Below are 72,089 nucleotides of genomic sequence, written 5' to 3'. Positions count from 1 at the left end.
GAATGTATGTGTAGATATATGAATAGCTACAATTTATTTTGATTAAAATCACACAAAGGCTGATAAATACAGCTATGCTATATTCTTATTGTAAAGGAATAAGCTGATAATCAATTAATTAATATGAATGAAACTGTGGCCAAATAGTACAAATCACGGTGACAATGTTCTCCCAAAGTAGTAACTTTATAACAGTGATATAACTGCCTGTAACCATGGGGATTCCGGGTACGAATACATGCCCCCAGCGACCTATGCTTGTGGTAAGATGCGACTACATAGAACGGGTGGTTAGGCTCAGTGACCTGGATGACTGCATGTCTTTGTTCAAGATGTCGATCACCGGAGTGCCTGGTCCAGACACAAGTATTTACAGAGGGACGCTAAATAGCAGGAATCTTGCTGAGTGCGGCGTTGAAAACCAAAAAAAACACAAAAAAACCAACACAAAAACATACAGCATAGATACATGGATATTCAATGTATTCTGTACTCGGCGTATAATGAATGGGGTATTACAAATGAAGTCGTTATGTGAGAAATTCGATACTCCCAAAGTGTCCTCCAGTTGGAACTTTGAACCTATAGTCTCGTTTTCTTAAACCCTTCTGTCGTTATCAGCATGTCTTGGTGGCGTTCGCGTTTAATTTGTGAGATACTCACAGCGAACAATTGTGTAGCAGTACGAAGGGGAGCTGTCTGATTGTTCACTTCCCACTTGTACAGTTAGGTTCCTTACACTAGGCCGGGGCTAACAGAACAACCAACTGTTGTGGCAAGGTTTGTCCACATTGCTTATTGATGATGATATTGATGACGAGATCTAGACCTCCATGTGGATTGCGGGTGAGAACTGGTTATCAGAAACCTATAAGTGCTTGTCCTGTGAGACAGTGGCTCGGGGATGCCTCAGACGACTGGACCACCCGTGATCCCTCTTGTCAGTTTGAGGACACGGGCATAACTCATTGGCCTAAGGCGATATTCATAAAGTAACATATATTATATTGTATAATTAATTAATCTAACAATTAATTGCATCCCTCAAGCTGACATGCCGTGATATTACTTGAGTACTGTTAAAAGCGGTGTTAAACCCAACTCACTCACTCACTCACTCACTCGATTGGCCTTTCCACACAATGACGGTCCTCGGGTTTCATCAGGTTGAAAAACGTTTGTATATAGCCTGTGTGATTTCTCTCACAGCTTAGTGTAACTGCGGGGGTTCTTGACCCAACTCACTCACTCATTATATCCGATTGTGGTTGTGAGGTGGTGTGGGGTTTTGACTCCAGATTATTTCACTTGTATTACTGGCAGGTGTGGAAGTGTCTGTGTCTGCTTGTACTAGTCCGGACTGATGCAAATGTTATGGTGCTAGCTCACTGAGATACCATGCCGAAGTTGTAACATGAATACCTCACTCAGGCACAGTATAGTGACTCTGAACGGACCAGTCCTTGTTTTAGCCTCTTAATGCCGAGCACCAGGCAGGAAAACAACAAGTACCATAGGTTAATGATGTTGATTTGACGCGACTCGGGATTGAACCACCAACCTTCTGTTCTCGGGGCAGACGTTCTATCCAGTGCACCATTGAGACGGTCAATGTTACCAGCACTGCTCATGTTTTCTGACGAATCTTCGCTAAAATAAAGAAAACAAAGCAATGATGTAAGTCATGTGTTCATTTCAACACCCCCTCTCCCTCCTATAGTTTAAGAGCCTTACCCTTTACTTTCAGATCCTCTTTGAGGAATATAAGACGGTAACTCTAATATTAAATGTTCACAGTATGCAAAGGCATCCCCGTGACATGGTAACAAACAGGATTAGGCATCCTGTTAATAATGACAACACTTAAAATTTGAAAAAGACAGGGTCTCTTTTAATTTACTGAATAGATAGATGTACATTCGAAAACATCAACAAATCTCACAAACGATCATCCAATCGCAGGTCTCTCAATCTACAAACAATCTTTCTCTGCCAAAGCTGCTGGTCGAACGACTGTTTGTTTGTTGTTTAACCCGACACTCAGCAATATTCGAGCTATGTGACGGTGGTGGCCAAACGACTGGTTCTCATTTGGTGTAGTATACGAAATCCTGTAGTCCGGCGCTAGCACTCTCACAGTTGCAGAGAAGCCCTTTCTTTAGACTTCAGAAAATAAACTTTTCACTTACTTTAATGGAAGTAACATGTGAATACGAGTGAAAGTGAACATATTGTCAACAACAGATATACAAACTTTACCCATCCTCGTCATTTAGTTCAAGGAGAATTTTGAGTATGCCCTTTTGTACAATTTGGGGATAACTTTGCCCTTGCTGTACATTACCTGGTTGGGATGTTGAAATCTCCCGATGGCGACGATTGTGCAGTCACAATGTGGTTATCACGTGGACAGACTTATTATAAGCAAGCTACCAATGAGCTTAAGAGACAGTTTCCTCGAACGCTGTACCAAAAAATGTGATGGAAGGACACTCAATTCAAACCAACACTATGCAAGATTACATATAAAATAGCGATCCCAATAGGGAACTGCTACCCGAGGATAACAATTTTTTAAACATTTTGACATAGCAGTTGAGGGAAGGTTGCTTTCAACAAAGGCCGATATAGATGTAGGCCATACTGGGCTCATCTAACTACGTCAGAGACTAAAGTCATCCGCGGTTATTTAGAGCACAGCACCTGCAGGAATGTACCAGACTACGTCATGTCTTGCACCAAAGCATTAGATATATGCTCAACTCTTTGCTTCCAAATGTGCTGATATTCACGGACAGTGATTTCCATTACGCTATGGAAGCACTGTGGACTGATCCACTCTATGAAGGTTCATATTCCAATGAACTCACACAAAATGAAAGTCAATTCTTATAATTTTTTTATCACAATTTCTTACCTCAAAGGATGTAGGCCAAGATCTAAACACAATTTTATTTAGTACGTGTGACTTCATGTTTACACTGACAGCCATACAACAACCACCTATATCGCGGAGTAAAATAGTTCCTCAAAGAGAGAGGTGAGATGGGCTTATGGATGCACAACTTGCTCTTCAGTAACATCTTAAGCAGCACGTGTGTTCAAATCATATCCTCATTAGATGAGAAAGGTCTGTAAAAAACTACCTCAGTAAGTCAGTCACAATGACAGCGCGTCGTAATACATTTACATCAAGTACAAGACGTCAAAATGGCCGACACGATAAACGTGACGGGAGAGATTTTCGAAGTTGTTAATGAACGCGTGTCGGTTACATGTGTTAGTCTTCATTGATCAACTGGTCGATCATTGAAAGGTGAATAAAGATGCGTCAAACAGACACTAAGGTAAATTCATAGATTGCTGGAGACGGTCAATGTCAGCATAGGCACGGATCGAGTCGACACTACGATAGTTTAGATGTGCATTTCATCGTTTGTTCATTAGGATAGGCCGCAGCGAGGATATTCGTGAACAATCATGCAGTCACGCTCTCTGACATTTCTCAATGTATACTGAAACGCTGAGACCAAGAATAAAGATTCTAAATGATCAGAAAGAACGCTTATGTGTGTTTTCGTGCTAGGGAATTCCCAGGGGTTTCCCCAGGAATGTGGAAGTAGTCCGTCAGTGTTTACGTCATTTCAAGAACACGGTCTCGTGAAAAACGTATGAACGTCAAATTGTGTCGTTCATACACTTATGAACGTCAATTTTGCGGTCATGTGATCAATCTCAAACTAAAAAAATTATATAAATTTATCCGGTCCCCTCACTTCCTTACAAATTATCATTACTGTAATTTACCCACAATTCTCTTATTCGGACTGTTTACACTCTTGACTAAAGTTACGGTTCCAACAACTAATTTACTATTGAAAAGAAGCTGTTTAAATCGGCCTGGACCAGACGGGACTGAATTTCATTATCTATGAAATAAACAACGAGTGGGAGTTGTTTATTGTACAATACAACACTGCAGGGAAAAGTTTTAGGTCGCAAGACAGATGTGTTGTCAGTTTGGCCGCATGGCCCTGTAACGTGTGACTGCAGGAGTTGTCTCCCTTGTACAGTGCTTGTCTTGATAGCGAGCCCACTCGGTCTCATTCCTGCGATGATGTTGACTGACTTACTGTGTGACTGTGCAGCTCGCACGCGGCGATGCGATGCTTGCCGTGCGTGCCTGGAACTAACAGAGTAGTCTCCCTTCTGCCGTTCACCATTTAGACACTTTGTCGATGTGTTTGACAATCACTGTTGTACCAAGTGGGACGCAAAAACAACTGACACTGCAGAACAGAGAGGTCAAGCGTGAATACCGTTTACATGACAATGTGTGACCTGTGTAATATCATCACTCTGTACAAACACATACTTTTGATAAAGCGGACTGAGATAGCATGATAACTGATGTATACCGTTTACATGACAGCGTGTGAACTGTGTAATATCATCACTCTGTACAAACACAGACTTTTGATAAAGCGGACTAAGATAGCATGTTACTGATGTAGACTGTATACATGACAGTGTGTGACCTGTGTTATATCATCACACAGTACAAACACATACATTTGATAAAGCGGACAAAGATAGCATTACAACTGATGTATACCGTATACATGACAGTCTGTGACCCGTGTAATATCATCACTCTGTACAAACATATACTTTTGATAAAGTCGACTAAGATACCACAATAACTAATAGATACTGTATACATGACAGTGTGTGACCTGTGTAATATTATCACAGTACCAACACATACTTTTGATAAAGCAGACTAAGATAGAATAATAACTGATGTATACCGTATACATGACAGTGTGTGACTTGTGTAATATCATCACACTGTACAAACACCACATACTTTTGATAAGCGGGCTAAGATACCATGTAGATGATGTGTACCGTATACATGACAGTATGTGACCTGTGAAATATCATCACACTGTACAAACACATACTTTTGATAAAGCGGACTAAGATAGCATAACAACTGATGTATACCGTATACATGACAGTGTGTGACCCGTGGAATATCATCACTCTGTAGAAACACATACTTTTGATAAAGTCGACTAAGATACCATAATAAATGATGTATACCGTCTACATGACAGTGTGTGACCTGTGTAATATCATCACTCTGTACAAACACATACTTTTGATAAAGCAGACTAAGATAGCATATAACTGATCTATACCGTATGCATGACAGTGTGTGACCTGTGTAATATCATCACTCTGTACAGCCACATACTTTTGATAACGCGGACTAAGATACCATATAACTGGTACATACCGGAAATATGACAGTATTCGACCTGCGTAATATCATCACTCTGTACAAACACAAACTTTTGATAAAGCGGACTAAGATAGCATAATAACTGATGTATACCATATGCATGACAGTGTGTGAACTGTGTAATATCGTCACACTGTAAAAACACATACTTTTGATAAAGTGGACCAAGATAGCATAATCACTCGTGTATACCGTCTACATGACAGTGTTTGACCTGTGTTATATCATCACACAGTACAAACACAAACTTTAAATGAAGCGGACTAAGATAGCATAATAACTGATGTATACCGTATACAGGACAATGTGTGACCTGTGTAATATCATCACACTACAAACACATACTTTTGATAACGCGGACTAAGATACCATATAACTGGTACATACCGGAAATATGACAGTATTCGACCTGCGTAATATCATCACTCTGTACAAACACATACTTTGATAAAGCGGACTAAGATACCGTATAACTGATGTATACCGTATCTATAACAGTTTGTGAACTGTGTAATATCATCACTCTGTACAAACACATACTTTTGATAAAGCAGACTAAGATACCATATAACTGATGTATTTTGTATACATGACAGTGTTTGACCTGTGTAATATCATCACTCTGTACAAACACATACTTTTGATAAAGCGGACTAAGATAGCATAATAACTGATGTATACCATATGCATGACAGTGTGTGAACTGTGTAATATCGTCACACTGTAAAAACACATACTTTTGATAAAGTGGACCAAGATAGCATAATCACTCATGTATACCGCATACATGACAGTGTGTGACCTGTGTTATATCACCACTCTCTACAAACACATACTTTTGATAAAGCGGACTTAGATAGCATAACAACTGATGTATACTGTATACATGACAGTGTCTGACCTGTGTAAAATCATTACTCTGTACAAACACCACATACTTTTGATAAGCTGGCTAAGATACCATGCAGGTGATGTGTACCGTATACATGACAGTATGTGACCTGTGAAATATCATCACACTGTACAAACACATACTTTTGATAAAGCGGACTAAGATAGCATATAACTGATGTATACCGTATACATGACAGTGTGTGACCCGTGGAATATCATCACTCTGTAGAAACACATACTTTTGATAAAGTCGACTAAGATACCATAATAAATGATGTATACCGTCTACATGACAGTGTGTGACCTGTGTAATATCATCACTCTGTACAAACACATACTTTTGATAAAGCAGACTAAGATAGCATATAACTGATCTATACCGTATGCATGACAGTGTGTGACCTGTGTAATATCATCACTCTGTACAGCCACATACTTTTGATAACGCGGACTAAGATACCATATAACTGGTACATACCGGAAATATGACAGTATTCGACCTGCGTAATATCATCACTCTGTACAAACACAAACTTTTGATAAAGCGGACTAAGATAGCATAATAACTGATGTATACCATATGCATGACAGTGTGTGAACTGTGTAATATCGTCACACTGTAAAAACACATACTTTTGATAAAGCGGTCTAAGATAGCATAATAACTGATGTATACCGCATACATGACAGTGTTTGACCTGTGTTATATCATCACACAGTACAAACACAAACTTTAAATGAAGCGGACTAAGATAGCATAATAACTGATGTATACCGTATACAGGACAATGTGTGACCTGTGTAATATCATCACACTACAAACACATACTTTTGATAAAGCGGTCTAAGATAGCATAATAACTAATGTGTACAGTATACATGACAGTGTGTGACCTGTGAAATATCAGCACATTGTTCAAACACATACTTTTGATAACGCGTACTAAGATACCATGCAACTGATGTATACCGTATACATGACAGTGTGTGACCTATGTAATATCATCACACTGTACAAACACATACTTTCTTTCAGATGTATGTCCAATTTGCAGAGAAAACAAGACTGCAAATTGGCACATAGGGTTAGTTAACAAAAACACTCCACACAATAGTGTCCAGTATTGACTTTAATATCATTTGTGTTTATAGGTATAAACCAGTACAAAGTATGTCACGTTTTCTGAAGACTGTCACAATAAAGTGTCACACCTGTGCAGATCTGTTTTATATTATGGATTTATACAAATTGTGCACACCAGTGTTACTGGAAGATCACAGTGTGTTCTCGTGGGTTTTACATAGCGGATTTTCACGAAGCACCTCCATCGGCTTACGTTTGCACCTAAATCATACTTGCAAAACATTTAAATAGACCGCAAAAGACGTGGCCTATTTTCTCTTTTGGTTAGGCCAGTTTCACACAGTGACGATTATGGCTCCCGTTTGAGATCAGACAGCGCTACGACACGAAAAGTGAAAAAGTCAGATTACTGCCCTCAGTGATCTAAAAGGTCCTATCATTGTCTGAACGCAGTCGTATACGTTCGTTACAGAGTCCTACGGATCGGTAAAGGTCCAGAGAGATTGGCCAAGCACTCCCGACAGTATGGTGCGTCCCGTAACATTCGGGAAACTCAGACGATTTTGTCCAGTCGGATTACAATCGTGACTATGTCGTGACAGATTCTGCTATGTCGGATCAAAATCGTAACAATGTTCTGTGTTGTGTGGCGGTGTCCTGTGCATCGGGACGCTGTCGTGAAGAACGGGCATGAATTGCTTATTGCCGTTTCTTGTCGACTGAGTCCAGATTGCATCTAGATCTTGCCGAATGCGAACCGTCTTTGTATGTTCACTGTCCGGTCACTGTCTGATCTCTGTCGGATCGCATTCGGGAGAATCGGGACTCTGTCGGGACAGATTCGGTCGTTTTTCACCATGCGGAATATACAAATCGGATCAGATTCGGATGGAGAATCGAGACGAATTCGGCTGAATCGGGACGTTTCCTTAACAATATCTGATTGTTTGTGAATTTCCCGCCACGAATCACAGGATCTTGATCGGACCGTTTGACACAGTTTCATCGGGAATGGTCTCATCATGGACGGCAGTAAACAACCTGAATGTGAGCCCTTGACGGGAGCATGGGCATGCACCAAAGATGATTGGTTAGCCAGTCAAAAGCGAAGAAATCACTTGCAATTTATGTATTTCCCAATAACTACGAATGCTGCAACAACAACTACGCCAAATATGGGGGCCAATATCCACACATAACTTATTCTACTTCATAGGTGGTTTCCAATTTCAACTGAAGTTCATCTATTCATGGAAGTTTACACAAGGTAAATGGTTAGCCAGTGAGTGTGGCTTCAACAGTATTTAAGTTATATCACTGCTGATAGATTGGTTTGTAAGTAAGCCCAAAGTGATGCAACTATTAAACATTTATCGCTTTCATGAAACCCACGTGCATTGGTCTATGATCATAGTATTGTGGCACGACTATGGGACGCTACTCTGTACAGCGAATTCCGGCACCACAGACGAAAATAGTTTGCTCAAGCAGTTCGCTCACACTGATACTTCACACGAACTTATGACAGACACTGTAAGCATGTAGCACAGCAACTTGGTAAGCTGACATGAAGTTGACACCCCTAGAGAAAACTTAGCAAACATTGCAAGGTTTCTCTCTTTGTACACCACAAGTCACTATTATGTGACGCAAACTGTGACGCAACAATATGACGTCAGTGTCGGATGTTTTACGTCAAGTCGTACATAGAAGAGCGCCAAATTTCAAGCATCTGTTGCCACCAAAACCTGAAATACAATCTCTTTGTAGATTTGAATCGCAGTTGCTGTACACAATGTCGGTCACGCATCTTGTGAATAGTGTAATAGCCGCAACTTTGCCTTTTGTAATGTATAATTGCACATATAATTTTAAAAATATGTTAATCGATAATGACAGGCCGCCAAAAGGCCTGTTTCTTACAGAGGGACTTATTGTGATTTGATAACCTCTTATGGATCAATCAAACTTGGGTAATCTCCAAATTCATGATAGAATATCACATCAAGTGAGAACCTGTGACCTATTTTAATGCTACATGACCATATATAGAGTCAGGGTATAGGTCAGGAAGATACAATTATTCAGACTCTCACTGTAGACAATTGTCCCCGGCAGTTTCTCACAAGCTACAAGGGTCATTTACAAGTTGAACATTTTCCGGCTCACAAATTCTATTCTGACGGATGTTCCCCACCCACGGTCTCGTGGTTCTAGCTGTCATACATGGGCCATGTATGCACTGAGTTCTAAATACAGAGAAGAGTGAAATTCAATAGTTGGCAATAGTTGACCATTTCAAAGCTTAAACAACGACCATAAGAACTTTATTGTGATTTGCACAGTATTTGTTATGGTTGAATAGTACAGCTATTGGTGAAAATATCATCCCTGAAAGCCTAACATGACCCAAAAATGATTGATGTACACAAACAGTTAAATGTACATATGAGGGAAATTCATTTCTCTTAATTTTGTACTTGACCACTGAATAATTGATAAATTCATATCAGCAACGAATGAATTTACCAATGTTGAACGCAGAGGGTAATGTGTTTTTATTGGGTATTCCAATGGGACTATGATCAACATACAAGACCATTGTCCCTCGACAAATCATCAGTGGCTTGTAACGCAAACAATAACTTAGTCTTCACCTGTATGTACCTTGTTTGTGAGTGTGATTGAAATGTGTTGTGGGTGGTTCACCACTTAAAGTGAGATCAAGGCGATGTTAATAACGTATGCTATCCCATGTTCTACGTTTTAAATATGAACAAAAATAACAGAGATTATCCGTGCTATTGAGACCCGTGAAGATCTGGGGTAGAATAGGTTTTCAACAACCTATGCGTGCCGTAAAAGGCGACTTTGCTTGTCATAAGACGCGACTAACGGGATCGGGCGGTGAGGCTCCCTGACTTGACTGATGCATATGTCACCGTATCCCAATTGTGTGGATTGATGCTCATAACTGGATTGTCTGGTCCAGACTCGGTTATCCACCGACCGTCGTCATATAGCTGGAATTTGATAAGTGCGGCTTTAAACAACAAACCAACCAACCAACCAATCGTGCTATTGAGATAGTAATGTTTAAATGATAATTCATATTAGTAGCAAACTGCTGTGAATCCTTTATCTATAGCCTTTGTATTTAAGCGACGGCAAATGCATGCACATATAAATGTAAGAAGTGTCGTTATTTTAGAAAAGTGGAAATGGATATGAAACTCGCATACATGGCAAAGTAATAAATTACACAAACGTGAGGAATCTGGTCGTGGTCAGGAAATGCACGTATACTCGGATGTGTGAGGAATGTGTGAGGAATGACCAGTATGCTGCAACCTGGGCTTGCACAATTGCTAGGTTTTCCTTTGAAAGTAAATCTCATCCCTCCTGGCATGGGTCAGGCATCTCGCGTCTGTTCTGTTATAGTCCACATTTGTAATACATGGAGGAACTGAGTAGTCTGACATATCGATGGCAAGCACGAATCAAAATTCCAAATTCTGCATTGAAACGATGTCACTTAAAATCGCAAGACATACACATTTACATGTTGTGTGAAGGTTTGATTGTACAGGATATTTTGTTGAAGAAAGCCATTAACATGAGAACCACCGCCTGACATTTACTCAGGACAGGATATGATACCACACGAACGAGGAACTGTGATCAACATGTATCATTAAGACATAAGCCTCTCTTGTACAGATGATTATAAAGGTATGCTGTAGACTACTATTGTGACTTACTCACTGTGATTGCTTCATGTCATTAATGCTGAAGGACATTGACTATTCTTTACACTCGACAACCACCCCCGCCATCAACATACTGACTGAAGCGAGTTATCAGAGCCCGAAGCAGCATACTAGATACTCTATCCACCAAACCGGAGACAATCTCGGGGGAAAGAGGAAAGAGAAAGTGAATATTGAATTAGCACAAATAATAACTTGTGAATAATATTAAGTTATAGTCAACGTCATATAACTATTTCAACAGAAGTGTGTAACTATGTACTTCCTTCTAATGTCGTGAAGAATGCATAACTGAATTACATATTTATGTCCAAAATGAGGTGAAATGACTTATTGAAAACATCAGAATGCTTCAGTTTGGCCTTGGAGATAAACCACGGTTTAGGTTATTGTGACCAACTCGTTACTGTGGGGGTACAGCCTCCTTAACCAGATTAAGATGAGGAGGATACCTACAAATACCTGCTGTGATTTGCGTTCTTACCAAACACAAGGGCACACGTTCGTCCTTGTATGTAAGTCACAACACACACACACCCCACCCCCACCCCACCCCCCACCCCCACCACCACCCCCCACACCACCCCAGCCCACCCCACCCCCCCCCCCCACACACACTCTCTCTCTCGGGCACCCATCGAAGTACCATGAACTTTACTTGTTGTGTGTCAATCTGAATATTATAAACATCACAGTTTCGGTACCCATTTAAATATTACCAACCACATCTGTCGTGTTACCCACCTAAGCACTATCACCCTTACCTGTCTGTTTCCTATCTAAATACTACCAACCACATATGTCGTGTTACCCACCTAAGTACTATCACCCTGACCTGTCTGGTTGCCAGTGAAGTACAAGGAACTTTACTTGTCGAGCACGTTTCCTTTTCAGTGTCACTTTAATTACTATCAACCTTACCTGTCGGGTACACATCTAAATAGTATCAACCTTCCTTGTGAAGATCCCATCACAGTGCTATCAACCTAATCTTTCTCGCAGACTGACAAGATCCATATATATTAGAGTGTGTGGCAAATTCTGATGTCCAGATATATCCAGTAAACAGCTGGTCATGTTCTCTAAAGGTTGTTGTAGTTGGCAACAGTGAAATGTCAGAACAGTATGTGTGGCAACATGTCCAAGTCTAGGCATGTCACCAGTTGTATATGCATCACGGCAGTCTGAACCCCAGCACTCGCTTGACAAAGTCGACAACACTCTGTCGATGACAACGTTTTTTTATATATACTGAACAACAAAAGCTCCTGTGACATTGAATAAGATTTAATGCAAAGTTATGTTTTTCACCAAATCTGAAACAAATTCGGTTTGCAACAGATAGAAGACTCATGTAAGTGTTCAAATGGTGTAATTTGATATACTGACTTCAGAAAATGCATGATTTCATAAAACATGAACATGCCAAAATGTCAATTTACAAATCAATAGCAAGCAACACATCTTCGTCTCATGGAATTGACCAGGTATCGCACAAAGTCCTGTTGGATATCTGTCCATATCTGCTGGAGCATGTTTCGAAGTTCCTGGAGTGTCTGTGGAACAAGTGGTTGACGTCTAAGGGGCCGATCCATCTCATCCCACTTGTTCTCGATTGGTGAGAGATCAGGGTAGCGAGCCGGCCAGGGGATGACATTCACGTTGTTTTGTAGAGATTTCTGAACAAGTCGGGCAATATGAGGCCGGGCGTTGTCATGTTGAAAGGTAATGCCTGGGCCATGAAGACGCAAAAACGGTAGAACGACAGGGCCGATGATCTCGTCTCGATTTCCATCTACCACTATCAAACGGGTCTTCTGTCTTGCTGTAATCCCACCCCATACCATAACGCTGCCGCCCCCGAACCGATCTTCTTCCATGACACAATGATTGACGTAACGTTCACCTCGACGTCAGTACACTCGAATCCGTCCATCGCTGTGGCTGAGGTGAAAACGAGACTTGCCAGTGAATAGAACTTGTCCCCACTGCATGGCCGTCCAGCTTAGCTGTCAAAATGGGACGTCTGGCGGGTCTTCTGGCGACAATCCCTGCACATCTGAGGCGACGACGTACGGTTTATGAAGATAATCGTCGAATACCACGGATGCTTCTTGCAGTCACTGTTGCTGGGCTGGAATTGATTTTGTATGTGTGTTGTTCGAATTCGAATCCAGTTGTCTTGTCGATTATTAATTACGTGTGACCTAACACACCGAAGATGGTCTCTGACTGCATTCGTCTGTTGCTAATGTTGCTATAAACACCAAATGGTGTTTCTGTGGTCGTTAAGTTGTCGTGCAACATCGCGTTGACTCGATCCTGCTTCAAGAATTCTAATGGCTCGCAGATGCTCATTTTCGGACAGGCATGTCATTTCGCAATTTTGAATATTTGCGTAAATATGTTGTTTTTCTGAGTGGTTTTTGCCAGCATGATGGAACACAATGCATATTACAAACACAAGATATTTTACGTTTCACATTAAACAGTGAGTGAGTGAGTGAGCATGGTTTTACGCCGCTTTTAGCAATATTCCAGCAATATCACGGCGGAGGACACCAGAAATTGGTTTCACACATTGTACCCATGTCGGGAATCGAACCCGGGTCTTCTGCGTGATGGGCGAACGCTTTAACCACTAGGCTACCTGACCGCCCAAAATTAAACAGAGAGTGGTATGGAGATTAAGGAGATTTCGTCATTATTAGCATTATTCTTAATTCTTGAGGATATTATGTTTTGTTTGTTTGTTGTTTAAATGCCGCACTCGGTAACTTATGGATATTACAACATCCACACATATTAGTTCAGTCTGTATTATTAAATTTGTTTTGTTTTGCAATTGATACAGAGACTTGACAAAGTGATAATGATGAAAGATGTCACGAATGAGTAGCCTTGCTGTGGCTAAACGATTTGTAACAATTTCGTAAACTTTGATATGGTAACAGCAAATATAATTCAGTTGTATGTCATCTTAAGATGTTAGTGAAATCCTGCTTATCTTGTGGATACCATAAAAATAAATCAATGTTTATTTTGAGCTAGCATGAATATCATAAAATACTTAGTAAGTCTATCCTCATAATTTCTTCTGTTCCACCATGTGTCTGGTCCCACACAATATGTTCTTCATGAATACTGTAAATCGTGAAATTAATGCAATAATGAGTAACCACATTAATGCGGGTGTTGACCCCTGGCCTAAAATACGTGGGGAACTTAATTTAGAGTAGCCGTGTACATAGCACCCAGACTGTAGACTCAGAATTCCATAAAGATCTGTCTGACGTTCGACCGAATAATATAATTTGCTATCTTCACAAACTTATCTTCCATTAGTGTATGTGTAAAGTTCATATGTTCATAGGCTTCTTCAGTGAGTGTACACTGTAGTGGACGACTTCAGTTAAGGATTAGTATTATATCTTGAAATAATTAGGACATTATTGTCATTGTTATTCCTTCAGAGTATTACAAACAAACGTTATTTTTGTGTTTCAAATGAAACAGAGAGAGGTTAGGAGATTGAGGAGATTTGAGCATTATCAACATTATTCTTTATTCTTGAGGATATTATGTTTCGTGTGTTTGTTGTTTAATGCCGCACTCGGTAACTTGGGGATATTACAACATCCACACATGTAAGTTCAGTCTGTATTATTAAATTTGTATTGTTTTGCAATTGTTACAGAGACTTGACAAAGTGATAATGATTGTAAAGTCCCTATTCTTAAAAGGAATCATATAATAGATGTATCTACCAGAAATAGTGCAAAATAAATGATAATCATATGTCACGACTCTTTTGTACGTCGAAGTCCACGATATGTTTGTATGTTATTGCTACACGATTGGTTGGACACGGACTGGTCATGATACGGTAATGAGATATTGACAAATATAATTCAGTTTTATGTCATCTTAAGACCGATATGTGAGTATGTTATAATTACAAGATTGGTTGGACATGGGCTGGTCATGAGCAATTGACATATATTTGATGTTACATGACTAGACACTGATATTATCTCTCAAGTTTATCAGTTAGCAAAAGCGACAAGAGCCCAGCCAAATGTCGACTGCACGATTCCTACCACATCAGGAGCGTGTGTCATGATTCACTATCAAACAATGATGATACTGGGTGTTCACCTCCTTGGGACCGCAACAATCGCATGCAAAGGCAATTGTTCACCCGAAAAGGCACGGGAACACACGGTACAAATCAAAATAGGGAATTGTATCGCACATCATTTTGGTCACTGATACGTCAAATCTGGAAATGCCATCTACACGGCCAACACAAAATCTTTCAAAAGCCCCATGCACCCAGGCTCTCAATCCCTTAAACCCGACCAAACAACCCCCAAGCACGACGCTTGCCGAAATCCAAACTTATGATAATTACACACTTTCCCCCAACCCAAAGTAATCTATTCTAGTTCTGGAGTAGATCGTATTTGCCCGTATTAATCGTGGTATGACATTTATCGCCAGTTACAGGAGCCCGCGATAAACTGAACATGATAAGACACGCACCAAACCTATACTCTTGATGTACATGTTGCTCTTATTTGTTAAACTGTTGAGTTAACAAGATACGCGTATTATGCTATGCATTCTTTCCTGCTGTGCTAGCATTCTAATTTGAAACAATGACATAGATTGTTACCGCTCATCTTCCTATATAATTTAAACAAGGTTGGGTTCATGGCAAACGTATTTAAATATTATACAACAGCTATACTTACTTATCCTTAATTTGATACCTTATTATGTAAAGAAAATATCGCTGAAGATCCGGGTTGGAATACATTCCAAGCAACCCATGCTTTTCGTAATCGGCGACTAACGGGATTAGGTGGTCAGACTCACTGACTTGGTTGGTGCATATCCCAATCGATACTCATGATGTCAATCACTGCATTGTCTGTTCCAGAGATTTTAGAGTGCCAGTCGACTGAGATACCATGCCACATCATGAATACCCCACTCAAAAACAGTGTACTCCGAGCGGACCAGCCTTATTTTAGCCCCTTAATGCCCAGCGCAAGGCAGGGTAACAAGTGCCACCTTTAAACGTATTTTGGTACGACGCGGCCGGGGATCCAACCACTGACCTTCCTCTCTCCGGGCGGACATTCTACCACTACACCACGGTGGCTGTCCATGACGACAGAGAATACAATAACTCATAATTGTTCAATCGAAGGTTTCAAATGACAATAACATATATCTTGATTCTTGTGAGGTGGTAATGCTTTAATCTCCACATTTTAATCTTGTCCGTGTGCTCTTGTTCTATTCAGCAAGCAGTCCAACATATCTGATAACACTGACCAAGCCTGGCTCTAACGGGATATCTCCTAGACTAAAACTTAATCGATGAATACATTTCTTTAAAATATGTTTGCGTTCCTCTTCTGTTGTTTTCATATGTGGAATCAAGGAAACTAATCTTGGTTTAGTTTGATAAAGACTTGCCTTGGCTTTTATAGTCTGTCACAGCAGCTGGCTGTTGGTTATCACATCTAACATGGCCAACTAAGTTCTCAAGAAAACAAGAACCTAATCAGTGAAGGGTTCTTTATTGAAGTAGTCAGTGCAAACATTAGGGAGAAATTGCTGCAGTGTATCGGATGAATCATATCGAAGTTCTGGATCGACATGAGACGGTAGATTACATATTATGTGAGACCTTTTATTATCAAATTATTAATTGATATTTATTTTAGAAATGTGTTCTCAAAGTCAGGTTCAGCAGCTTTTTGTCACTCGGGCTTCGAAGAACTTTCACCAATTTACTGTTTCAGCTAATGTTGCTGATGCAGTCAGGTACAGTCAGTTTACTTTCACAGCAGTCTAATTTGGATATAAACATACTGTGCCTTCATGTATATTACCTGTAGATTTGCCAGTAGTAAATTGCACTTGGAACAAAGGATGCAAGGTGAGGTTTAAATGTTAAATGTACTACTGTCAGTCAGCAGGCAGCACAGAGCGTCTTTGAAAATACAATATTTTGATTTCCTGATTTTACCATCACATAATTACTCACTTATCTGTTGGAAAATAATTCTAAATACGTCGGCTCACTCTGATGTGTTGAGTGGGTTGGTAAATTAACCGAACGTTAACTGACATTGCTTTGTAAAGTTATAAGATTATGACAGGCCGTAAACATGGGTCATGGGCCGAGACATCGAATATCTGTACCGCAATACGGAAAAAAATCGCCCAATACTTCAATAATTCGATGTCAAGATGCCGGGATATCGTACATACAACAAGACTAAACTTCTACAGTACGGACACAGTGCACTGCAGTCTGAATGCAGGCATGCATGAATGTACATGAATATGTTGTCTGTGTACTGGATTGCCGACGTGAGATGATTCCTAAGGTCAACCTTGAACACGGACCCTGGCATCGTTGTTGACGTATCTGTATTTCATGGGAGGAGCTGTGCAGGGTCCGTTTAACTACATGTGCAGGCTTCACATCCGTCGCGGACTCTGTCGTACCAACTCGTAGATGTCAGCATATCGTTTCTGGGCCAAGTAGCGGATATAGCGGTCTCGAGTGTTGGTGTGGACAACACTCTACTCACGGCATAATTGGCTGCGTGCTCGATGAACTAACAGTTCGTCCATGAAAACATTTCTGTAATATGACTTACTTTTTTCAGAAGAACTTTTCCATCTCTGATATTTCGGTCGTACATGTATCTACGGGTTGTGAGTTTCAGTTGTGGGATTCAGTTGTGGGATTCAGTCGGCGGTTGAGGCTGTGGGTTGTGGGATGAAGCTGTGGGTTTCAGTTGTGGGTTGAAGCTGTGGGTTTCAGTTGTGGGTTAAAGATGTGGATTTCAGTTGTGGGTTAAAGCTGTTGGTTTCAGTTGTGGGTTGCAGTTGTGCGTTGAAGGTCTCAGTTGTAGGATGCAGCATGAATCTGTGGGTTGCAGGTTTAAGTTGTTGGGTGTGGGTTTCAGTTGTAGGTTGCAATTTGAAGCTGTGGGTTGCAGTTGTGGGTAGCAGTTCTGCAGCACCTGTTTCAGTTGTCGGTTGTGGATTTCAGTCGTGGTTTGAAGGTGTGGGTTGTGGGTTGAAGCTGTATTGCATTTGAGGGTTGTGGGTTGAAGGTGTTGGTTGTGGATTGAAGCTGTTGGTTGTAGTTGTGGGTTGAAGCTATGGGTTGTGGTTTTCAGTTGTAGGTTGAAGCTGTACGTTTTGGGTTTCAGTTGTGGGTTTAAGCTGTTGGTTGCAGTTGTGGATTGTGGGTTTCAGTTGTGGGTTAAAGATGTGGATTTCAGTTGTGGGTTAAAGCTGTTGGTTTCAGTTGTGGGTTGCAGTTGTGCGTTGAAGGTCTCAGTTGTAGGATGCAGCATGAATCTGTGGGTTGCAGGTTTAAGTTGTTGGGTGTGGGTTTCAGTTGTAGGTTGCAATTTGAAGCTGTGGGTTGCAGTTGTGGGTAGCAGTTCTGCAGCACCTGTTTCAGTTGTCGGTTGTGGATTTCAGTCGTGGTTTGAAGGTGTGGGTTGTGGGTTGAAGCTGTATTGCATTTGAGGGTTGTGGGTTGAAGGTGTGGGTTGTGGATTGAAGCAGTTGGTTGTAGTTGTGGGTTGAAGCTATGGGTTGTGGTTTTCAGTTGTAGGTTGAAGCTGTACGTTTTGGGTTTCAGTTGTGGGTTTAAGCTGTTGGTTGCAGTTGTGGATTGTGGGTTTCAGTTGTGGTTTGAAGGTGTGGGTTGTGGATTTCACTTGTTGGTTGTGGGTTGAATCTGTTGCTTTAAGCTGTCGGTTTCAGTTGTGGTTTTAAGCCGTGGATTGAAGCTGTGGGTTTCTGTTGTGAGTTGAAGCTGTGGGTTTCAGTTGCCGGTTGAAGCTGTGGGTTTCAGTTATGGGTTGAAGCTGTGGGTTTTCGTTGTGGGTTGAAGCTGTGGGTTTCAATTATAGGTTGAAGCTGTAAGTTTTAGCTATGGGTTAAGGTTGTGGGGGGAAACGTTTGGGTTCAGTTGTGGGTTGCAGCTGTGGGTTGAATCTGTGGGTTAAACCTGTAGGTTGCAGTTGTGGATTGTGGGTTTCAGTTGTGGGTTGCAGCTGTGGGTGTACTTTGGTTAAAAGCTGTGCGTTTTTTCTATGGGTTGAAGCTGTTGGTTGTGGGTTTCACTTGTGGGTTGACGCTGTGCGTTTCAGTTGTGGATTGAAGCTGTGGGTTTCAAGTTGTGGGTTGAAGCTGTGGGTTGAAGCTGTGGGTTTCAGTTAGGGTTAGACGCTATGGGATTCGGTTGTGGGTTTCATTTGTGGGTTTCAGTTATGGATTGTGGGTTTCAGTTGTGGGTTGAAGTTTTGGGTTAAACCTGTAGGTTGCAGTTGTGGATTGTGGGTTTCAGTTGTGGATTGCAGCTGTGGGTGTACTTTGGTTAAAAGCTGTGCGTTTTTTCTATAGGTTGAAGCTGTTGGTTGTGGGTTTCACTTGTGGGTTGACGCTGTGCGTTTCAGTTGTGGATTGAAGCTGTGGGTTTCAAGTTGTGGGTTGAAACTTTGGGCTTCAGGTGTGGGTTGAAGCTTTGGGTTTCAATTGTGGGTTGAAGTTGTGGGTTTAAGCATTGGGTTTCAGTTGTGGGTCGATGCTGTGGGTTTTGGTTGTGGGTTTCATTTGTGGGGTTTTAGTTATGGATTGTGGGTTTCATATGTGGATTGAAGCTGTGGGTTTCAAGTTGTGAGTTGAAACTTTGGGCTTCAGTTGTGTGTTGAAACTTTGGGTTTCAATTGTGGGTTGAAGCTTTGGGTTGAAGCTGTTTGTTTCATTAGTGGGTTGACGCTGTGGGATTCGGTTGTGGGTTTCATTTGTAGGTTTCAGTTATGGATTGTGGGTTTAGTTGTGGGTTGAAGCTGTGGGTTTCAGTTGTTGGTTTTATGTGTGGGTTGAAGCTGTGGGTTGTGGGTTTCAATTCTGGGTTTCAGTTATGGATTGTGGGCTTCAGTTGTGGGTTGTAGGTGTGGGTTGTGGGTTTCATTTGTGGGTTTAAGTTTTGGATTGTGGGTTTCATTTGTGGGTTGTAGATGTGGATTGTGGGTTTCAATTGTGGGTTTCAAGTGTGGATTAAAGCTAAAGTTTGTGGGTTTCAGTTGTTGGTTGAAGCTGTGGATTGTGGGTTTCATTTTTTGGTTGAAGCTTTGGTTAAAAACTGGGCGTTTCATCTGTGGGTTGAAGCTGTTGGTTGTGGGTTTCGGTTGTGGGTTTTGGGTTTCACGTGTGGGTTGACGCTGTGCGTTGCGGTTGTGGGTTGAAGCTGTGGGTTTCAAATTGTGGGTTGAAACTTCGGGTTTCAGTTGTGGGTTGAAGCTTTGGGTTTCAATTGTGGGTTGAAGCTGTGGGTTTAAGTATTGGGTTTCAGTTGTGGGTCGATGCTGTGGGTTTCGGTTGTGGGTTTCATTTGTGGGGTTTTAGTTATGGATTGTGGGTTTCAGTTGTACATTGAAACTTTGGGCTTCAGTTGTGGGTTGAAACTTTGGGTTTCAGTTGTGGATTGAAGCTTTGGGTTTCAATTGTGGGTTGAAGCTGTGGGATTCGGTTGTGGGTTTCATTTGTGGGTTTTAGTTATGGATTGTTGGTTTCACTTGTTGGTTTCAGTTGTGGGTTGTAGGTGTGGGTTGTGGGTTTCAAGTGTGGATTAAAGACAAAGTTTGTGGGTTTCAGTTGTTGGTTGAAGCTGTGGTTAAAAGCTGGGCGTTTCATCTGTGGGTTGAAGCTGTTGGTTGTGGGTTTCGGTTGTGGGTTGTGGGTTTCACTTGAGGGTTGACGCTGTGCGTTGCAGTTGTGGGTTGAAGCTGTGGGTTTCAAATTGTGGGTTGAAACTTCGGGCTTCAGTTGTGGGTTGAAGCTTTGGGTTTAAGCATTGGGTTTCAGTTGTGGGTCGATGCTGTGGGTTTCGGTTGTGGGTTTCATTTGTGGGGTTTTAGTTATGGATTGTGGGTTTCAGTTGTGAATTGAAACTTTGGGTTTTAAGTTGTGTGTTGAAACTTTGGGCTTCAGTTGTGTGTTGAAACTTTGGGCTTCAGTTGTGGATTGAAGCTTTGGGTTTCACAAAGGCTACACACATATATCTCACAAAGGTGGGAATAGTGTCCCGCACACATACATGCTACAAACATATATCGCACAAAGGCTGGAACAGTGTCCCGCACACATACATGCTACACACATATATCTCACAAGGGTGGGAACAGTTTCCCGCATACATACAGGCTACACACATATATCTAACAAAGGTGGTAACAGTACTAGTGTCCCGCATACATTCAGGCTGCACACATATATCTCACAAAGGTGAAAACACTGCCCAGCACACTAAAAAAGGCTACAAACATATATCTAACAAAGGCTACACACATGTATCTCACAATGTTGGGAATAGTGTCCCGCATACTTACAGGCTGCAAAACATACAATTTGGCAACAGTGTCCTGCACACATACAGGCTACACACATCTATATCACAAAGGTTGAAACAGTGTCCAGCACACATACATGCTACACACATATATATCACAAAGGTGGGACCACTGTCCCGCTTTCATAGGGGCTACACACATATATATCTTACAAAGGTTGGAACAGTGTCCCGCATACAGACAGGGTACACACATATATCTCACAAAGGTGAGAACAGTGTCCCGCACACATACAGGCTACACATATATATTTCACAAAGGCTACACACATATATCTCACAAAGGTGGGAACACTGTCCAGCACACATACAGGCTACACACATATATCTCACAGAGGTGGGAACATTGCCAGGCACAGATACAGGATTAACACATATATCTAAAAAAATTGGCAACAGTGTTCCGCACATATACAGGCTACACACATATATCTCACAAAGATGGGAACAGTGTTCCGCACACATACAGGCCACACACATATATATTACAAAGGTGGGAACAGTGTCCCGCACACACACAGGCTAGACACATACATCTTACAAAGGTTGAAACAGTGTCCCGCACACATACAGGCTACATACATATTTCTCACAAAGGCTCCACACACATGTCTCACAAAGGTGGGAACAGTGTCCTGCATACATACAGGCTACACACATATATCTCACAAAGGTGGGAATAGTGTCCCGCATACATACATGTTGCAAAACATACATTTCACGATGTTGGGAACAGTGTCCCGCACAGACACAGGCTACACACATATATCTAACAAAGGCTACACACATATATCTCGCAAAGGTGGGAACACTGTCCCGCACACTTACAGGCTACACACATATATCTCACAAAGTTGGGAACAGTGCCCTGCAAACATACAGGCTGCACACATATATCTCACAAAGTAAGAAACACTGTCCCGCACACTTACAGGCTACTCACATATATCTCACAAAGGTGGGAACAGTGCCCTGCTAACATTCAGGCTACACAGATCTATCTCACAAAGGTGGGAACACTGTCCCGCACACTTAAATGCTACACACATATATCTCACAGAGGTGGGAACAGTGTCCCGCATACATACAGGCTACACACATATATCTCACAAAGCTTGGAACATTGTCCCGCACAGATACAGGATTAACACATATATCTCACTAATTTGGAAACAGTGTCCCGCACATATAAAGGGCTACACACATATATCTCACAAAGGTTGGAACAGTTTTCCGCACACATACAGGCTACACACATATATCTCACAAAGGTGGGAACACTGTCCAGCACGCATACATGCTACACACATATATCTCACAAAGCTTGGAACATTGTCCCGCACACATACAGGATTAACACATATATCTAACAAAGATGGGAACAGTGTTCCGCATACATACAGGTTGCAAAACATATATCTCACAAAGGTTGGAACACTGTCCCGCACACATTCATGTTACACACATGTATATCTCACAAAGGTGGGAACTTTGTCCCACAGACATACAGGCTTTAGATATATATATATATATATATATATATATATATAAATAAAAATATAGCAAAGGTTGGAACAGTGTCCCGCACATATACAGGCTACACACAAATATCTCACAAAGGCTACACACATATATCTCACAAAGGTTGAAACAGTTTTCCGCATACATACAGGCTACACATATATAACTCACAAAGGTGGGAACACTGTCCAGCACACATTCATGCTACACACATATATATCACAAAGGTGGGAACACTGTCCATCACGCATACAGGCTACACAGATATATCTCACATAGGTGGGAACAGTGGCCCCGCACACATACAGGCTACACACAAATATCTCACAAAGGTGGGACCACTGTCCCGCTTTCATAGGGGCTACACACATATATATCTTACAAAGGCTGGAACAGTGTCCTGCATACAGACAGGCTACACACATATATCTCACAAAGCTTGGAACATTGTCCCGCACAGATACAGGATTAACACATATATCTCACAAATTTGGGAACAGTGTTCCGCACATATAAAGGGCTACACACATATATCTCACACAGGTGGGAACATTGTCAAGCACACATACAGGCCCCAAACATATATCTCACAAAGATGGGAACAGTGTCCCGCACATATACAGGCTACACATAAATATCTTACAAAGGCTACACACATATATCTCACAAAGGTTGGAACAGTTTTCCGTACACATACAGGCTACACACATATATCTCACAAATGTGGGAACACTGTCCAGCACACATACATGCTACACACATATATATCACAAAGGTGGGAACACTGTCCATCACGCATACAGGCTACACAGATATATCTCACAAAGGTGGGACCACTGTCCCGCTTTCATAGGGGCTACACACATATATATCTTACAAAGGCTGGAACAGTGTCCTGCATACATACAGGCTACACACATATATCTCACAAAGCTTGGAACATTGTCCCGCACAGATACAGGATTAACACATATATCTAAAAAATTTGGCAAAGTGTCCCGCACATATACAGGCTACACACATATATCTCACAAAGATGGGAACAGTGTTCCGCACACATACAGGCTACACACATATTTTTCACAAAGGCTACACACATATATCTCACAAAGATGGGAACAGTGTTCCGCACACATACAGGCTACACACATACATCTTACAAAGGTTGAAACAGTGTCCAGCACATATACAGACTACACACATATATCTCACACAGGTGGGAACATTGTCCAGCACACATACAGGCTCCAAATATATATCTCACAAAGATTGGAACAGTGTTCCGCACATATACAGGCTACACACATATATCTCACAAAGCTTGGAACATTGTCCCGCACACATATAGGATTAACACATATATCTAACAAAGATGGGAACAGTGTTCCGCATACATACAGGTCGCAAAACATATATCTCACAAAGGTTGGAACACTGTCCCGCACACATTCATGCTACACACATGTATATCTCACAAAGGTGGGAACTTTGTCCCACAGACATACAGGCTTTAGATATATATATATATATATATATATATATATATATATATATATATATATATATCGCAAAGGTTGGAACAGTGTCCCGCACATATACAGGCTACACACAAAAATCTCACAAAGGCTACACACATATATCTCACAAAGGTTGGAACACCGTCCAGCACACATACATGCTACACACATATATATCAAAAAGGTGGGAACACTGTCCAGCACGCATACATGCTACACACATATATCTCACAAAGGTTGGAACAGTGTCCCGCATTCATAGAGGCTACATACATATATTTCACAAAGGTGGGAACACTGTCCAGCACACATACATGCTACACACATATATATCACAAAGGTGGGAGCACTGTCCAGCACGCATACATGCTACACACATATATCTCACAAAGGTGGGAACACTGTCCAGCACGCATACATGCTACACACATATATCTCACAAAGGTTGGAACAGTGTCCCGCATTCATAGAGGCTACATACATATATCTCACAAAGGTTGGAACGTTGTCCTATGGCATACATACTGAGTACAAAGATATATATCATCAAGGTTGGAACGGTGTTCTCCGGCATACATACTGGGTACAAACATATATATCATCATGGTGGGAACAGTGTCGTACGGCATACATACTGAGTACAAACATATATATCATCAAGGTGGGAACGGTGTTCTCCGGCATACATACTGAGTAGAAACATATATATCATCAAAGTGGGAACGGTGTTCTCCGGCATACATACTGAGTACAAACATATATATCATCAAGGTGGGAACGGTGTTCTCCGGCATACATACTGAGTACAAACATATATGTCATGAAGGTGGGAACGGTGTTCTCCGGTATACATACTGGGTACAAACATATATATCATCAAGGTGGGAACGGTTTTCTCTGGCATACATACTGGGTACAAACATATATATCATCAAGGTGGGAACGGTGTTCTCCGGCATACATACTGGGTACAAACATATATATCATCAAGGTGGGAACCTTGTTCTCAGGCATACATACTGGGTACAAACATATATATCATCAAGGTGGGAACGGTGTTCTCCGGCATACATACTGGGTACAAACAGTGAGAAATGTTGCTCTTAATGTTACCACAGGCTGGGACATTCTTTTTGTGATATTAATACTTAGAGAATTCTATCATAGTAAAATGTCAAACTTGAGGAAGTAAGTTATTTTTCTTAGCTCTTGGAAGCAACATTCCACATTCAAACTGCCTGACTTAGGAAAATAATAGATTGGCGTAGAGGCACAAAACACTTTTAAAAATTGAGGAAACTGGGTACAAACATATATATCATCAAGGTGGGAACGTTGTTCTCCGGCATACATACTGGGTACAAACATATATATCATCAAGGTGGGAACGGTGTTCTCCGGCATACATACTGGGTACAAACATATATATCATCAAGGTGGGAACAGTGTCCTACGGCATACATACTGAGTACAAACATATCTATCATCAAGGTGGGAACGTGTTTCTCCGGTATACATACTGGGTACAAACATATATATCATCAAGGTGGGAACGGTGTTCTCGGGCATACATACTGGGTACAAACATATATATCATCAAGGTGGGAACCTTGTTCTCGGGCATACATACTGGGTACAAACATATATATCATCAAGGTGGGAACAGTGTTCTCCGGCATCGTACTGGGTACAAACATATATATCATCAAGGTGGGAACCTTGTTCTCAGGCATACATACTAAGTACAAACATATATTTCATCTAGGTGGGAACGTTGTTCTCCGGCATACATACTGGGTACAAACATATATATCATCAAGGTGGGAACGTTGTTCTCCGGCATACATACTGGGTACAAACATATATATCATCAAGGTGGGAACAGTGTTCTCAGGCATCGTACTGGGTACAAACATATATATCATCAAGGTGGGAACCTTGTTCTCAGGCATACATACTGAGTACAAACATATATATCATCAAGGTGGGAACGTTGTTCTCCGGCATACATACTGAGTACAAACATATATATCATCAAGGTGGGAACCTTGTTCTCAGGCATACATACTGAGTACAAACATATATATCATCAAGGTGGGAACGTTGTTCTCCGGCATACATACTGGGTACAAACATATATATCATCAAGGTGGGAACGGTGTTCTCCGGCATACATACTGAGTACAAACATATATATCATCAAGGTGGGAACGGTGTTCTCAGGCATACATACTGGGTACAAACATATATATCATCAAGGTGGGAACAGTGTTCTCCGGCATACATACTGGGTACAAACATATATGTCATCAAGGTGGGAACGGTGTTCTCCGGCATACATACTGGGTACAAACATATATATCATCAAGGTGGGAACGGTGTTCTCCGGCATACATACTGAGTACAAACATATATATCATCAAGGTGGGAATGGTGTTCTCAGGCATACATACTGGGTACAAACATATATATCATCAAGGTGGGAACGGTGTTCTCCGGCATACATACTGAGTACAAACATATATATCATCAAGGTGGGAACGGTGTTCTCCGGCATACATACTGGGTACAAACATATATATCATCAAGGTGGGAACGGTGTTCTCCGGCATACATACTGGGTACAAACATATATATCATCAAGGTGGGAACGGTGTTCTCCGGCATACATACTGAGTACAAACATATATGTCATCAAGGTGGGAACGGTGTTCTCCGGCATACATACTGAGTACAAACATATATATCATCAAGTTGGGAACGGTGTTCTCCGGCATACATACTGAGTACAAAAATATATCATCAAGGTGGGAACGGTGTTCTCCGGCAACATACTGAGTACAAACATATATATCATCAAGGTGGGAACCTTGTTCTCGGGCATACATACTGGGTACAAACATATATATCATCAAGGTGGGAACGTTGTTCTCCGGCATACATACTGGGTACAAACATATATATTATCAAGGTGGGAACAGTGTTCTCCGGCATACATACTGAGTACAAACATATATATCATCAAGGTGGGAACAGTGTCCTACGGCATACATACTGGGTACAAACATATATATCATCTAGGTGGGAACGGTGTTCTCCGGCATACATACTGAGTACAAACATATATATCATCAAGGTGGGAACAGTGTCCTACGGCATACATACTGGGTACAAACATATATATCATCAAGGTGGGAACGGTGTTCTCCAGCATACATACTGAGTACAAACATATATGTCATCAAGTTGGGAACGGTGTTCTCCCACATACATACTGGGTACAAACAGTGAGAAATATTGCTGTTAATATTACCACAGGTTGGGACATTCTTTGTGTAATATAAATACTTAGAGAATTCTATAACGGTAAAATGTCAAACTTGAGGAAGTAATTTATTTTTCTTAGCTGTTGGAAGCAACACTCCACATTAAAACTGCCTGACTTATGAAAATAATAGATTGGTGTAGAGGCACAAAACACTTTGACAAATTGAGGAAACATGGGTTTTTATAATCCTGGAACATGAATGCCACAAAGCCCTTTCCATATTGATAAGAAATCTCTGCCAAAACCAGAGTCGATTGTACGATTCAGACTATATCATGAGCATGTGTTTATGAATCACTATCAAATAGTGATGATATCAGGTGTTCGCAAAACTATGTGCACATCCGGCCCCACCGGTTTAACCCATCACAAACGCATGCAAAGGCATGTCAATTATTCACCTGAAAAAGAATCATGTTCACAGGAGAAAGCTCATTCCAACTTTTCGGAGCAGATGGAACAATTTTTGTTAGTGGAGATGAGATTTTATTTACAAACACATAGAGGTCGAGTTTTTTATTTACATAAAATTATGACCTGTGTTATTTTTTTCTAACAGATCCTGTCCCGAGTTTCGAGATCCACAGCTCCCTTTCTGGACTGTGGTTCTCATGTAAGGTCACACTGACATCGGCTAGGCTTGCCATGAACTCAACTTGCCTAAACCGACTTTCTGCAATCACTGATGCTCTGATATTTCCACTAACAATTCATGTAAACAGAACTAAATCATAATCCTTGCAAAGTCAAACGGTTCACGCTGACGCGTGAATTTCTTATATAGGATGGTTTAGTAAGTCGGCTTGTTTGTTGGATCCACCATAAAGTATTGTGAGAGAATGTAAATATGTACTGTCTATTAAAGTACACGATATTGTTTGAGTGTGTTTCGCGCACCCTGTTTACAATAGAAATTCGCAGACGTCCGAAGTATTCCGTGTATCAAACACAATACTCTCATGAAGTTGTTAGTCATGTTTGCTGTAATGATGCCTCATGTACAGACAAGTACTTATAGAGCGTCTGTTTCCCTGAGCTGGCTTTCGGCCAAACACTTGAGTCGGACCATGGTATATATATATCCCGCATCAGTGCAGCCGTATACAGTAAACTGCGCCATGGAGACGGTATCAACAGTAATAGTCATCGGTCTTGTGTCGTTGTTGGTGTCAGTGACGTACACGCTGACACCAGTTTGACAGCTTTCACTGGCCAACCGAAGCTACTAGAGGGAGAGATCAACGCTTGGGAACAAACAGCTGTTGATCTTGAGACTAAAATGAATAATACATTTAGCACGTTGGGGTCATTACTGAAAGAGAACTTGACTAACACGTTCATTCCTGCCTTGATGAAGGGTCTAGTGAATCAAGCGATTACTGGCATTCTGAAAGAAGGTTACATTGAGGATATTATTAGGGAACGTGTCCAGGATGAAGTCAACAGCCTGAAAGCCAATGTACACAACTTGAAGACACAACTTCAGGCAGTAACACAACAGTTCAGACATGTTGAACGAGAAAGAGACACTTTCAAAGATAGTCTTGCAAAACAACGTGGTGGGCTGAACAAAGACACCCATAGTTTACAGCTGCAGCTGAATGAGACGGTAGCTGGTCTTCGTGATGCAAAGATAGTGAACACTGTTCTCAGACAGGATCTGATGACACCGAATACAAGCTGTGTGAAGATGAACCAAGTGACTAAACGACTCACCAATGAAAAACAATCATGCAGGGAGGGCTTGCGGGGAATGCAGCAAACGTTCAGTACTGACATTCAGAGTTTAAACAATCAAGTTAATCAGACCATTGACGATCTGCATGATTCAGAGCAAAGAATCACTGGTCTTACAGAGGACATGATGGCACTGAATACAAGCTGTGTGATGAGAGAAGGGATTAAAGAGAATGATGTTAATGAAACGTTGCTGTCTACATCGTCGACGCAAGTGCCATTCACCGCATCGTCCCCTTGTACCTATGTTTCCTCTGCTGTAGGAGGTGAGACTTTTAGCAGAGATTTTTATGATTATGGAAACGGTTTTGTGGCTGAATTTACAACCGTCTCTTTTAACATGCCATGCGATAGATGTATGTATGACATATATTATTTCCTTTGAAAAAAGGATAAATGTATGTCTTGAATGTCAAACAATCAATCGAATGCATGCAAAGGATATGCCTTCTTCTGCCTTTAAAAATGTGTCTACACTTTCTGTGTTTAAATGTGGAGACCATAGATTAAGCTCATTTCAAACATTGTATGTAGCATTTAAAATGACAACAGACTTACAGAGCATTTTGACATAGGGTTTCCTGGGCATGTCGACATAGGGTTAACAGTGTATGTTAACATATGACATACAGATCATATCGACATAGGGTTTACAGGGCATGTCAACATAAGGTTTATAGGGCATGGCAACAATGGGTCTTACAGAGCATGGCAACACAGGGCTTATAGGGCATGTCAACATGGAGTTTACTTGGCATGTCGACAGAGGGTGTGCATGGCATTTTGACATAGGGTCTGCTTGGCATGTCAACATGTGGCTTACAGAACATGTTTTCATGGGGCTTAGGGGGCATGTCAACCAAGGTCTTACAGAGCATGTCGAGATCGGGTTTACAGGGCATGTCAGCTTCTGGCATACAGAGCATGTCGAGATAGGGTTGTTACGAGTGGAAGTGGAATGAAGGGATACACTCCAAATCGATTCGCACAATTAAAGGATTTCACAACAATTAAGACAGATATTTATTAACAATGCATGTTAGATTACCAATACAGCTAAGTTTACTATGGGATAATTAGGCTTGGGCTACCATGTACAATAATATCACCATAAAAGGGCTACAGCATATTGTATACTTATATAGTCACCCTAATTTCCATGTTTGATTGTTCACTCCACTCTTTGTTCCACGAAAACACATATATCCATAGTTCCACATAAGCTCGCAATGCAAGTTTTCCAAGGCACACATTACCAGATATCAGCATGATTTCTAGTTCAGTTTCAAAAGCCCCGACATGGGATACAATCTCTCACACAGTGTTCTGAACTTTAACAATAAAAATGAGGAGGTTCAAATACAGGAAGCAGAAAAACTAACTATTTTTGAATCACCACAACCTTATACTATAATCCTGATTAGCTACAAGCTTCACTTGTGACATAATTACTTAACCCACTCAGGCGGCCAGCTCCCCAGGTGTACTATTCAAGCAAAATTACGCAACCGAAGCCTTCTTGTTTCAATTCAAGTCTAAATGCATCTGATATACTAACAAACATATAAAAGCATATACCCATACACATAACAGGGTTGACAGGACATGTCAACATAGGCCTTACTGAGCATGTCGGCAAAGAGTTAACTGGGCATGTAAACATAAGGTTTACCGGTCATGTCATGATGGTGTGTATAGGGCACGTCAACGTGTGGTTTACAGATATACATGTATCGCTTGAAATAATTTTGTACCTTGGACATGCACCCTAAAACAGTAATAATTGGGTTCACGATTTTATGTATGGTGGAATATAAAACATGTTGGGAGCTACATGTATATATTAGTGTTGAGATGAAATATCTCGTCATCCCCTAATCAGTCCGAAAAGATGCCAACCCTAACTGAAGATATGCCAACCCTAAATGAAGCTTTTGAATATTCAGTAATTTAGTAACGGGTAATTTCATATGACAAAGGGTAATGTTAGTAGAAATGTTGGGTTCCTACAATCTATTGAGGACTTTGAAAATTATGCAGAATTAGTTATATTAGTGAAGATGGTTTGTTTTCATCTGTTATAATAATCTGGCAATCCATTAGTCATACACACTTCATATCCGGTCAAAATGAATGAAGAAATGTTATTTAGATATATAAATAACACATCTCATGTCCACGGTAATTATATAGTAAGCGTGCCGGGACCAAAGGAAGATCTTTACGTCAGTGTCTCTTTCTACTTAACGAGAATTCATTGTATGTTTATTGTATGTTTATTTCATCTGATATGTTTACGCAAATAACTGACTCCAAAAATTCAGAAAATTCAGACGGGACACTCAATAGCCAGGTACATAGGGTAACGTCGGGATGAATACTCCAACCAATATTCACCACAATATATAAAGGAGCGCGTGACTCAGATAAGAACAAGAAAAGTTGCGCGTCTCTTTAAATTTTTTTAGTTATACATAATTTATACAGGGTGAAAATATACAGGCGCGTTCTACCTCTGCTTCTTTTACGTGCATTCTCTATACTACAAACGCATTGTTGTGCAAGTAGAATAAATATTTAATAATCAATGACATATCAATTACATATATTTTAATTTACATTCATTTGAAATGTTCTGGTGGAGACAGGAAACATCATTAACACTTCTAACACTGAAAGTAGACATGATACACCAACCCTGTGCTTCAATATCATCTCATGGTTGAAGCCATGTATGAACAGCTTTTAACTAGACAACTTCTCTATCAGTCCCTTGTCATAGGCTTGGGGATAAACCGGCTCCACGACAAGTACCCTACAAAGAAATATCAGAGATTAAGTTGAACACATACCGGCACATATTATTAGCGAAAGGAAATAAGTCTCTCCGTCTTTTGTCTAGTTCTAAAAGCGATGTTAAGTTACTTAAATAATTCAAATCTCCTTACTGAATCTTATCACTGGCAACTAGACATACATTTGGTATCAATCATCTCGAGCATCTCGCTCTTTTTAACTCGAGTTGCGGGCGCATCATGTCATGACACGTTCAACGCACAGTGATGGAGCAAAAAGGAATATTGCGGGTTACCTAATAATTTACAGGAATGTGATTGACTTCGTGCATGTGAGGTGGAAACACTGGCAGTATAGGCTAGGGGCAAGATAAATGGATCGTATTAACACAGGGCATATAGTTTCATTTCATCTGTATATATACTCAACAACAAAAGTTTCTGTGAGACCAATATATAAGTGTATTTTTTGAAACAAGTAAAATCAATATTGTAGTACATGTATGGAATCAAGTCACAAAAACGCAGCTGCACTCATCAATATTCCAGCTAAATGACAGCTATCTGTAAATAATCGATTCTGGACCAGACAATCCATTGATTAATAGCATGAACATCGATCCACGCAATTGGGATCAATGACATGAATCAACCAAGTAAATGAGCCTGACCACCCGATCCCGTTGGTCGTATCTTACGACAAACATAGTTACCTTTTACGCCAAGCATGGGTTGCTCAAGACCTTATTCTACTCCGGATCTTCACGCGGAAACAATGCTTTATCGCAGGATAAAGTATAGTCGGTGCCTTTGATATTTTAACGAAGCATCTTAGAATAAAAATAAAGACATATTTTACGCACGATGATGAGGTAGATTTCTTTAACCAATGAAGTTTTTACCTAAACATGCAATCTGAATCGAAATAAGTTGCGACTGTAATCAGACTTCTAAGTAAGACGGTAGTAAGACTTGTAGATCTAGTATATTATGATCGGCACAAGCAGCCGAGCGCCAAACTATGTCATGCTCCTTACCAGACACGTCACAGTGACGTCATAGTCGTGACATCATGTCACTCGTGTTAGGACGTAAACGATTGGTAAGTTTTCAGTTTGTGCTTCAGAATTTTGTTGGGAAATTAAATGAAACTAACATTGTAAATATAGTAAGATTGATGTACAACAGAATACATTTGAAGGAAGCAGGTGCTCGCTTCACACAATGTTTACACCCAAAACGTTTGTCTGACCTGTCACCAGGGATAACAAACGTCTGGATGTAAACATTCAACACCTCGTTTCAACTACCTTTAGAATACAGTACCACAAACTTTTCAATCACGTGACAATTAAGAATTGACCTTCACTTTGTGTGAGTTCATTGGAGTATGAATCTTCATAGAGTGAGGGCCAAACTGTATGAACGTCGGAGGTATTACCTTATGACGTAATTGTAGTATTTTGTTGCCACTCACACCGGCAAAACAATGCCCTGTGACGTCAGGGGTCATCGAGAGTGCATAAGCTCCTCCCAGTGATTTATCATCTCTACATGAAATGACATTGAATACGCAAAGCGGTGGTGAGAGTTTTGAATATTTCTTTACTAAATATAGCCTGCGGCGGCGCATTTTATAGCAAGCGCTAGTTTACGAAAAGCACTTTTTTTAAATGATTTTTTATTTCGTTTTTCTCGTAATTCAATTGGCTTAAATGGTTATAAATGGGAACTAATATACATATATTATTTTTTCGGTTCATTAATTTTCATTATAATGCACAAGAATGCATTTTATTAGGGATATTACATTGGCGCTGAACACATCCAAATATAGCTAGTGTTAGGGTAGGTCACCTCGAACTCTATCCTTAGTCTTTCGATCCCCTTTCGATCATTAGGGTAAGGTACCCATTTGGTGGTGTTGTAACTGCTTTCGGGCGTCCAGTGAGACCCCACTACAGTTACTAAATGTATTGCCGTTCCTGGTCAAGAAGTGATTGATCTAACGACGCTTACTCTAAGTTGTATTTATCAGGATTCATACTCGCATAATAAAGAAACGCAACACCAGCTTTATACTCACATAGTTTTACTTACTCTCAGCCCATCTATCAATACAGGACAGGATCAGACTGACCAGACTCGTCACTAACTGGGGAAAACTTAGAACGATTCTAAACATTGACTACATATTCCTTGATTACATTAACCTTTTGTCGTCCTTTACCTTGTTCGTTGTACTGTCAGCCATGTTGGAAATTGTTTGATGACAAATCGTGCCACTTGTCCACGCGTTGAGGTGTGAACAATGTAGATGTATAACGAAGATGTCTGGATGTGTACAGAGTTTTCCTTTTGATTCAGCGACCTCATCACCAGCAGACTGCGAGGATCTCTTTGAAGCCGCCCACGACGGGAACCTGGAGGAGGTGAAGCGGCTCCTGTCTCAGGGCGTCGAAATCAATTGTAGGTTGTGGAGCATGACACCGGTGATGACGGCAGCATACTTGGGACAAAGAGACATGGTGGAGCTCCTGGTGAGTAAAAGGGCCTATGTGTACCTGGTGAACAAGAAAGGTGACAACATCCTTCACCTCGCCTGTAGAGGAGGAGATGTAGAGACGGTAAAGTTTCTGCTGTCTCTGAACGTGGTGGACATCGACGCCAGGAACAAAGACGGTGAGACGGCGGGCGACCTGGCGAGATCCCCCGAGGCTATGTGTTTGTGCGGACGGTTGAGGTGACGTGACAGTGACGTGGTGTGCCGTTCACGTCGTCGTGTGTAAATATGTCTTCATTTAATTGAAACTGTTCGTTGTTTGTGGAGATAAATAAAACTTGTAAAAACTTTTTTCAGACATTTTGTCATTTGTTGTGTTTGGAACTTCGCATGATCGGATTAAAAAACTGTTAACTGAGTGTAAATAGAGATTATGTGTGATTGGTATGTAAACACAGTACCTCGTGATATATTCATGCATGTCGTTATATATTTCTTTGTTAATTGTACGTCATAAGTAATTAATCATGAAAAACACTCACACAAAATCTTGCCGCACTCGGTGACCTCAGACCGAGCCGAGGTTCGCCAAGACGACGTGGCGCAAATTTACAATGACAGTGACGTCACACTGTCGATGACGTCACGGCATTCCGGCCTAGGTCTAAACACTAAAGCTGTCTTCTGTTTTCTCTGCTAAATACGATATCGGTAATTCACAGGGCAGCACAATGCTGGCTTCGCGACATATGCAAGTACAGCACAGTCCTCATGTGGGCGATATAGTTTAACAAAGGCAAAATATACATCTGTTTCTATGGAGACGTGTTGCAGATTATTGCTGCTGAAATTTAAAAAGAAATATTTCTGATTGGCGAGATATTCATTTTCTCTCTTCCAATTTACCATTTCAATCAAGGTACTTGACAGCACGTGACACCTTCTTTACACTCTCGTCTTACGACTGACCAGATTTCCCAGATGAATTCAGAGCTATAGATAGGGTTTTGGTTATTTGTTGTTGTTTTTTTATACCCAGGGGCAGGATGACAGAGGGACATCTAACCTCGCGTTGTAGTCGAATAAAATTCAAAATACATCAGACACGCAGATACACTTCACAGTTTTGTATACTGTGATGTTTCCGCCATATTAGATAGTGTTTACAAAATCACGTTTCACGTGTACCGGTAATGAGACGCCTGTAAAATTACGTATATTTCAAACTCAGCTGCGGTACATCCTTGAATTCCTCATACATTTTAGAATCAAATGTCACATGGTCTCTGTCACCAATACAAACTGCCTAGATAAAATCAAGGAAAATAAGTTAGGTGTGAAAACGAACGTTGTGCTCGAAAAACTGCACTTGTTTGAAATGTAAACAAAGCAAAATACAGACTTTATAGTGATTCATTTTCCCCTATTTTGAGCTATCCATTCGTCCATTCGTTCAGAATATGCATGGGAAGAGAATCATAGGACGAATTAGGGAATTGAAAATAGACACATTGCTATCATTTGATATTTTCAAAGCTACCGTCCTGTGTGATTCCTTGACAACGGTATTTATCGGAATTTCTGACTATTTCCGTTGGTTTCAATGGAAATATAACAACAACAAATAACAGTAAACAGATTGTCAGAATGTTTCTGATTACTTACATGTCACATATATGTATATACGATCCGTGAATCATCGAAAGTCACCTCGCACAATCCCGCGTACTGTTGGTTATTTCTTCATCACCCATAAATTTGAGTTTTTCTTACCAGCTGACACAGCTTTCCATTCTGAGGCAGCCAATTAGATTATGTGAAAAAATAGACCACTGTAAACCTTGTAATGGGGGAATAATACATAAAAAATACATTTCTTATTTTGTCATATGACCAGTTTATCACCCCAAGAAATGCTAAATACTTATCATTAAAATTAAGTTAGCTATGCATATTTGGGCTATGATAATATGACAACTATGCATATTTGGGCTATGATAATATGACAACTGCATTATTAAAGAAGTGTGGGTTTTTTCAGTAAGCATGGTAAATAATAAATCGTTGGTTTAAAGAACATACTTGAGACAAACATAATTCTACATGTCTTTAATACTCTTTATTGTCTGTTAATTCTGAAAATAATAAACTGTAATATTGAATTTCTACCTAAAAATAATAATATGAAATTAATTTTGAGATTATATCATCGTATCTAAAAGACACAATATATTTTAAGATGCATAAATGTAAATCATTGTTGAAAAAAAAAAATGTTGAAAAAACCAACACCTAATAAGGTTGATTGGTGCTCACCATCTTTATCTTCATCAGTTTGTCTGCTCCCTATTAGAAATCAAAATATAAATACATATATTACATACTTGAGTTTACATAGATCTAGGTATGACTTAATACATTCAAGTTTAAACGTGGTGATAGAAAGTGAGTTTCTTAATTGTACTGAGATAGTATGTTTAAATAATTGAAGTCTTCATGTTAGGCAACAATTAATTAATCATATTGATCTGGATAAACTCCACCTGTAGAAAGGGGAAACAACTGTTGTGGTTGCAAAATATCTTGGTTGTGAGATGTACGGTCCATCCGGCAAAGATTGATCGCTTCCTGCATTAAAATTGAGTATTGCTTTAAATCCAAATGATTTGCGTGTTTATTTTCTTCAAATATGAAATTTAAATCTTGATTATTTTAATATAACTATGAAATATATTTTTGATCAATCGGCTCAAGATCAAACCTTCGTTATAACGTGGAATTTCTTATGTGGTTGATGGTTATATATTTTAAAAATAACAAAAACAATATGGTTTGTACACTATTTTAGCAGTATTTTTACATGAGTTAATCAACTGTTTCTTTAGCTGTTTTATCAGTCTTGAAAACGCCCTGTAAAGAATGTACCAGAGTTGATCACCTGGTCCCGTGATATCGATGCGGTATCTCGCTTCGGTTACCGTCTTCCTGCAACTGAATCTCGTACATTGGGAAGCCGAAATTCTCTGATAAATCTCCACATATCACACACTTTCCTCCCCCACAAATTTACTCTCGGTCACCAACTTAGAGAGATGGAAACATCATCACTACGGTAATGTTTTGACAGCTGGGGATTTCCTGTACCAGACGAGTCCCCGATCCGAAAATAGTGGCGTCAATTATTTTTAGCCAGCCAATCAAAACGCGATGACACAGCTCTTCACTCTCAGACAGCCAATCAGATCAGGTGAATAAAAATAAACCACTGCGAATAAACGGCTGCTGGCGATTGAAGATCAAGCCCTGTTATGGGAGAAAATATGTATAATGTATACTGATGAGGCATTATGTGCTTTTCATTTGGCATCTAGTTTGATTGTTGCAAACGCTTTTCCGAATGTAACTGGCGTTAAGTGAATTTGGCGACCGGCTGATACACAATCATGTTATCTAACAGTTGTAACATATGCAATCGTTTTATATAATAGTTATGACATAAGCATAAATTTTATTTAAAGAGCATATTTGTAGTTTTTGTTGTGTTGTTGATACGCTAGGATTGGATTTGTCTGCGTACTTCAGTTTATTTGATGCGTATTTTACGCAAATAAACAGCTCTTCTCGAGCTCTGAAATTTACCTTTTTCTTTGATTAATCAGATTGGATCGAGATTGCAGGCTAACATGAAATCACCAGACTGGGTTCCTGTCTACCTAAACTAAATCGCGCTAAACTTGCGCGGCGTACCAACAATGGAACCAGTTTAATAAAATCACCTGAGAATACTTCCAACAAAATATGGTTGATGTCCATCTCTGAGTTCCAGAGAAGAAGCAATAACGCCAAATTACCCCTATTTCGCCCCGCCCCTTAACCCCTTAGGGGTCAAATTGTACAAATTTGAATCCTCACTCCCGGGGAAATCTTCCAAACAAATATGGTTGATATCTATATCCTCGTTCCAGAGAAGTCGCTTAAAGCAATACAGCCAATGTACCTCTATTTGGCCCCGCCTCACAGCCCCTTGGGGGGTCAGCCCCACCATTTGTACCATTTTGATTCCCCACACCTAGGGATGCTTCCAGTCAAATTTCGTTAGTTTCGACAGACGCCACGGTATGGCATTAGCGATTAAAATAAAGCAGCAACACTTGGCCGATTCAAAGGTAAACGTCAAGCAAAAACGTGGAAAAAAGTAGATTTAAATCCTCCTATTTTTCCCAAAAAGGACACTTCAAATCATATTCGTACTGTTGTCTTTGCTCATTGAGACGGTGGGATAGCCAAGTGGCTAAAGCAAAAGAATTCGATTCCCCACATATGTACAATGCCTGAAACGTATTTCTGGTGTCCGCCCTGTTATCCCCTGTCAGTTTCAACACCTGATGTATAACAGCTACAGAACATACTCATCCCCTACTGGTGCACATCATTGTTATTCCCTGTCAGTCTTCACACCTGATGTATAACAGCTACAGAACATACTCATCCCCTACTGGTGCACATCCTTGTTATTCCCTGTCAGTCTCCACACCTGATGTGTAACTGCTGCAGAACATACACATCCACTACTGGCGCACATCCTTGTTATTCCCAGTCAGTCTCAACACCTGATGTATAACATCTACAGAACATACACATCCACTACTGGTGCACATCCTTGTTATTCCAAGTCAGACTCCACACCTGATGTATTAGAGCTATAGAACATACACATCCACCACTGGTGCACATCCTTGTTATTCCCTGTCAGTCTCAACACCTGATGTATAACAGCTACAGAACATCCACATCCACTACTTGTGCACATCCTTCTTATTCCCTGTCAGTTTCCACACCTGATGTATAACACCCACACAACATACACGTCCACTCCTGGTGCACATCCTTGTTATTCCCTGTCAGTTTCAACACCTGATTTCTAACAGCTACAGAACATACACATCCATTACTGGTGCACATCCTTGTTATTCCCTGTCAGTCTCAATATCTGATGTGTAACTGCTGCTGAACATACACATCCACTACTGGTGCACATCATTGTTATTCCCTGTCAGTCTTCACACCTGATGTATAACAGCTACAGAACATACACATCCACTACTAGTGCACATCATTGTTATTCCCTGTCAGTTTCCACACCTGATGTATAACACCCACACAACATACACTTCCACTCCTGGTGCACATCCTTGTTATTCCCTGTCAGTTTACACACCTGATTTCTAACAGCTACAGAACATACACATCCACTACTGGTGCACATCCTTGTTATTCCCTGTCAGTCTCAACAACTGATGTATAACATCCACAGAACATACACATCCACTATTAGAGCACATCCTTGTTATTCCCTGTCAGTCTCCACACCTGATTTATTAGAGCTATAGAACATACACATCCACCACTGGTTCACATCCTTGTTATTCCCTGTCAGTCTCCACACCTGATGTATAACACCCACAGAACATACACATCCACTCCTGGTGCACATCGTTGTTATTCCCTGTCAGTTTCAATATCTGATGTGTAACTGCTGCAGAACATACACATCCACTACTGAAGGACATCCTTGTTATTCCCAGTCAGTCTCAACACCTGATGTATAACATCTACAGAACATACACATCCACTACTGGTGCACATCATTGTTATTCCAAGTCAGTCTCCACACCTGATGTATTAGAGCTATAGAACATACACATCCACCACTGGTGCACATCCTTGTTATTCCATGTCAGTTTCCACACCTGATGTATAACACCCACACAACATACACTTCCACTCCTGGTGCACATCCTTGTTATTCCCTGTGAGTTTACACACCTGATTTCTAACAGCTACAGAACATACACATCCACTACTGGTGCACATCCTTGTTATTCCCTGTCAGTCTCAATATCTGATGTGTAACTGCTGCTGAACACACACATCCACTACTGGTGCACATCCTTGTTATTCCCTGTCAGTCTCAACACCTGATGTATAACATCTACATAACATACACATCCACTACTGGTGCACATCCTTGTTATTCCCTGTCAGTCTCAACACCTGATGTATTAGGGCTATAGAACATACACATTCACCACTGGGGAACATCCTTGTTATTCCCTGTCAGTCCCCACACCTGATATATAACACCTACAGAACATACACATCCACTACTGGTGCACATCCTTGTTATTCCCTTTTAGTCTCCACACCTGATGTATAACAGCTACAGAACATGCACATCCACTCCTGGTGCACATCATTGTTATTCCCTGTCAGTTTCAACACCTGATGTATAACATCTAGAGAACATAAACATCCACTCCTGGTGCACATCCTTGTTATTTCCTGTCAGTCTAAACACCTGATGTATAACTTCCACAGAACATGCACATCCACTACTGGAGCACATCCTTGTTATTCCAAGTCAGTTTCCACACCTGATTTATAACAGCTACACAACATACACATCCACCACTGGTGCACATCCTTGTTATTCCCTGTCAATCTACACACCTGATTTATAACAGCTAGAGAATATAGACATCGACAACTGGAGCACATCCTCGTTATTCCCTGTCAGTCTCCACTCCTTAAGTATAACATCCACAGAACATACACATCCACTCCTGGTGCACATCCTTGTTGTTCCCTGTCAGTCTCCACACCTGATGTATAACAGCTACAAAACATACACATCCACTAATGGTGCACATCCTTGTTATTCCTTGTCAGTCTCCACACCTGATCTATAACATCCACAGAACATACACATCCACTACTGGTGCACATCTATCTGACTCCCTCTCAGTGTCCACACCTGATGTATAACAGCTACAGAACATACACATCAACTACTGTTGCATTTCATTGTTATTCCCTGTCAATCTCCACACCTGTTGTATAACAGCTTCAGAGCATACACATCCACTACTGGAGCACATCCTTGTTATTCCCTATCAGTTTCCACACCTGATTTATAACAGCTGCAGAACGTACACATCCATTACTGGTGCACATCCTTGTTATTCCCTGTCAGCCTCAATACCTGTTGTATAACAGCTACAGAAATAACACATCCACTACTGGTGCACACCTTTGTTATTCACTGTAAGTTTCCACACCTGATTTATAACAGCTCCAGGACATACACATCCACTCCTGGTGGACATCCTTGTTATTCCATGTCAGTCTCCACGCCTGATTTATAATACCTACAGAACATACACATCCACTCTTGTTGCACATCCTCGTTATTCCTTGTCAGTTTCCACACCTGATCTATAATACCTACAGAACATACACATCCACTACTGGTGCACACTCTTGTTATTCCCTGACAGTCTTCACACCTGTTGTATAACAGCTGCGGAGCATACACATCCACTACTGGTGCACATCCTTGTTATTCCCTTTAAGTCTCCACACATGATGTATTAAAGGTATAGAACATACACATCCACTACTGGTGCACATCCTTGTTATTCCCTGTCAATCTACACACCTGATTTATAACAGCTACAGAACATAGACATCGACTACTGGAGGACATCGTTGTTATTCCCTGTCAGTTTCCACTCCTGAAGTATAACATCCACAGAACATACACATCCACTCCTGGTGCACACCCTTGTTGTTCCCTGTCAGTCTCAACACCTGATGTATAACAACTACAAAACATACACATCCACTACTGGCGCAAATCCTTGTTTTTCCATGTCAGTCTCCACACCTGATGTTTAACAGCTGCAAAACGTACACATCCATTACTGGTGCACATCCTTGTTATTCCCTGTCAGTCTCAACTCCCGATGTATAACATCTACAAAACATACACATCCACTACTGGTGAACATCCTTGTTATTCCATGTCAGTCTAAACACCTGATGTATAACAGCTGCAGAACATACACATCCACTACTGGTGCACATCCTTGTTATTCCCTGTCAGTCTCAACACCTGATGTATAACAGCTACAGAACATACACATCCACTCCTGGTGCACATCATTGTTATTCCCTGTCAGTCTCAATATCTGATGTGTAACTGCTACAGAACATACACATCCACTACTGGTGCACATCCTTGTTATTCCCAGTCAGTCTCCACACCTGATGTATTAGAGCTATAGAACATACACATCCACCACTGGTGCACATCCTTGTTATTCCCTGTCAGTCTCAATATCTGATGTATAACTGCTGCAGAACATACTCATCCACTACTGGTGCAAATTCTTGTTTTTCCCTGTCAGTCTCCACACCTGATGTATTAGAGCTATAGAACATACACATTCACCACTGGTGCACATCCTTGTTTTTCACTGTCAGTCTCCACACCTTAAGTATAACATCTACAGAACATACACATCCACTCCTGGTGCACATCCTTGTTATTCCCTGTCAGTTTCCACACCTGATTTATAACATCTACAGAACATACACATCCACTACTGGTGCACATCCTTGTTATTCCCTGTCAGTCTCAATATCTGATGTATAACAGCTGCAGAACATACACATCCACTACTGGTGCACATCCTTGTTTTTCCATGTCAGTCTCCACACCTGATGTATTAGAGCTATAGAACATACACATTCACCACTGGTGCACATCCTTGTTTTTCCCTGTCAGTCTCAACACCTGATGTATACCATCTACAGAACATACACATTCACTACTGGTGCACATCCTTGTTATTCCATGTCAGTCTCCACACCTGATCTATAATACCTACAGAACATACACATCCACTACTGGTACACATCCTTGTTATTCCAAGTCAGTCTCCACACCTGATCTATAATACCTACAGAACATACACATCCACTTCTGGTGCACATCCTCGTTATTCCTTGTCAGTTTCCACACCTGATCTATAATACCTACAGAACATACACATCCACTACTGGTGCACACTCTTGTTATTCCCTGACAGTCTTCACACCTGTTGTATAACAGCTGCAGAGCATACACATCCACTACTGGTGCACATCCTTGTTATTCCCTGTCAGTCTCAATATCTGATGTATAACTGCTGCAGAACATACTCATCCACTACTGGTGCAAATCCTTGTTTTTCCCTGTCAGTGTCCACACCTGATGTATTAGAGCTATAGAACATACACATCCACCACTGGTGCACATCCTTGTTATTCCCTGTCAGTCTCAATATCTGATGTATAACTGCTGCAGAACATACACATTCACCACTGGTGCACATCCTTGTTTTTCACTGTCAGTCTCCACACCTTAAGTATAACATCTACAGATCATACACATCCACTACTGGTGCACATCCTTGTTATTCCCTGTCAGTTTCAACACCTGATTTATAACAGCTACAGAACATACATATCCACTCCTGGTGCACATCCTTGTTATTCCCTGTCAATCTACACACCTGATTTATAACAGCTACAGAACATAGACATCGACTACTGGAGGACATCCTTGTTATTCCCTGTCAGTTTCCACTCCTGAAGTATAACATCCACAGAACATACACATCCACTCCTGGTGCATATCCTTGTTGTTCCCTGTCAGTCTCCACACCTAATGTATAACAGCTACAGAACATACACATCCACTACTGGTGCACATCCTTGTTATTCCCTGTCAATCTACACACCTGATGTATAACAGCTACAGAACATACACATCCACTACTGGTGCACATCCTTGTTATTCCCTGTCAGTTTCCACACCTGATTTATAATATCCACAGAACATGCACATCCACTACTTGAGCACATCCTTGTTATCCCCTGTCAGTTTCCACACATGATTTATAACAGCTACAGAGCATACACATCCACTCCTGGTGCACATCCTTGTTATTCCCTGTCAGTTTCCACACCTGATGTATAACAGTTACAGAACATACACATCCACTCTTGTTGCACATCCTTGTTATTCCCTGTTAGTCTCCACACCTGGTGTTAAACATCTACACAACATATACATCCACTACTGGTGCACATCCTTGTTATTCCATGTTCAGTCTCCACACCTAACGTATGACAGCTACAGAACATACACATCCACTACTGGTGCACATCCTTGTTATTCCCTGTCAATCAACACACCTGATTTATAACAGCTACAGAACATAGACATCGACTACTGGAGGACATCCTTGTTATTCCCTGTCAGTTTCCACTCCTGAAGTATAACATCCACAGAACATACACATCCACTCCTGGTGCATATCCTTGTTGTTCCCTGTCAGTCTCCACACCTGATCTATAACAGCTACAAAACATACACATCCACTACTTGTGCAAATCCTTGTTTTTCCATGTCAGTCTCAACACCTGATGTATAACAGCTACAGAACATACACATCCACTCCTTGTGCACATCCTTGTTATTCCATGTCCGTCTCCACACCTAATGTATAATATCTACAGAACATACACATCCACTACTGGTGCACATCCTTGTTATTCCCTGTCAATCAACACACCTGATTTATAACAGCTACAGAACATAGACATCGACTACTGGAGGACATCCTTGTTATTCCCTGTCAGTTTCCACTCCTGAAGTATAACATCCACAGAACATACACATCCACTCCTGGTGCATATCCTTGTTGTTCCCTGTCAGTCTCCACACCTGATCTATAACAGCTACAAAACATACACATCCACTACTTGTGCAAATCCTTGTTTTTCCATGTCAGTCTCAACACCTGATGTATAACAGCTACAGAACATACACATCCACTGCTGGTGCACATCCTTGTTATTCCATGTCAGTCTCAACACCTGATGCATAACAGCTGCAGAACATACACATCCACTGCTGGTGCACTTTCTTGTTATTCCCTGTTAGTCTCCACACCTGATTTAAAACAACTACAGAACATACACATCCACTCCTGGTGCACATCCTTGTTATTCCATGTCAGTCTCAACACCTGATGCATAACAGCTGCAGAACATACACATCCACTGCTGGTGCACATCCTTGTTTTTCCCTGTCAGTCTCAACACCTGATGTATAACAGCTACAAAACATACACATCCACTACTGGTGCAAATCCTTCTTTTTCCATGTCAGTCTCATAACCTGATGTATAACATGCACAGAACATACACATCCACTCCTTGTGCACATCCTTGTTATTCCATGTCCGTCTCCACACCTAATGTATAACATCTACAGAACATACACATCCTCTACTGGTGCACATCCTTGTTATTCCCTGTCAGTCTCAAAACCTGATGTATAACAGTAACAGCAACAGAACATACACATCCCATCCTGGTGCACATCTTTGTTAATTCCTGTCAGTCTCAACACCTGCTGTATTACAGCTGCAGAACATCCACATCCACTACTGGTGGACATCTTTGTTATTCCCTGTTAGTCTCCACACCTGATGATTGTGAGGTATCAAAAGTTGTAATACTTGCAGCAAATTGTAATAAGTTTGACGTAAATTGTAATAACAACGTAAATTGAGATAATATTTGACGTAAATTGTAATACGCAAATTGTAATAAAAATTGACGTAAATTGTAATAATCTCTACTTGCGGTAAAATGAAATATATTCTTACGTAAATTGTAATACCCTTACTACAAATTGACTAGAAATAATCTTTGTCAGTTGAGCTTACGTTTCACATGTACAATTCGAGAAATACTGTGTATGATGACAAACGTACAAAACTGTTAAGTTAGGGATGGTTGGTATAGGCTTTATCGTACAATCATCATTAAAGGGTGGTGTCAACATCGATAATATTAAATGACTGAAAGATCCATCCTCGGGTTCAAAATGATGGGTTACACAACCATATATTCGACAAATAACTTAATTGTGGCATATTGTTCAATACTCTTACAAGGCTATTTAAGATGGTTTTTTGCATGACTTGCTTCAACAGTATGTTGACCAATTCGACACGACTGAACGAGCGATGACGAAGGGAACAAACACAGGCTGGTCAACCAGTGTGTCGATTTGCAGTGGAAACGCTATACGAGCTGATAAGGAGTACATGATCCTTTTCTTGAAACAATCGAGGGAATTTCATCATATTTATACAATTCATTTTATTTTGACGAAGAATTCAAATACAACAAATGAGTTGACAGATTTCATGTATACACAAATAACATCCGGTATCTTCGGATAACTCTTATACAGTTTCAAAGAGTATACGAATTATTATAATTGTATAGAAATAGAAAGGAATTGAAAATTTATAATGAAAATATGTTTGTCACTACAGCAACTTTTCTCTTTAACCTTGAAACGTACTTGAAGATCATTAAACTCGACAATCGTTGTTGATTTGCGCCAAGAAACCTTGATACGAAATATATACGTACAATAATCCCCTGAAAACATAACCTCCTCTGAAAGATTAAGAGGATTAAAGTAATTTGGGCTAACAGCAAGCACTGTAATAACATACTCTCTTAAAATTCCAATGAAAGGACTGGTGACTTATCAAAAAGTCAAATTATATTTTGCTCCGATTTTTTTTTACCTAGTTCTAATTGCCTACCCTTTCCACTTTTTTTCTGAAATTAAGTGAAAACTTCTAAATTTGAGACTGCAATATATACACCTGGAACTTAATTAAGCGCCACCGAACTAAATATGACACAGAATTATGAATACCGAAAATAAGCAAACAACGATTATTTATAAGACAATATGGCCCTTCCCCACACCATCACACTGACAATGCCACGATCAACGCGATTGCTTTTGTATGCACTGCACGTGAAGCACAATACCGTTGATTTTTCTGAAATCAAGTATGGGTTTTTACCTTTGCACACCTTGAAAGGTACACATTTCTTGACAAAGACTGTCAGATCGTTGTAAAACAACACCATGCCACGTCGTAGACTGTCAGAAGCATTAATATGGCAGATTATTGGAATGAATAATGCAGGATTGTCTTTTAGGCAAATTGGACGGCAACTTGGACGGCAACTTGGACGTCACCATTCCGTAATTGCAAGATTAGTGCAAAAATACCGTGCAACAAATGAAGTTAAGGATAGACCACGGCCAGGTCAGCCTCGAAAGACATCCAGGCGGGAAGATGCAGCGTTATTACGGCTTGTTAGGCGACGTCCGTTTGACAACGCTACAGTTTTAAGATCACAGTGGCTAGGTGGCCAAGCAATTTCAACCAGACCCGTCCGAAATCGTTTGAAGGCAGCGGGGTATAGAGACAGAAGACCAATCAAACATACACTGTTAACACAGGAACACAGACGAACTCGTTTGGCTTGGTCAACTCAACGTCAGAACTGGAACATCCGATCATGGAGGAGAGTTCATTTTTCTCTGATGAAAGCCGGTTCCTTTTGCACATGGTGGACGGGCGTACACGTGTCTGGAGGCAGCCGAATACAGTCATGGCCGAACGCAACATCCTTGAAACCATTCCTTTTGGTGGTGGGTCCGTAATGATGTGGGGTTGTGTATCTTACTCATGTAAACTGGACTTGATCAGTGTACATGGCACTCTTAACGGACCTCGATATCAGCATGACATCTTTGAGACGGCAGTTATTCCCCATTTTGATAACCATCCATTGGCCACAAGACCGATATTCATGGATGACAACGCCCGACCTCACAGATCACGTGCTGTCCGCGAATGTTTACGTCAGAATGCGATTGAGACATTTCCTTGGCCAGCACGAAGTCCTGATCTCAATCCCATAGAGCATCTTTGGGACATTTTAGGCCATCAAGTTCGAGAAAGAGACCCACCTGTCCAAAATTTACGTGAACTCGATGCTGCTTTGCATGAGAAGTGGGCTAGAATACCTCAACGTCAAGTTCAACGTTTGATTCAGGGAATGAGGAAGCGTTTGGCTGACGTCACTCGTGCACAAGGAGGATACACCAAATATTGACATAAACCGTGTTTTGGGCTTCTTTAGACATTGTTCCAGGATTGCACTGATTCAAATTTGATGCAACCATTTCAGTAACCGCTGTGTGACAAAAGTAATTTTCACTTTGTTTTTGGTGCAAATTACGTATTTTTCTAAAATGTCACCATTTGAAAATAAAATTCTTCAGTATGCTTCAAACTCATGTTTTCTCTGTGATTAGTGTCCCTTTTAAGCAGTGAACAACACTAGACACACGTATGTAAAAGGAATTTTTCCGTAGGTTGCAACAAGGTATTACATACACTATGTAACAACTGTTTTCCCCCATTTCAAATTTGGTTTCATGCTAAATGGCTCTTTTCAACTACTGCTAACACACTTTAAATGCAAGGAAAGCATCCCAAACATATATTTTTATATATAAATACATTGTGTTGATAACCACGTACTTAACCTACAGAAATAACACTCCAGTGAGTTTATATATATACAACAATGTTCGATATATCAAGTTTCAAAAAGTTCTCACACCCCACACTAATTCATATTTAATGATGATTGTACGATAAATGCTGTACTCAACTTCCCTAAACAGTTTTGTACCTTTGTATATATATATATATATATATATATACTCCAACTGTTTGGAGTACAGTAAAACATATATATATATATATTCTTAGATATATATATATATATTCTTAGATACATATATATATATATATTCTTAGATAGTTGCTAGTCTTTTCATCAGATTTTTTAACAAAGTATGTTATAATTTCATTACACTGCTTGTTGTTTGTTGGAATTAATTTAATTCTCTTAAACCCCCAGAGGAGGTTATGCTTTCAGGGGATTATTGTCCGTCTCAAATTAGTGATAAAAAATAAAAAACGTATTATCTGCGAAGAATATGCTTATGTCTTCGTTGGATATACTTTTTTTCGACGAAGAAGATACGTTTATCTAATGTGTTTGCTACATTCTAATTCGTATATCTACAGGTATGTGTTTCTATTTTATCTTTTAAAATATCTTACTTTGTTCATTTGTTACATTTTGTATAACCTTTTTATTGCTCATATTTACTGGCACACACACACGTGTGTGTGTGTGTGTGCGTGCGTGCGTGCGTGCGTGCGTGCGTGTGTGTGCGTGTGTGTGTGTGCGTGTGTGTGTGTGCGTGTGTGTGTGTGTGCGTGTGTGCGTGTGTGCGTGTGTACTGATGAGGGCATAGTATCGGAGATAAATATAATTTAGTTTCTGAGTTAGTCACTATTCTTTTCATTGCATTGTTAAGAAGGTATGCTATAATTTCAATATTTTATTACAATGCTTGATGTTAGATGGAATTATTTTAATCCTCTTAAACCCCCAGAGAAGTTTATCCTCTGAGGCAATTTTTGTCCGTATATATGTCACAAATTAGTGATAACTTATGAAAAACGTAATTATCTGTTTCGAAAATTATGTACCCCATTATACGTGATGTACCAAATTTGGTATCAAGGTTGCTTGGCGCAATCCACCAACGATTGCCGAGTTTAATGATCTTAGAATACTCTTCGTACAAGAGAATATTTACGTTAGTGACAAAACCCTCTTCATTATAGATTTTCCATCCTTTCAATTTTGATCAAAACAGAAATATTTCAGCAATAATTGATTGCAACAAATTTACTTTATGATGCTCTTTGAAACTCAACAAGACATGCCCGAAGATATCGGATATTATTTGTGTATGTTTTGATTTATGATTTCGTGCCGTTATCATGATGGATTCTGTTTTTGTTGTTGGGGCAAGGAGTTATTATCCCAGCAAAAGTTGTCCGTAAGTTGTTGTTAGTTCTTCATGACATATGAAAGGAATCCAGACATTTATTCACACATTTCATTAAATATACTTCTTCCTATGAAAGGAAATATTTAATGTTATATTAATGATCCATATGTTAATCATGCATTGCTACAAATATTGCATAAGTTAACATGGTTTGCATTTATTTAATATTAATGCTTTTTCTGTGAGAAGTTCACAGGTGCATTGAAACGATGTCACTTAAAATCGCAAGACATACCGAAGGTTTGATTGTACAGGATATTTTGTTGAAGAAATCGATTAATATGAGAACAACCACCTGACATTTACTCAGGACAGGATATGATACAACACGAACGAGGAACTGTGATCAACATGTATCATTAAGACATAAGCCTCTCTTGTACAGATGATTATAAAGGTATGCTGTAGACTACTATTGTGACTAACTCACTGTGATTGCTTCATGTCATTAATGCTGAAGGACATTGACTATTCTTTACACACGACAACCTACCTAGAAATACCTGCTGTATCTTGCGTTATAACCAAACTAAAGGACCATCATCGTCCTACGTTCGTCTTGTAAGTAAGTCACAACACACCCACTCACTGACAGAGATTGTTTATGAATATGTAAAGGTTTGCCACTTTTATCAGACTGCAGATAACGTGGGATATAATTGTACACATGTAAGTATACGTTAATGTGGACTGTTTATCTGAAGGTATTTGATTGTGTGAAAGTATTTATAATTATATTCTTCAGAATAATAATGAGCCCTAACTGACATGGAACATTCAACATCTGATATACTGTTCACATCGAATTTGTAGCACACATGCTGTTTGAAATATCCAAATGCTTTGGCGTTTAGGTCAACAATTTTGCTTTCAGCAGAGATTGCTGGGTTTTCGTTCTTGTATTTTTTAAAAATACACATACATTGTTTTGCTATCGTGCTTAAAAATGACTCTTATGGTGACTAAACCCTTCAAGTGAAAAAGAGAAAGACAACAACTGTATGACAAGAGATGTCTTTAACTTTCCAACTGTCAGCTTGCCCTTTGTGTTAGGGGATATTCCATCAGCACCAGCTTTTGGCGTCTACATTTCACAACTTTATGAGGTTCCGTTGATCATGCTCTTTTGGCATATATTTGTCTGATTGGCATACACCTCTTGCGTTAACACATTACTTGACAACATTCAAAATGTTTTTTAATGGCCATGTTGATGCTATTTCCAATGCAATCCCCTTTGTTGGCTTGTACTATATGTTCCCTTGCATGTGTTTGTGATGTATACCACCGGTGGAGCAGGATATGTTTCGCAAACCCAACTAATTGACAATGATTAAAAAACACTTCCTTGCAATACGATCGGAATCGTAATATGGACTCCGCCTATTGGTCCTGTAAATCACCGACTGGCTCCGTAACTTGTAGGTACATATGACCTTCAAGTATAAGAGTGAGTGAATGAGGGTGTGGTTTCTTAAATATCAATAAAAACTATTTTAGTATCAGAGCAGTTGATAGCTTATATGTCAGACAAGCCTAAGGTTTGGGGCTTTTATTAAAGCAGTGCCACCCGTTCTCCCCCCTTTTTAGAACAGAACGCTGTGCCACCCGTTCTCCCCTCGTATAGAAGATAATGCTGTGCCACCCGTTCTGCCCTTGTATAGAACATAATGCTGTGGCACCCGTTCTGCCCCCGCATAGAATAGAACACTGTGTCACCCATTCTCTCCTCGTATAGAACATAACGATGTTCCACCCGTTCTCCCCTCGTATAGAACAGAACGCTGTGACACCCGTTCTCCCCTCGTATAGAACATAACGCTGTGCCACCCGTTCTGCCCTCGTATAGAACATAACGCTGTGCCACCCGTTCTGCCCTCGTATAGAACATAACACTGTCAGCTTTTGTCCCCTCGTATAGAACATAACGCTGTGTCACCCGTTCTGCCCTCGTATAGAACATAACGCTGTGACACCCATTCTCCCCTCGTATAGAACATAACGCTGTGCCACCCGTTCTGCCCTCCTATAAAACATCACGCTGTAACGACCGTTCTCCCCTCTTATAAAACATCATGCTGTAACACCTGTTCTCCCCTCCTATAAAACATCACACTATTACACACGTTCTCCCCTCCTATAAAACATCACGCTGTAACAACTGTTCTCCCTTCGTATAGAACATGACGCTTTGACACCCGTTCTGCCCTCCTATCGAACATAATGCTGTGAAACCCAGTTCTGCCCTCGTATAGAACGTAACGCTGTGTCACCCGTTCTGGAGCACATGACAGTTTCCTTGAAACAAAGGAGACAATTCAATCGTATTTAAACATTATATTTTGACTAAAAATTCAAATACAACAAATGAGTGACAGATCTACTGTGCAATGTCAAAGTTAAAAAAACAGTCGTCAGCAAATGCAGCATAGATTTCCGATGCATGGGAAAGGAGAATACTTAATACATAAAATTATATACAATGTTTTTATTAATATCAAAAGAGGGGCGTGGATATTCTTTACCTACATTGCATATACTATTAGATATTGTATACCATCGATCTCTGTGAACTTCTCACAGAAAAAGCATTAATATTAAATAAATGCAAACCATGTTAACTTATGCAATATTTGTAGCAATGCATGATTAACATATGGATCATTAATATAACATTAAATATTTCCTTTCATAGGAAGAAGTATATTTAATGAAATGTGTGAATAAATGTCTGGATTCCTTTCATATGTCATGAAGAACTAACAACAACTTACGGACAACTTTTGCTGGGATAATAACTCCTTGCCCCAACAACAAAAACAGAATCCATCATGATAACGGCACGAAATCATAAATCAAAACATACACAAATAATATCCGATATCTTCGGGCATGTCTTGTTGAGTTTCAAAGAGCATCATAAAGTATAATAAATTTGTTGCAATCAATTATTGCTGAAATATATCTGTTTTGATCAAAATTGAAAGGATGGAAAATCTATAATGAAAAGGGTTTTGTCACTAACGTAAATATTCTCTTGTACGAAGAGTATTCTAAGATCATTAAACTCGGCAATCGTTGGTGGATTGCGCCAAGCAACCTTGATACCAAATTTGGTACATCACGTATAATGGGGTACATAATTTTCGAAACAGATAATTACGTTTTTCATAAGTTATCACTAATTTGTGACATATATACGGACAAAAATTGCCTCAGAGGATAAACTTCTCTGGGGGTTTAAGAGGATTAAAATAATTCCATCTAACATCAAGCATTGTAATAAAATATTGAAATTATAGCATACCTTCTTAACAATGCAATGAAAAGAATAGTGACTAACTCAGAAACTAAATTATATTTATCTCCGATACTATGCCCTCATCAGTACACACGCACACACGCACACACGCACACACACACGCACGCACGCACGCACGCACGCACGCACGCACGCACGCACACACACACACACACATGTGTGTGTGCCAGTAAATATGAGCAATTAAAGATTATACAAAATGTAACAAATGAACAAAGTAAGATATTTTAAAAGATAAAATAGAAACACATACCTGTAGATATACGAATTAGAATGTAGCAAACACATTCGATAAACGTATCTTCTTCGTCGAAAAAAAGTATATCCAACGAAGACATAAGCATATTCTTCGTAGATAATACGTTTTTTATTTTTTATCACTAATTTGAGACGGACAATAATCCCCTGAAAGCATAACCTCCTCTGGGGGTTTAAGAGAATTAAATTAATTCCAACAAACAACAAGCACTGTAATGAAATTATAACATACTTTGTTAAAAAATCTGATGAAAAGACTAGCAACTATCTAAGAATATATATATATATATGTATCTAAGAATATATATATATATATCTAAGAATATATATATATATATGTTTTACTGTACTCCAAACAGTTGGAGTATATATATATATATATATATATACAAAGGTACAAAACTGTTTAGGGAAGTTGAGTACAGCATTTATCGTACAATCATCATTAAATATGAATTAGTGTGGGGTGTGAGAACTTTTTGAAACTTGATATATCGAACATTGTTGTATATATATAAACTCACTGGAGTGTTATTTCTGTAGGTTAAGTACGTGGTTATCAACACAATGTATTTATATATAAAAATATATGTTTGGGATGCTTTCCTTGCATTTAAAGTGTGTTAGCAGTAGTTGAAAAGAGCCATTTAGCATGAAACCAAATTTGAAATGGGGGAAAACAGTTGTTACATAGTGTATGTAATACCTTGTTGCAACCTACGGAAAAATTCCTTTTACATACGTGTGTCTAGTGTTGTTCACTGCTTAAAAGGGACACTAATCACAGAGAAAACATGAGTTTGAAGCATACTGAAGAATTTTATTTTCAAATGGTGACATTTTAGAAAAATACGTAATTTGCACCAAAAACAAAGTGAAAATTACTTTTGTCACACAGCGGTTACTGAAATGGTTGCATCAAATTTGAATCAGTGCAATCCTGGAACAATGTCTAAAGAAGCCCAAAAAACCGTTTATGTCAATATTTGGTGTATCCTCCTTGTGCACGAGTGACGTCAGCCAAACGCTTCCTCATTCCCTGAATCAAACGTTGAACTTGACGTTGAGGTATGCTAGCCCACAAAGCAGCATCGAGTTCACGTAAATTTTGGACAGGTGGGTCTCTTTCTCGAACTTGATGGCCTAAAATGTCCCAAAGATGCTCTATGGGATTGAGATCAGGACTTCGTGCTGGCCAAGGAAATGTCTCAATCGCATTCTGACGTAAACATTCGCGGACAGCACGTGATCTGTGAGGTCGGGCGTTGTCATCCATGAATATCGGTCTTGTGGCCAATGGATGGTTATCAAAATGGGGAATAACTGCCGTCTCAAAGATGTCATGCTGATATCGAGGTCTGTTAAGAGTGCCATGTACACTGATCAAGTCCAGTTTACATGAGTAAGATACACAACCCCACATCATTACGGACCCACCACCAAAAGGAATGATTTCAAGGATGTTGCGTTCGGCCATGGCTGTATTCGGCTGCCTCCAGACACGTGTACGCCCGTCCACCATGTGCAAAAGGAACCGGCTTTCTACAGAGAAAAATGAACTCACTTCCATGATCGGATGTTCCAGTTTTGACGTTGAGTTGACCAAGCCAAACGAGTTCGTCTGTGTTCCTGTGTTTACAGTGGATGTTTGATTGGTCTTCTGTCTCTATACCCCGTTGCCTTCAAACGATTTCGGACGGGTCTGGTTGAAATTGCTTGGCCACCTAGCCACTGTGATCATAAAACTGTAGCGTTGTCAAACGGACGTCGCCTAACAAGCCGTAATAACGCTGCATCTTCCCGCCTGGATGTCTTTCGAGGCTGACCTGGCCGTGGTCTATCCTTAACTTCATTTGTTGCACGGTATTTTTGCACTAATCTTGCAATTACGGAATGGTGACGTCCAAGTTGCCGTCCAATTTGCCTAAAAGACAATCCTGCATTATTCATTCCAATAATCTGCCATATTAATGCTTCTGACAGTCTACGACGTGGCATGGTGTTGTTTTACAACGATCTGACAGTCTTTGTCAAGAAATGTGTACCTTTCAAGGTGTGCAAAGGTAAAAACCCATACTTGATTTCAGAAAAATCAACGGTATTGTGCTTCACGTGCAGTGCATACAACAGCAATCGCGTTGATCGTGGCATTGTCAGTGTGATGGTGTGGGGAAGGGCCATATTGTCTTATAAATAATCGTTGTTTGCATATTTTCGGTATTCATAATTCTGTGTCATATTTAGTTCGGTGGCGCTTAATTAAGTTCCAGGTGTATATATTGCAGTCTCAAATTTAGAAGTTTTCACTTAGTTTCAGAAAAAAAGTGATAAGGGTAGGCAATTAGAACTAGGTAAAAAAAAATCGGAGCAAAATATAATTTGACTTTTTGATAAGTCACCAGTCCTTTCATTGGAATTTTAAGAGAGTATGTTATTACAGTGCTTGCTGTTAGCCCAAATTACTTTAATCCTCTTAATCTTTCAGAGGAGGTTATGTTTTCAGGGGATTATTGTACGTATATATTTCGTATCAAGGTTTCTTGGCGCAAATCAACAACGATTGTCGAGTTTAATGATCTCCAAGTACGTTTCAAGGTCAAAGAGAAAAGTTGCTGTAGTGACAAACATATTTTCATTAAAAATTTTCAATTCCTTTCTATTTCTATACAAGCAGATATATTTCAGCAATTGATTGGAGGAAATTTATGATAATTCGTATACTCTTTGAAACTGTATAAGAGTTATCCGAAGATACCGGATGTTATTTGTGTATGCATGAAATCTGTCAACTCATTTGTTGTATTTGAATTCTTCGTCAAAATAAAATGAATTGTATAAATATGATGAAATTCCCTCGATTGTTTCAAGAAAAGGATCATGTACTCCTTATCAGCTCGTATAGCGTTTCCACTGCAAATCGACACACTGGTTGACCAGCCTGTGTTTGTTCCCTTCGTCATCGCTCGTTCAGTCGTGTCGAATTGGTCAACATACTGTTGAAGCAAGTCATGCAAAAAACCATCTTAAATAGCCTTGTAAGAGTATTGAACAATATGCCACAATTAAGTTATTTGTCGAATATATGGTTGTGTAACCCATCATTTTGAACCCGAGGATGGATCTTTCAGTCATTTAAAATTATCGATGTTGACACCACCCTTTAATGATGATTGTACGATAAAGCCTATACCAACCATCCCTAACTTAACAGTTTTGTACGTTTGTCATCATACACAGTATTTCTCGAATTGTACATGTGAAACGTAAGCTCAACTGACAAAGATTATTTCTAGTCAATTTGTAGTAAGGGTATTACAATTTACGTAAGAATTTATTTCATTTTACCGCAAGTAGAGATTATTACAATTTACGTCAATTTTTATTACAATTTGCGTATTACAATTTACGTCAAATATTATCTCAATTTACGTTGTTATTACAATTTACGTCAAAATTATTACAATTTGCTGTAAGTATTACAATTTACCTTTTTATTAAAATTTACGTCGTAACAGGCTGATTTAGCGAGGAGGAAAGTTTTGATACCTCACAATCATTGTGGAGTAAAGAAGTGGAATCCGATTGGACATGCCATTTTGTGTCTATAGAATTTTTGAAGGATTTGTCTGTAGGCTTCAGGCTAAGTCCTGTAGGGGGCTTAGAAAAACACCAACTACATAAAAGCACTTTTTAGCATTTACTGGCTATGTTTCAACGGGAGTTCCGTCAATATTCAGGAATAAATGTGTCACAGTTGTCACAAACTGAATTGTTAATATTTCACAATAATAAAAACAAAGAAACATCGTTCTACATGAATACATGCAACAAACATTAAAGACACAGAACTCGCCACTACACAATGGATTAATAACACAATAGACGAGCAAGGATTAGATTTCCTTTCGGGCGTTTTCTGGCAATGTTTCAAGGGTTTGTCTCCGTTGAAGTCAGTACCATCTGTGTCGCTGTTGTTAAACATTGAATCTTCCGGACTTCACTCACTGATAAATGTTCTAAACTGTAAGATGCCTCTTCACACACTCGAGGTTGATGACTAACAGATCCCGAATACATCCCCACCCCTCCCTGACCTCCAAGTTTCAATGTGCCATGTCCGGAGGTCGAGTGATTATTCACAACTGTTACTGCGCAGTACTTCTCGCGAAACAAGGAAGGTTCCCAGAGTAGAGATTTGACTGTGTTGAAAATAAATCAGCATAATAAAGGTTGATTATAAAGATCAGATGAAACATGTCACGAATGAGTAGCCTTGCTGTGGCTAAACGATTTGTAACAATTTCGTAAACTTTGATATGGTAACAGCAAATATAATTCAGTTGTATGTCATTTTAAGATGTTAGTGAAATCCTGCTTATCTTGTGGATACCATAAAAATAAATCGAAGTTTATTTTGAGCAAGCATGAATATAAAAAAATACTTAGTAAGTCTATCCTCATAATTTCCTCTGTTCCACCATGTGTCTGGTCCCACCCAAAATGTACTTCATGAATACTGTAAATCGTGAAATTAAGGCAATGATGAGTCACCACATTCATGCGGATAAAATACGGGCCTAAAATACGTCAGGAACTTTTTTAGAGTAGCCTTGTACATAGCACCCAAACTGTAGACTCAGAATTCCATAAAGAAGTTCTGGCTGACGTTCGACCGAATAATATCATGTGCTATTTTCACAAACTTAACTCCCATTAGTGTGTGTGAAAAGTTCATATGTTCCAAGGCTTCTTCGCTGAGTGTTCACTGTAGTGGACGACTTCAGTTAAGGATATGCATTATATCTTTAAAAAATTAGGATATTATTGTCATTGTTATTCCTTCAGATTATTACTAACACAAGTTATTTTATGTTTCACATTAAACAGTGAGTGAGTGAGTGAGTGAGTTTGGTTTTACGCCGCTTTTAGCAATATTCCAGCAAAATTACGGCGGGGGACACCAGAAATGGGTTTCACACATTGTACCCATGTCGGGAATCGAACCCGGGTCTTCAGTGTGATGGGCGAACGCTTTAACCAGTAGGCTACCTGACCGCCGAAAATTAAACAGAGAGTGGTATGGAGATTTCGGCATTATTAGCATTATTCTTAATTCTTAACGATATTATGTTTTGTTTGTTTGTTGTTTAATGTCGCACTCGGTAACTTATGGATATTACAACATCCACACATGTAAGTTCAGTCTGTATTATTAAATTTGTTTTGTTTTGCAATTGATACAGAGACTTAACAAAGTGATAATGAATGTAAAGTCCCTATTACTAAAAGTAAGCATATGATAGATGTTTCTTCCAGAAATAGTGCATAAAAAATGAAAACCATATGACACGACTCTTTTTTACGGCGAAGGCCACGATATGTGTGTATGTAATAGCTCCATGATTGGTTGCACACGGACTGGTCATGATACGGCAATGAGAAATTGACAAATATTTGATGTTACAGGACTATGCACTGATATTATCTCTCAAGTTAATCAGTTAACAAAAGCGACAAGAGCCCAGCCAAACGTCGACTGCACGATTCCTGCCACATCAGGGCGCGTGTCATGATTCACTATCAAACAATGATTATACTGGGCGCTCGCCACCTGGGGACCGCCACAATCACATGCAAAGGCAATTGTTCACCGGTAAAGGCTCGGGAACACACGGTACAAATCAAAATAGGGAGTTGCATCGTCTACACGTCCAACACAAAACCTTTCAAAAGCCCCATGCACCCAGGCCCTGAATCCCTTAAACCTGACCAAACAACCCCAGAGCATGATGCTTGCCGGAATCCAAAGTTATGATAAATACAGACATTTTCCTGGAGTAGATCGTATTTACCCGTATTAATCGTGGTATGACATTTATCGCTAGTTACAGGAACCTGCGATGACAACAGATGATTTAAACATATTTTTCAGATTGAAATGGATTGGGAACAAGTTATCCAACTTAGGACTCCCTCTCCGTGGTATTTACAAAATCTTGTACAGTAAATCATATACAAGGAAAACAGAAAAGAAGATGACTGTAATTATAAAGATAACAAGAAATGTACAAAAGAGAGAGACTAGTATATGTACATTAAAGTGTTACCCAAATCTTTTTGTATGACTTATAAACATTTGTACTGCTTAAAAGATGTGTTGATTTTCGATAATGGACAAACATTCATTTTCGTTTAACATCAACTTTAAATCTAGTTTAACATTTTTGTTCACGGCATTCTGTAAAATGTCCCGAATTATTATTAACATAGTTTTTCTTTGGTGGACGTACAATGGACACTTTAATAAATAATGATATGCGTTTTCACATGGATCACCACATTGACATATTGGATCACATTTTATCTCTATTCTGTATAAATCATAATTTAACTGGCTTTTCATGTATCTTAATCGAGTATGATAAATATTCAACTTTCTAACACCATAGGAAAAATATGGAGGTGCAATGACTTGCTCTTTTTGTATGTATGTCTTGAATTGTGATGTAGATGTACAATTTCTACCTGCTGCAGGAATAGTGTTCCATAACCTTACCGTTGATGGAATAAAAGAACACGTTGGGTGTTTTAATCTAGTATATGGAATCTCAATATTGTCTGAATTTCTTAAATTATATGATATATTTGAACCTACAGTGGGTGGTACAATGTCTTTAAGGTTAGTTGGGGCAATATAACTTTGTATTTTGTAGAACAAACATAGCTTACGTTTCCTTCTTCGTTCTATTAACGTTTCCCATCCTGTTTCATAATACAGATTTGTGTGCGAAGTATACTTTGGGAGCCCAGTAACTACTCTGGCAGCTTCTAGTAGGAGATTTTCTAACCGAGTTGATAATTCTATATTACACCCATCCCACACTTCACACGCATATTCGAAATGGGGTCTTATGAAGATTGTATATACTTTACTTAATGTATTTCTGTTCAATATGAACAAGATAATTAGGTCTGATTCATCTTTTCAGGAAAATATAACCGCTTCTGTTTTATCTGGGTTGTATTTAATTAACCAACGTTTTGCCCAGTTACACAGCTTGCTCAGATTTAAATTTAGAGTTGATTCAACAAGTTGATTGTCTGCTGAAGGAAAGCCCAGTTCTGTATCGTCAGCAAAGAGTCGGTTCTGCAGTCTAATTCATCAGCAATGTCGTTAACAAATACAATGAATAAAAAGGGACCTAACACCGATCCCTCTGGAACGCCAGCCTTCAAAATCCTTGGCTTGGATAGAGCCCCGCTGATTGAGTACGATTGCTTATGTAACTAGACAGCCATTCAAGTAAAGTTCCTTTTACACCATACATTTCTAATTTGTACATAAGCCCTCTATGCCAGACACGATCAAATGCTTTTGACACATCGCAAAAAAACATGCAATATCTTTTTCTATTATCTAAAGATATACAAATTTGATTTTACGATTCAATTAATTGATGGACAGTGGAATGGCCTTTTTGAAAGCCCGACTGGTATTTATATAACAATTTATTGTCATGAAAGTAGTTATAAAGATGCATAAATACAACTCTCTCAAACACTTTACCAATACAACTAATGAGTGATATTGGTCTGTAATTTGTCACAACTGAATTATCTCCTTTCTTATACAATGGCATGTCATGCGCTCTTTTCCATTCTGTTGGATATGCATTTAAAGCCAATGAATGATTGAAAAACATACATAAAACAATACTAATGCTGTTTACTGTTTTCTTTAATAGGTTGTTACTTATTCTGTCTGGACCAGATGCCTTGTTAATTTGAAGACATTTTATAACGTCAGATATTTCATTTTCTGAGACAGTTAATTTGTCAAAAATATTCTTAGTGCGTTGATTGAAATATGGTAATTCTTCCCGTTCTTTTGTTAGGGTAAATATGGATTGGAAATATTCATTTAATCTCTCTGATTTTTCTAAATCTGAAAATATAGTGGTATCTTGTTTCCTTTTAGATGTTCCAGAGGTTTTGACGACATATCTTAGTAATTTCCAATATGATTGTTTATTTACTAGTTCCGAAAGTAATTCATCGATGTTAGAATAGAACTTTTCTTTCGCATAACTTTTCAAGTTGTCGACTTTATTTCGTTGTTTTTTTTATGCTATAATATCTGTCTCCTTATTGCTCCTTTTTGATTTCTTTCGTAACCTACTACGTATCCTACACTCCTTTCTTAAATGTGAATCAAACCATGGTTTGTCATTTGGTCGAATAGTGACAGTTATGGATGGAATACATTGTGTTACAAAATCATTCAATCTTTCATACAACACTTCACACATATCATCAACATTTGTACATTAAATAATACAGACCAATTGGTAGTGCTTATGAGATCATTCAATTTAACAAAGTCTCCTTTGTTGTAACATAAAACCTTGCGTTTATAAGCTATCTTGGTGCATATTTGTGTGTCCAAGTACCTCTGTGATCAGATATTGTACTATCGAAAGTCGATCACACCACTGACCTTTACATCAACATCTTCACTAACAATGATTGGATCTAAAAGTGTGCTAGATTTAGAAGTGACTCTGGTGGGCTCATCAATAAACAATTATCAATCGATAAACAAATCATGATAAGACTCGCACCAAACCTACACTTTTGCTCTTATTTAAAAACTGTTGGGTTAACAAGATACACATATTATACTATGCTTTCTTTCCTGCTGTGCTATCATTCTAATTTGAAATAACGACATAAATTGTTACCGCTCATCTTCCTATATAATTTAAACAAGGTTGGGTTTATGACAAACATTTTTAAATATATACAACAACTATACTTATTTATCCTAACTTTGATACCTTATTATTTTAAAAATATACCTGTGAATATCTGGATTGGAATACATTCAAAGCAACCCATGCTTGTCGTCGTTATCGGCGACTAACGGTATCGGGTGGTCAGACTCGCTGACTTGGTTAATGCATATCCCAATCGAAGCTCATGATGTCAGTCACTGCATTGTGTGCTCCAGACTCGATTATTTAAAGACCACCGTTATATAGCTGGAATATTGCGTATTGCGAGTGTGGCGTTCAACAACAATCAAACAAAAAATATTATTCAACACCCTCGGACATTTAAACTACATATAGTATAATCAGAGAATGAAATAGACTATATTTTATGGTCTATGGTACAATATAATGAATGCCTGTAACGGGCATTGTTTAAGAAGGGAATATTAGTTGATTGACCACGTAGGCTGTCCATGACGAAAGATTACAGAGTATACAATAACTCGTAATTGTTCAGAGGTTTCAAATGACAATAACATGTATCTTATATAACAGATTGTTGTGAGGTGATGATGCTTTAATCTCCACATTTTACCCTTGTCCGGGTGCTCTTGTTCTTTTCAGCAAACATTATTTTTGTTTTCAAAAGAACCTTTCCTCTTCTGCTTTTTTCATATATGGAATCAAGGAAACAAGACTTGGTTTAGTTAGATGTAGAATTGCTTTGGCTGTTATTGAATATTTAGAGATATCAATCAAGTCTGTATTGCTTCAGTCCTACCCCTGAAAGTAAGCACTGTTCTAGGCCCCATTGTGTTTTATTTTGAAGAATATTACATTTTTATATATTTGTAACTACGACAACTTTATTTCGGGGACTAAATTTGTGTTTATTGACACCGGTACTGCCCCTAATGTAGTACATCGTTGATGCAGCGCTATACTTTCGCCTTTTTATTATAATCAATTTGACTAGTATGTACATTACTCCAATGAGCATGTACTTGATCACGCATTCAACATGATCCAATACTATTATTTTATTTTGTGATGAATTTAACTGGATCAGCAGTAACATGTGATATTAATTATCAATCGATATCTTTCCTCGTTGGTCTATCCATGTCTACAAAATAACAATAAAATCCAACAGGAGCCTAGGACAATTCTTAATTCATTGTAGAGCTGAGGCAATCTAGACTTTCCCTATCATTTTAAACTCGAGTTGGACTCTGGTTTTGTATAAGATTATGAGAGGCCGTAAATATGGGTCATGGGCCAAGACATCTAATATCTGTACCGCGATAGGGACAAACATCGCCCAATAATTCAATAAATCGATGTCCAGATGCCGGAATATCGTACATACGACAAGACTAAACTTCTACAGAGCGGACACCGTGTACTGCAGTCTGAATGAAGGCATACATGAATGTACATGAATATATTGTCTGTGTACTGAATTGCCGACGTGAGGTGATTTCTAAGATCAGCCTTGAACACGGATCCTGGCATCGTTGTTGACGTATCTGTATTTCATGGGAGGAGCTGTGCAGGGTCCGTTTAAGTACATGTGCAGGCTTCACATCCGTCGCGGACTCGGTCGTACTACCTCATGTTGGTTGAAGGTGTGGGTTGTGGGTTTCAGTTGTGGATTGAAGCTGTTGGTTGCAGTTGTGGGTTGAAGCTGTGGGTTGCAGTTGTGGATTGTGGGTTTCAGTTGTGGGTTGAAGCTGTGGGTTGTGGGTTTCAGATGTGGGTTGATGCTGTTGGTTGCAGTTGTGGGTTTTGGGTTTCAGTTGTGGGTTGAAGCTGTTAGTTTCAGTTGTGTTTTACCTCATAGATGTCAGGATATCGTTTCTTGGCCAAGGAGCGGAGATAACGGTCTCGAATGTTGGTGTTGACAACACTCCACTCACGGCATAATGGGCTGCGTGCTCGATGAACTACCAGTTCGGCCATGAAAACATTTCTGTAAAATAATTTATCTTTTTCAAAATAACTTTTCTTTCTCTGATATTTCGGTCGCATTTACGGATTGTGAGTTTCAGTTGTAGGATTCAGTAGTGGGTTGAAGCTGTGGGTTTCAGTTGTAGGTTGAAGCTGTTGGTTACAGTTGTGGATTGTGGGTTTCAGTTGTGGGTTGAAGCTGTGAGTTTCATATGTGAATAGAAGCTGCGGGTTTCAGTTGTTGGTTGAAGCTGTTGGTTACAGTTGTGGATTGTGGGTTTCAGTTGTGGGTTTTGGGTTTCAGGTGTTGGTTGAAGTTATTGGTTGCAGTTGTGGTTTGTGTGGTTCAGTTGTGGGTTGAAGCTGTGAGTTTCAGTTGTGGTTTGTGTGGTTCAGTTGTGAGTTGAAACTGTGCGTTTCAGTTGGGTGTTGAATCTGTTGGTTTAAGCTGTTGTTTTCAGTTCTGTGTTGAAGCTGTCGGTTTCAGTTTGGGGTTGAAGCTGTGGGTTGTGGGTTTTAGTTTTGGGTTTCAGTTGTAGGTTGAAGCTGTGGATTGTGGGTTTCAGTTGTAGGTTGAAGCTGTGGGTTGTGGGTTTCAGTTTTGGGTTTCTGTTATAGGTTGAAGCTGTGGGTAATGGATTTTAGTTGTGGTTGTGGGTTTCAGTTGTTGATTTCAGTTGTCGGTTGAAGCTGTGGATTGTGGGTTTCAGTTGTGGGTTGCAACTGTTGGTTGAAGCTGCGCGTTTTAGTTGTGGCTTGAAGCTGTGGGTTGCAGTTGTTGATTGTGGGTTTCAGTTGTTGGTTGAAGCTGTAGGTTGAACCTTTGGCTTGATCCTGTGGGGTTTAGTTGTGGGTTGAAGCTGTGGGTTTCAGTAGGGGATTGTGTGTTTCACTTGTAGATTGAAGCTTTAGGTTTGGGTTTCAGTTGTGGTTTGAAGGTATGGATTGTGGGTTTCAGTTGTGGGTTGAAGCTGTGGGTTGTGGGTTTCAGTTGAGGTTTGTTGGTTTCAGTTGTCTGTTGCTGGTTGATGCTGTGGGTTTCTGTTGTGGTGTGTGGGTTTTGGGTTTCCGCTGTAGGTTTGGAATTTCAGTTGTGGGTTGAAGCTGTGGGTTTCAGTTGTGGAGTGTGGGTTTTACTGATGGGTTGACGCCGCTGGTCGTGGGTTGAAGCTGTTGGTTTCAGTTGTGGGTTGAAGCTGTTGCTTTCAACTGTGGGTTGAAGCTGTTGGTTTTAGCTGATGGATTCAGTTGAAGCTATGGGTTGAAACTGTGGGTTTCAGGTATGGGTTGAAACGGTGCGTTTAAGTAGTGGGTTGAACCTGTTTGTTTAAGCTGCTATTTTTAGTTGTGGATTGTGGATTTATATCTCACAAGGGTGGGAACAGTGTCCCGCAAACATACAGGCAACACACATATATCTGACAAAGGTGGGAACAGTGTCCCGCATACATACAGGATACACATATATATCCCACAAAGGTGGGAACATTGTCCAGCACACATACAGGCTACACAAATGTAACTCACAAAGGTGGGAACAGTGTCCCACATACATATTTGAAACACACACATATCTCACAAAAGTAGGAACCTTGTCCCGCATTCATACAGGCTACACACTTATATCTAACAAATGCTACTCATATATATCTCACAAAGGTGGGAACAATGTCCCGCATACATACAGGCTACACACATATATCTCTCAAAGGCTACAAACATATATATCTCACAAAGGTGGGAACAGTGGCCCGCATTCATAAAGGCTGGACATATATATCTCACAAAGGCTACACACATATATATCTCAAAGGTGGGAACAGCGTCCCGCATACATACAGACTACACACATACATCTCACAAAGGTTGGAACAGTGTCCTACGGCATACATACTGATTACAAACAAATATATCATAAAGGTGGGAACGGTGTTCTCCCGCATACATACTGGGTACAAACAGTGAGAAATGCTATTCTTTGTGTAATATAAATACTTAGAGAATTTTATAACAGTAAATATACTTCTTAGCTGTTTAAACTTCACATTAAAACTGCCTGACCTATGAAAATAATAGATTGGCGTAGAGGAAAAGAACACTTTTACAAATTGAGGCACATGAGTTGTTACAATCAAGGAACATGAATGCCACAAAACCCTTTCCATATTCATAAGAAATAAGAGTCGATTGTACGATTCAGACTATATCATGAGCATGTGTTTATGAATCACTATCAAATAGTCATGATACCAGGTGTTCGCGAAACGATGAGCCCCACAAGTTGAACCCGTAACAAACGCATGCATAGGCATGTCAATTATTCACCTGAAAAAGAATCATGTTCACAGGAGAAATCTAATTCCAACTTTTCTGAGCAGATGGAAGAATTTATGTCAGTGGAGATGACATTTATTTACAAGCACGTAGAGGCCGAGTTTTTTATTTACATAAACTATTATGACCTGTCTTATTTTTTTCTAACTGTGGTTCCCGTGTAAGGTCACACTGACATCGACTTGGCTTGCCATGAACTCAACTTGCCTAATCGGGGACTTTCTGCAATCACTAATGCTCTGATACAATTCATGTAAACTGAACTAAATCTTAATCCTTGCAAAGTCAAACGGTTCAAGCTGACATTCTTTTATAGGATGTTTTAGTAAATCAGAGTGTTTGTTGGATCAACGATAAAGTATTTGAGCGAATGTAAATATGTACTGTCTATTAAAGTACACGATATTTTTGAGTGTGTTTCGCGCAGCCTGTTTACAATACAAATTCGCAGACGTCCGAAGTATTCCGTGTATCAAACACAATACTCTCATGAAGTTGTTAGTCATGTTTGCTGTAATGATGCCTCATGTACAGACAAGTACTTATAGAGCGTCTGTTTCCCTGAGCTGGCTTTCGGCCAAACACTTGAGTCGGACCATGGTATATATATCCCGCATCAGTGCAGCCGTATACAGTAAACTGCGCCATGGAGACGGTATCAACAGTAATAGTCATCGGTCTTGTGTCGTTGTGTGGTGTCAGTGACGTACACGCTGACACCAGTTTGACAGCTTTCACTGGCCAACCGAAGCTACTAGAGGGAGAGATCAACGCTTGGGAACAAACAGCTGTTGATCTTGAGACTAAAATTAATTATAAATTTAGCACGTTGGAGTCATCACTGACAGAGAGCTTAACTTACACGTTCATTCCTGCCTTTATGAAGGGTCTAGTGAAACAAGCGATTACTGGCATTCTGAAAGAAGGTTACATTAAGGATATTATTAGCGGAAGTGTTCTGGATGAAGTCAACAATCTGAAAGCAACTGTACGCAACACGAAGACACAACTTCAGGCAGAAACGCAGCAGTTCAGGCATGTTGAACGAGAAAGAGACACATTCAAAGAAAGTCTTGTAAAACTACATAGCGAGCAGACCAAAAACGTCCATAGTTTACAGCTGCAGCTGAAAGAGACGGTAGCTGGTCTTCGTGATGCAAAGATGGTGAACACTGCTCTAAGACAGGATCTGATGACACTGAATACAAGCTGTGTGAAGATGACCCCAGCGGTGGAACGACTCACCAATGATATCCAATCACACAGGGAGTGCTTGCGGGGAATTCAGAAAAAGTTAAGTTCTGACATTCAGAGTTTAAACAATCACTTAAATCGGACCATTGATGGTCTGCATGATTCAGAGCAAAGAATCACTGGTCTTACAGAGGACATAATGGCGCTGAAGACAAGCTTTGTGATGAGAGAAGGGATTAAAGAGAACGATGTTAATGAAACGTTGCTGTCTACATCGCCCCCTATGTTTCCTGGTGCTGCAGGAGGTGAGACTTTTAGCAGAGATTTCTTATGATTAGGGAAACAGTTTTGTCGCTGAATTTACAACCGTCTCCCTTAACATGCCATGCGATAGATGTTTGAAATATATTATTTCCTTTGAAAAAAAGCATATATGTATGTCTTGAATTTCAATCAATCGAATTCATGCAAAAGATATGCCTTCTTCAGCCTTTAAAAGTGTGTCTAAACTTTCTATGTTTAAACGTGGAGATCGTAGATTAAGCTCATTTAAAAAAATGTATGTAGCATTAAAAATGACAGCAGATTTACAGAGCATTTTGACATAGGGTTTACTGGGCATGTCGACATAGGGTTAACAGTGTATGTTAACATATGACATACAGAGCATATCGACATAGGGTTTACAGGGCATGTCAACATGAGGTTTACAGAGCATGGCAACACTGGGGCTTACAGAGCATGGCAACATAGGGCTTATGGGCATGTCAACATGTCGACATAGGGTCTGTTTGGCATGTCAACAATGTGGCTTACAGAACATCTTTTCATGGGCATGTCAACATAGGCCTTAGATAGCATGTCAAGATAGGGTTTACAGGGCATGTCAAGATAAGACTTACTGAGCATATCGAGATAGGGTTTACAGGGCATGTCAGCATAGGTCTTACTGAGCATGTCAGCAAAGAGTTAACTGGGCATGTAAACATAGGATTTACAGGACATGTCATGATGGTGTGTATAGGGCACCTCAACGTGTGGCTTACAGATTTACATGACTCGCTTGAAATAATTTTGTACCTTTGACATACACCGTCAAGCAGTAATAATTGGGTTAACAATTTTCTGTATGATGGAATTTAAAACATATTTGGAGCTACGTGTATATATTAGTGTTGAGATGAAATGTCTCGTCATCCCCCACTCAGTCCGCAAAGATGCCAACCCTAACTGAAAATATGCTAAATGAAGCTTTGGAATATTCATTGCGGTAAAAACGGTAATGTTAACAGAAATGCGTTCCTATAATCTATTGAGGACGTTGTTAATTGTGTAGAGTTAGTTATATTAGTGAAAATGGTTTGTTTTCATCTGTTGTAAAAATCTGGCAATACATTAGTCATACACACTTTATAACTGGTCACAATGAATGAAGAAAGGTTACTTAGAAAAATAAATAACACATCTCATGTCCACGATAATTGTATAGTGAGCATGCCCGGGACAAAGGAAGGTCTCTACATCAGGGTCTCATTCTACTTAAAGGTTTCTACTAAACGAGAATGTATTGTATGTTTATTTCATCTGATATGTTTGCGCAAATAACTAACAGTGGCCATGGTTAGTAACTGGATTGATCATGAGATCTTACATAAAACTGACTCCAAAAATTTCTGATTGGAGACTGGACTACGCAGACACACGTTTTCATAATTACTATTGCAACTGTTGCAATTTATACTAGAGAAAGTCACGATTACTGTAGATTATAGAAAACAAAGCACAGGATCAATAGTGATTCTTTTTTAGCGGCAGCCATTTTGTTTGTCAGCTAAGCTGCCATGATTTCCATGCCATACACTAAAACGCTAATTTAAATATCGAATAACATCTCTCACTAATTAATATGAAACAGCGTTTGCTGCATGGTAACATCGCTCAAGAGATGGCCGGCCAACAATGCTATGTTAAGCGGATTAAAACTTGTGATTTTGACCTTGGGAGCCCCGTCCGGAGACAGGTAGACCCGTAACATTTTAGCTGTGGACACCTCGGTTTTCCGGCACCTATTGTTCTGGGTTAAACATTACCCAACCATTACTGACAAGTGTACAATAGAGGGATTATGAGGATTAAAAAGGGATTTAAAAGAGGGCAACATGGCTTTTGTTATTTTATTTCTCATGTACATACAGCATACATTACAAATCATACATTTGTTCATACATACAAAATATATAAACTTAAAGTAAGATATTAAATGAATTATTTACACTTCACATACATTTAAATTCACTTGCCACAGACTTGAGCCCCGTCAACTTCCTCCTCTTTGGAGGAAGTTTCCCACCAGCCTGGATTTGCAGGAGCCGTGACTCTACATAACACTGTTCTTTTTCATAATGTTAATGGATTTGAATATATTTGGATGGCTAAGCCCGATTGCCTAGCTTCCAATGCCAGCCTTCCAAATTGTTTGTGGTTCTGGAACCCACTGTCTCGAAGTGGTTCCACATGCTGCGGCCATCACTCTCCACCCACTGTTCAGTAACATAATCTGAAAACCTCAGCACCCGTGGATAGTCAGACGACCTTATATTTATACCTCTACTAAGATGAATGCTTTTGAAATTGTATTCATCAGTCAACATTTTAAATACATAAACTTTTTCGAACATATTGTATGTATATTGCTTATGTGGTTTGTATAGTTTTCTGAACAGCATGTTCTGTGTTTCAGCTTTGCGTGATCTGAGTCGGGCCGCGAGGACATCAGTGACGACAACAAGAATGCCTGCTACACAGGGTAGGTGGGAGAACCCAGCAGGTAGAAAACCCACACTTTCATCACTCTAACAATTAACAAGCTGGGGTATAGACCCGTGTGGGTTCTGACTTGCTTCTTGCATGTTATCGTATCCCAGTTGTGTCGATCGGTGCTCATGTTGTCAACCACTGACAACAAACAAACAGACTGACATAAACCAATGTCATGTCTTATTATCCTAATATTTCCAAACAGCAATTGTACTGACAGTATCATCTCATAAAGCTCAGTTCATCAAACGTTGACACTCTCCAGCCACACACAGAATAATGTTACAACAACTGGATGTAACAGAAAGATTTTAAACATTGACCACATAATCCTTGATTACATGAACCAGCTGTCGTCCTTCCCCTTGATCCTTGTATTATCAGCCATGTTGCAAGCGTTTGATAACGTACCGTGTCACGTGTCAACACTTTGAGGTGTGAACAATGTAGATGTATGACGAAGATGTGTGGATGTGTAGAGAGTTTACTTTGTGTTACAGCGACTCCATCACCAGCAGACTGCGCGGACCTCTTTGGGGCCAGCGAGAAGGGGAACCTGGAGGAGGTGAAGTGGCTCCTGTCTCTGAACATCGACGTTAACTGTAGGTATTTGTGGGGCCTAACACCGGTGATGTGGGCAGCAGGAGTGGGACACAAATACATGGTGGAGTTCCTGTTATGTAAGGAGCTGATGCGTCACTGGTGAACGATGACGATCGCAACATCCTTCACTATGTCGGTATGGGAGGAGATTTCGAGACGGCGAGGTTCGTGCTGTCTCTGAACGTGGTTGACAT

At 39.7% G+C, this 72,089-nt stretch overlaps 2 pseudogenes; both read left to right on the top strand.

The window, feature by feature from the left end:
• The first annotated feature begins 28,954 nt into the window (after window positions 1–28,954).
• Window positions 28,955–35,241, top strand: LOC139472815 (uncharacterized; annotated as a pseudogene).
• Window positions 35,242–67,927: 32,686 nt separating this feature from the next.
• The window catches only part of LOC139472814 (uncharacterized), a 4,305-nt pseudogene continuing 143 nt past the window's right edge, over window positions 67,928–72,089 (top strand).

Source organism: Haliotis cracherodii, unplaced genomic scaffold (assembly GCF_022045235.1).
Source record: "Haliotis cracherodii isolate W230 unplaced genomic scaffold, xgHalCrac1.p SCAF_25, whole genome shotgun sequence".
Classification (NCBI taxonomy): domain Eukaryota; kingdom Metazoa; phylum Mollusca; class Gastropoda; order Lepetellida; family Haliotidae; genus Haliotis; species Haliotis cracherodii.
The sequence above is the reverse complement of the archived record's forward strand: the minus strand, read 5'-3'. Positions and strand labels throughout refer to the sequence as shown.